Below are 72,089 nucleotides of genomic sequence, written 5' to 3'. Positions count from 1 at the left end.
GTATTCCATTTCCCAAGAATTGCATTCGAGTCTCCATTGATCAAGCAGTGGACAAATCCGCTCCTTTGCCATATCCAATTCCAAGTGAATGTGAAGTAATTGGTGATGCCATAGGAACTGTTGTGGCTTGGCCTGAACAGCAGATTGTGAAGCAAGATGAGGTATATGAGATATTATATTTCTAATTATATTGTCACTTTATTATTATATTTCTAATTATATTGCCACTTTATTATTATTCAACCTAGCTATCTAACTTGTTTATATTTGAAATTATTAGAAGCCTAGAAGGAAGAAGTTTGAACGAAAAAAATCAAAACCTACTTTGTCAACAAGTGTCCCAAGAGCATTACATATGTTATATTGTTATAGCATGCTCTAGATGGAGGAAAATGTATATCAATGTGCTTAGATAATGAAGTGTTTGATGAAGATTGTGAACTTTTTCTTGACCTTGAGGACATCAATTCTTTGTATCATTTGGAGTCAATTTCAGGAATTTGATCGTTGCCTACATATGGTAAGTAAGTTTATTTAAGCAATTTCAGCAACTTTTTCATCACATGTTTGCTTCCCAATTTTAGCAACTTATTATGGTTTATTGTTACAATTTCACCAACTTATTATGAGTGATCATTATTTTTTAATCCACATGATTGTTTTGTATCTAAATTTTATTATTTAGTATCTAAATATTATTTTCTCAGTTGCAACTGCATTGCTTTACTTATGCTGGGAAATTACTGCATTGCTTTATGTTTGCTGGGAAATTCTAATATCTAGCAAGACAGAAAATCCCTGATTTGAACTGCAAGAAGTTTACTAATATTGTTGTGTGAACAAGTTTACTCTTGAAAAATTCAACTTCTAGTAATTTTCTCATACCATGTTATTCTCATTAAGTTAATAGTTCATCATTTCTATTGAGAGGTTTACTAATATCAATTGATGTGGTACACTTTACATAAATATAGCTCATTCATTTTCAACCGGCCCTTAATGTTTGCCTTCTGCCATTTGTTCTTCTAGACAGGAAGTACTTTGCTCATATCTTTTTTCTTGTATATTTTTAAGTATCTTAAATGTGCTTGTCCTCAAGAAATAAAAGAATTTGCATGTATACATTTCTGGTATGTTTAATATGCAAGACTGTTCATAGTAAGTTCTCATGTATGGATGTTACTATCATCAGCCATAACTTAGTGTTATGAGTGATCATTATTTTTCCAACTTATTATGAGTGTTTTGTATCTAAATTTTATTATTTAGTATCTAAATATTTTTTTCTTTGCAATGATAGGTGTCTGTATAAAAAGATGGTGAAAGATACCAAGACAAAGAAATTCAGATTTATGAATCCTCACAAACTCCCATATCTGGCAAAAACGGCACAAGACAAATCAGTTAAGCTTGAAACCCTGAATCAAAGGGCAACTCTTTTAGCAGATAAGCTGACAAGTGCATCAATAGATCAACTAGTGTTAGTGCCATGTAATGTCGGGTAAGCAAGAAGTAAAACATCACTTTCAATTGCTTCCTTTCGATAATTTATTCAATTTTATGATCTAATCCTATGTATTTGCCTAGTTTCCATTGGAATCTTAGTGTTATTGAACCTTACAAGGATGCTATTTACCTGCTGGATTCCCTAAGTTGCCGCATTCGCGATGATGATTCAAAATACGTAATGGAAATGTGAGTTCAGATTTCTTTTAGTAAATATTTATTATAATAAAAATCTTATTTAACAAATATTCTTAACGTATGAAGGGCCTTAAAATTGTTTAATTCAACCAAGGGAAGGAAAGGTAGGAAAAATGTTAAGTGGGAAGTAGTTAAGGTATGTGTACTTTTGTTTAACATATATTGTAATGTGTATAATTTTCATTAACAATTTGACTCTAATTACTATATATAGGCTCCTCAACAACCGGATGCGAAACAATGTGGTTTTTTTGTGATGCGATTTATGAGAGAAATTATTGAAGAAGTTGAGACTATTGAGAGAGATTCGCTGCAATCAATAGTAACATTATTTATCTTATCTCAAATTATTTGACATAAACTATTTAAAATTGCAAAGTGATCAGTGTTGATTATTTTTTCCATTAACATAAATTGTGTATGCTCACAGTTCACAAAAATAGGGTACTCTCGTGAACAAATTGATGAGGTTCGGTCCGAGTTGGCGGAGTGCATAAAGATCATATTTATGAATAGGTATGGAATGATAGTTGCCATAATTCTATTTAGATTTAAGTTCATGGAATAGTGGTTTTTTTTGGTGGAATCATAGTTAATGCCAATTTTTTTGATGCAGTGCATAGTTACCAGATCGACCTTGAGCAGTTGACCCCAAAGAAAAGTTGTCACTGAAGTTTAAAAACTTGTGAAAATTTTTAGTGAATGATGATGTTTTGTGAATGATGATGTTTTGGAAAAATTGTCACTTAGGTGAAAGGATGTTTTCTGGATTAATATGCAAGTACAAAGCACTGTATTATATGTTATTCTGTAAAGTTCTGTCAGTGTAAATTATCTAGTTTCTTTATCTAGCTTTTGTTCCACTATTGGGTTTGTTTTTCTAATAATTACTCGTGCAGCAAAATACTGAGCAAGAAGCTGTAGATCTTATAATCAGGTAAAGTAGAAAAAGTTAACTACTTCATTATGCTTTCATCTTAGTATTTGTATATTTGATTTGTCTTCTTTGAACCAGCTTCAAGTCAAAAAGCCAGATCCTCTAGATAGCTGTTAAAAATAAGGTATTATTTGGTTTGTCAGTGATCTTAATATTTGGTAATATTTGGTCTTTGATGCTCACGACAGAGTTCCAACGCTGCATGATTACCTTGTTCAAGCAGATTGCTCATTGCCTCAATAGCTCGCATTTTCAGGTTTGTTTCATCATTGATATTCCTTCTTTTTAGTGTTCTATATTAAAAGGAAATACTAATCGATGAGATTGTTATCCTCTTGCTTGAACATGAACCAAAGTATATAAATTTGACCTTTTGATCCGAAAGTATAAAAAAGTTAATTGGATACTAGTTTTTATTTTTTTTTGCAATTGCATTTGTTGTATTTTCATATGTTTCTCAGTGAACTTCTAAACAATTCTTTTTTCATTAATTTATTAAGGCTTATTATAAGTTTCAGTTTGATGGTGCAAATTGTTTTCTTTTGTAATCCATCTGTTTCTTCTTTGGTTTAGGAAAGTTAAAGTGAATCCCTTGATAGCTGTTTCATAGGTTTGTTCCATTATTTTCTAGTACGTACTGGAATCACTATCAATAGCCCTCAAGGACTGTTTACAACCTTGCAATCAAATTAATTGGACTTATAATCTAATGTATGGTCATCTGGAGCATGAATATTGGAGGATTCATGAATGACTCTTCGGATGATGAATGTATGTCATTTAATATTGGTTCATCTCTAGTGTCTTGGCTGCACTTTGGGGCACAGGAGTCGCTTCAACCACTCTCACTGAGAATATTCACACTATTGCTACAACTAAAATGGGTAGTCGGAGAGCTATTGAGCTCGGTGCTGTCATTCTCATTCTGTTATCTTTTGTTGGTAAGCACCAATGCTATTTCTCCTCGCTATACATCAAAAGAAAGAATTCTTGTTACTTTTTTTTTCTTCCTGTTATCTAGCAATTGTTGCCATCCCAATTTTTGATCAGGGAAAATAGGAGGATTTATAGCTTCTATCCCAGATGTCATGGTGGCTGGTCTTCTTTGCTGTATGTGGGCCATGATTGCTGCTCTGGGCTTGTCAAACCTGCGATACAGCGAGACTGGAAGCTCCAGGAATAATATCATAATTGGCCTCTCATTGTTTCTCTCATTATCAGTACCTGCCTACTTCCAGCAATATGGACTTATTCCATCTTCAAATTCATCCGTTCCAAGTTACTTCCAACCATATGTTGTTGCATCTCATGGACCTATTCATACAAGTTCTCGAGGGGTATGTCTTCTTCTTCTCCTACAATGTTTGTGCTGATTATTACCCATGTGACCTTATATTAGTGTTTAGACTTGAAATATCAAGTTAGCACTTAGAAGTTACGTGGGGTATGATGCCCACATAATTATACTCTTGAATATATTCCCTTTGACAAATCAGTGATAGATAATCTAGTTCATAGGATCTTTCTGGAGTTTGAAGTTAGAATAGATCTGATTACTGATATGTGTGACAATTTCAGGTGAACTATGTTCTGAATACTTTGTTTTCATTTCACATGGTGATTGCATTTATTGTTGCATTTATTCTTGACAACACTGTTCCTGGGAGCCGTCAAGAACGTGGAGTATATGTTTGGTCTGAACCAGAGGCAGCAAAAAGGGAACCAGCCATTACCAAAGACTACGGCTTGCCTTTCAGAATCGGACGTATGTTCACATGGGTGAAATGGGTTGGCTTATAGCACATTGCGGACGGAAAAGATCCATTACCAAATTGACAGTTTTAACTTCATTCTTCCTTCTGCCACTACTAGTCTACTATTGGATCTTGTTCTAGGTTTAGCGATTTCACGAGTGAATTTTAAAACAGCGGTTAGTCAATGATGAGGTTTTGTAAAACTTGTGTGTTTGAAAAATTATTGTCATGAAGTTAAGGATAACTTGTATGATACAAATTTAATTTGTGGATCAATATGTATACATTTTGTTTGTATAATATAAAGTTTTATTTATTTGTTAAATAGTCTTATTATAAAAATGATTGTGGTTGTGGATATTCAATTATATGTAAATTTTGAGTATTTTTTATAATTTTTGCTATTTAATTAAGAAAAACACTATTTTTTATAAATTTAAAAAGACAACGTTTTTAAGTAATAAAAGACAACGCTTAAAAAACAATGTCTTTGAGACCAACCACAACGCTTTTAAAGCGTTGTCTTTGATATGTGCATTTTTACAACAGCATCTATAACAACGCTTTTTAAGAACGAAAAGACAACGCTTAAAAAGCGTTGTCTTTTTGACCAACCACAACGCTTTTAAAGCGTTGTCTTTGATATGACTTTCTACAACACCATCTACAATATCACTTTTTAAGTACATACGACAACGCCAAAAAAGCGTTGTTGTTTAGCTTTTTTCTTGTAGTGGGAATTGGGTCCCAATCGATTGAACCCTGCTGAATCAATCCACTGATCGATTCAGACTGCCCGATCGATCCAGCGAGCTTCTGCTCACAAGAAATGCCTTCTCAATCGATCGTCCGATCGATTGAGGCACTTCAATCCATCAGTTGATCGATTGAAGCTCTGAAAAAACTGAAATTCAATTTCAGTCAATTTCAGAAACTCCCCAAAAATTCTACAAAATTTGAAAAATTATGAAAATTCATGTAGACATTCCTTAGGCATATACTATCAAGGAAAAATAGTTTTCTAAGAAAATACTTCATATTTTTCAAGATTGACACAAACTAGAAAACTTATAAAAACTTTAGTATTTTCTTCTAGTTTATGTCTAACTTTTCAATGATGAGTACTATCAAAAGATAGTCTTCATCAAGGTTTTTCAAAAGTATTTTAAAACCATTTTCAAAACCAATTTTCAACCATGTTCTTTGGACTCAATGCACATGACTTGTATATTAGCTTTCCCAATGATTGGAAGACACATAACTATATGTTTTGATGAACTTAAAATTCACAAGAATGCACTAAATCAACATCTTGAGTTTTGTTCATCATCCTAACATCTCACTTGTATTTAATGTGTACGAAACCACATACAAGTCACCTTATAGTTCTTTTGTGAGATGTAAAGTTTAGTTTTGCCCTAATCTAGGGATCATGCATATCTATCTAGGCATTTTGAGGTTATGAACATCCACCAAGGATGTTATTTGTTAATAAATGACATTTGTCCTTAAATTGTAAGGAATTAAAATAATGCATGATATGTTATGGCATACATCAAAAAGAAATAATTTTCAAAAGAAAATTTCCTATAACTATATGATGTATATATGACATGGCATGGTATTTTTGTATTTTTCATAATAAAGTATGAATGTCAAAGAAAATAAATATGATGTCATGACATATAAAAAGTAAACAATCATGACAAGTTTTAGCATAAATAAAATATCTAGATTACCTATCTAAGTATCCTAAAACCTTGGCTAACTTAAAATTTAAGTCCTAGATTGCCCACTATTTCCCAAGGAAATGCCAAAATTTAATTTTTGACATTTCTTTTGATTTTTTCTAATTTTGTGTCAATTTAAATTAAGCATATTCCTCAAATTTTGACACAAATTACTCTTTTAAAGAGTAACAAATTAAAATAAGGCTTACACTTGCCTTTATCTTCCCAATAAAATGCCAACATCCCAACTTGATATTTCTTTAGACTTGATTTCTTGTGTCAATTAAAATTATATCCAAAAACTCAAATTTTTGGCACATCTTACTCTTTCCAAGAGTAAGCCATTAATCCTTATCATTTTCAAAGGTTAACAATAACCTTGAAAATGCTCTTAGAGTGCCAACTTTATTATGATTGAATTAACTACCCTTTCAATTAGAGTTAACACTCTCTAACCTATCTAAGGGGTAGAGAAAATGCTCCTAGGAACCCAAAACCTATTGGTGCTCCTTAGATGCTCTAGATACTGGCTAGGGATAACCTCTCTAGATACCTTCCTAGTGACTTTGTTTGGCTTCTTAGAAGTCTTGGTCACCTTTTCTAGGTCAACTCTGGGGATTTCTTCCCTTGTGACCTTTTTTGTGACTTTCTTGGACTTCTTAGAAGTCTTAGTCACATTTGTTATAAAAATACTCTTAGGGATGACTTCCCTAGTACTTTTAACTTGACCATTTGACCTAGAGTTGGTTCCATAACTATATGGAACCCTATGGTAAGAAATTACATCCTTTTTAGCTTTAGGTTTGTATCCCAAACCTCTATGGCCATTGGATGACTTTTGTACTCCTAGACTTAGGCTATGCTCATTTTGCCCTTTTAGGATATTTTCCATCCTTTTTAGGATCTTTTCTAATTTATCAAGTCTTGACCTCAAAACTTGATTTTCCACCATTACGTCCTTAGTTTTTGGTTTTTCATTAAATCCATGAGCATTTTTGTTTCTAGACACATACCTAAAATTCTTTGTTTTCTTGCCTAGATTTTTATCTACCTTCCTAACCCTAGGTGTGGTAATTTTAGCATGAAAAGCTACATGTTTCTCCTTAATGCTATGATGCTTCCTATTTCTATGGTAAATAGTATTAAAATGATAAAAATTAGAACTAGCATGTTTTTTACCATTATTTAAAGGAGTAGGCTCAATAAATGATACATTTCTTTTTACCTTGGAGGCTCCCCTTTGAGTTGTGCTTCCTCCATGAGCCTTGACCGCTTTCTTCCCCTTGGGACATTGGCTCTTATAATGTCCCTTTTGATTGCAAGAGAAGCACACAATGTGCTCCTTGCTCTTCTTTGTTCCGGGGATGGTCTCTTTGGACTTCTCCTTGCCCTTTAGTGTCACTTGACCCTTCTTCTTGGTCAATTTAAGGCACTTGCTCTTGTAGTGCCCATGTTCCCTACACTCAAAACATATAATGTGATTTTTATCTTTAATTGAAATATTTATACCTTTATGTGTAGGGATGACACTTGAGCCTCCATTTGATTTTGCTTGACTTGTGGAGGTGGATGCTTGTTCATCCTCTTCTTCTCTTGACCCGGATATGGAGGCTTCTTCTTGCTCCGGTGTCAATAATCTACACTCCCCCTCAATCCTAGAGGTGGAGGCTTCTTCATCTTCATCTTGTACATGGAACAAGGAGTATGTCCTCTCCCTGCCCTCTTCATTGCATTCTTTTGAAGATGAAGTTTCTTGGACTTCTTCTTCGGAAGATGAGCATCTCTCACCTTCGGAATTCTCCTCCTCTTGGTCTTGCTCCAATGAGTCACCCTCTTTTGGATTTTTCTTGGCTTGGTACAGTGGAGGGGATCTCATGAATCTTGGCCAATTTGCTCCATAGCCCTTTGGCATCTTCAAAATCTCCAATTTGCTCCAAGATGTTGCTCGGCAATAGATTGACCAAAAGCTTGGTCACTTTATCATTGGCCTCACATCTTTGGATTTGGTCTTGGCTCCACTTACTCCTCTTGAGAATTTTTCCCTTTAAATTCTTTGGAGTTTCAAAGCCTTCCATTAGAGCAAACCATTGCTCTATCTCCACCATTAAGAAATTCTCGATCCTTGATCTCCAAAGATCGAAGCTCATCATTGTGAATGGTGGAGGCACCCTTATATCGAATCCAAGTCCGTCTTGGAATTCCATTGAAGTTGAGCTTGATAAAATCTTTGACTTGAAGAATTTTACTCCAACTTCTTCACCCTCTAGCTCTTTTCCCTTTCCGGCGATGATTCCGGTGAAGAGCAACCTTGCTCTGATACCACTTGTTGGGACCAAAATGTAGCTAGAGGGGGGGTGTATAGCTCGGTGCGATCTCGTGCTTGTCGTTGCTTGCTTCTTGTGATGAAATGTAGCGGAAAATACAAAGAAACAACCACACAACGCTAACTCGTTGATTTACTTGGTATCCACCTCAAGAAGAGGTGACTAGTCCAAGGATCCACACACTCACGCACCCTCCACTAATAAAATACTCTTTTAAGGTAACTATCGAAGGTGGAGAAACCCTACAATACTCTCAAAACAACAAGAAAGCAAGGGAAGACAAATACAAGAAATATCTTACAAGATATGCAGTGAAAATCCTAACCCTAGCTTCTTCCTCTTGTTGTAGTCATGCCTCTTGACTTGGATGTCTCTCCAAGATCCTTCAAGAACTGACGGTGAGAGTGGAAAATGCTGTGGAGAAGCTGCTATGAAGATCGGAGCTGAACAGTGCAAGTTCTGGAAGTTCTACCGAGAGAAGCGCTCGCCAACAGCTATATTCTGCGTCAACGGTCGGATCCCGATCGATTGGATTGCTCCCAATCGATCGGGGAGGCTTTGTATCGATCGAACGATCGATCCAGAGTGCCTCTGTGCTCTCAGGAAATGTCTGGATCGATCGGTTGATCGATCCAGGGCTTATCGCGCAGAATCGCGACTCCCAATCGATCGGATGATCGATCGGAGGCTCCGAATCGATCGGCTGATCGATTGGGAGGCTTTTTGTTCGCGCGACACTTCTCCCCAATCGATCCACTGATCGATTGGGAGGAAGCTTGTCGCGGGGACTCACCCAATCAATCGACCGATCGATTGGGCATGAGCCAATCGATCGGCTGATCGATCGAGCTCCTTGATTTTGCCCAAAATCAAGTCTAAAGTCCCCTAAATCAACATCCGGTCAACCATGATATGTTGGTACATCATGCCTAGCATCCGGTCATCATTGACCTGCTAAAGCTCGCTCACAAAGTGTCCGGTCAATCCCTTTGACCCACTTGGACTTTTCTCTTCGTGCCAAGTGTCTGGCCATCCTTGACCCACTTGGACTTATCTCCACCAGGTGTCCGATCAACCTTGATCCACCTGGATTTCTCGTGTCAAGTATCCGGTCAATCCCTTTGACCTACTTGGGCTTCCCAACACCAGATGTCTGATCAAACTTGACCCATCTGGATTTCCTGTGCCTGGCTTCACTCACCAGGACTTTCCTTCTGCCTAGCTTCACTCACTTGGGCTTCTCATTTGCCTGGCTTCACTCACCAGGACTTTCCATGCTGCCTAGCTTCACTCACTAGGTCTTTCACCTGGCTTCACTCATCAGGATTTTCCTACTGCCCGGCTTCACTCACCGGGACTTTCACCTAGCTTCACTCACTAGGGTTTCTCCTTCTGCCTGGCTTCACTCACCAGGACTTCCAGTCTGCCTAACCTCCCAGTTAGGACTTTCACCTGACTTCACTCACTAGGATTTTCCAGTCAAGTATCCAGTCAACCTTGACCTACTTTACTCTCCTTCACAATCTTACCACATGAATAATTGCACCTGCAATCTCCATGTCTTGTCTCCATGTATTGTCAAATATCGAAACCCAAACATCAAGACTCGAACTTGAACCAATTCAAGCTCAGTCAACCAGGTCAACCTTGACCTAGGGAATATTGCACCAACAGATATGTGTATGTCAATGTGCAGGATTGTAGGATACACATACAACTCAGCTTGATGGCTTCGAGTCTGGTGAAGGATAAAGCATCCGAGGGACCGTGGACAAGGTGGCAAGGACAAGAGTCGAGGGAAACGCACTTCGAGGCATACACGAAGGATGACATTGGGACGAGCTGCGGGCTTGGATGCATCCAAGGGACGAGAACCAAAGGAAATAAGCTTGAAGGTAAGAGGTCAAAGCTGCGAAGAAGAAGAGTCAAGTGAGTTGTGTGGGTCCAAGTGCGAGAGAAATGCACTCGGGAAATGGAACCCTAGGTTTAGAGTTGTACCAGCCGATTGGTGTTGGGATCGATCGACTGGGAGAGAGCACAAAGAGCTTCTGTGCCCGAAATGGCTGGGATCAGTCAACTGGTACATGGCACCAGTCGACTGGTAGAGAGTCGTTGGGCTGGCACCAGTCGGCTGGTACAAGGACCAGTCGACTAGTAACGGTAAAACAGCAGGGCTATTTTCTTCCAAGCTCTATAAGAAGGAGCTTGGGATGGATGGCCAAGGTGACGAAATTAGAATTGGTTAAAGCCTAATTTGTAGTCACAAGAGTTCTCAAGTGCTTGTGTAATCCAAGAGGTCTTGGTTGGAGTTTTGGTACGGTTTCTCCATCCAAAAGGAGCTTGAAATAGCTGGAGTTTACCGTGGGCTAATCCACCGACGGATATGGATCATCCATCTTACGGATAGCCGTGGAGTAGGAGCCCTAATCTCTAAACCACGTTACATCGACATATATTAGTTTGCATTTCCTTTGTCTTTAGCTTTCGTATTTGTATTTGTATTATTGTATTTCCGTTTGCGCACTAACAAATACGTAGGAAGCGAATTATTGGAGGTGTTGTCTATCTAACCCCCTTCTAGTCGGCCACCGATCCTCCAACAGGCGTCTCGATCTCTATTTTGCGCTGAGAGGAAGGTGGAGATGAAGATGAAATGGGCGGAGCTTGAAATGAAAGTGGAGATGAGGATGGCTGAGGAAGATCCGCTGGACTAGGTGGATGAAGAGAGGTGGAGCTCTGGTGGTTGACGTCGATGTAGATCAGTGATCTTCTTCTCTCCCATGCCTAGTTACTATGTTTCGTCAAATTCGCGACCCCCGATACTATAGCTTCCCATTCCTTTTGAAATTGATGCAGATCTAAATGGACGATCGTGATTCTTCCATATCGATCTTGTTGGATCGTGATGTTTCGATAGAGGGGGGGGGTGAATATCGATTACGAAAATTCTTTCGAAAAGAGTTAAGCGGAGCGGAAAAAGTAAGCAATGCTAACACAGACCAATTTTACTTGGTTCGGAGCCTGTGTCGACTCCTACTCCAAGGCCCGCACTCGTTGAGTGCTTTCGGTGGGCAATCATTAGCAGTTCGAAAATTATTACAAACTAAGTGCTGAAATACTGATGAAAATAAAAGCAATACCGACAAAGGAATAAATCGAAAAGGAAAAAGTGCGTTGTTGGAGCTTCGTTAGCATCGCAGAAGCGCAGAGCAAGCAATAGAAGATCTTCTTGTCAGTTGTTCTTAGGCTCCACCTCTAACCCTCCTTTTATAGCACGGTCGGGGTGCCTCGGATCCCTTCTGGGCGCCCTGGTGTGACGTAGCAGATCCAACCAGCGTGCTCCACATGGCGACGACGCGATCAAGATAAAAATTGCCTTCCGGGCGCCCGGACCACCTTTCTCCAGAAATTCCTTCTCCTGCAAGACAAGGTTAGTCCGAGGCAAATATATAATATGTATCCTGCAAAACAAAGTGTTAGCACAGTTTATAAATTCAATATCAAGGGTATGACTTAGATTCTGTCTTTCCGAGACCGGAATCTAGTCACGATCTCGACTTAGATATCCGAAATGGATCTAAGTCGGATCGACGCCTAATGTTCCCTTCCCGGGAATGCGTCCTCACAGTTACTCCCTTCCAGTGACTTACCTTTACTCACCTGTCAGACGTCCGGTCAGCCCTTCGACCCGTCTGGACTTCTCGCCAACTATCCGATCAGCCCGTCGACCTAGCTGGACTTCGTGCCAAGCGTCCGGTCAGCCCGTCGACCCGCTTGGACTTCGTGTCAAATGTCCGGTCAGCCCGTCGACCCATTTGGACTTCATGCCAAGCGTCCGGTCAGCCCGTCGACCCGCTTGGACTTCGTGCCAGACATCCGATCAGTCCGTCGACCTGTTTTGACTTAGCATGTACACTCGATCAGAGTGTTAGATAACGACAAACCTAACTTAATCTGATTTGTCATTCATCAAAACCTGAGTTAGATCGTTAGTGCTAACCGCACCAACAATCTCCCCCTTTTTGATGGAATGACAACCTGGTTAAGTTAGTGAAAATATATGAAAAAATCAAGCATGATTTTTGAGGTTTTTAAGGTTTTAAGTTAGTTTCTCAATTTTGCATTTAGTTGCTCTAACTTAACCACCTATCCCTCCCCTTTTGGCATTTATCAAATAAGGACATAAGCAAGTAACTAATAGAATTCAGACAGAGTAAAACTTATAAGTTGTAAGAAATGATGTCAAGTTGACTCGGGGGAGTTTAAACTTTTGAAGACTTGTTTAAAGTATTAGGTTTTAGTTTTTTTTTAGAAAATAGCTAAGTTTTGAAAAGTAGCCAATTGTAGCTTTTGGTTCTTTGAATTTGCAAATTCAAAGAGAATTTTCAAAAAAGCTAATTTTCACGTATAAGTTTAGGAAAGCTAAGTTTGGATAGTCTAATTTTCAAACAGAAGTGTTTAAGTTCCAAGTTTTAAGATTAAAGTTTTTAAATCTTCAAAATGAGTTTTCAAAACCAAGGTTTAAAATTTCAAACTAAGTTTCAATTTTGAAACACTTTTCAAATATGAAAAATCAAAAATTTCAAAGCTAAGTTTAAAAAATATTTACTTTTCAAAACTAATTAAAACTGAGTTTTCAATTTTCAAAATCTTAGTTTATAAGATCCAATTTAAACCCTTAGTTTTGTAAAAGCTAGTTTTTAAAAATAGAGTTTATTAGATTTCCAAGGATCAGGTACTAAGTATGAAATTAAGTTGATTTAATCCTCCCCCTAAACTTGACATTTAAAATAAAGTTTTTGAAAATATTTGCTAAGAATATTTAATATAAGATTTTCAAAGTATTTTTTTTTAAAAAAAATTGAGGTAGAATTTTCTAAAGGGATTTTAAAGAGAAAAAAATAACACTTAAGGAGATTAAAAAAAAATAAACCTCCCCCTGAATTTGATACTCCTTTAATTTATTATTCTCCCTTAATTTATTAATCGTCCTTATTTTATTATCCCCTTAATATAATGCTAAGGTTTGGGTGTGTTAAATTTTAAACCCCTAACACATTTTTCTACCTATGTATTTTAGGGGATTTAGTAACACATAATTATCTCTGTATACTTGGTATAATTGTTTATTTGAGTTTGATTAATCAATAATTAATTTTAAATTCAAGTACTTAACTTTAGTTTAAAGTTAAATAAGATAAGATTTTATTAATTCAATAACAGTTAACCATTATCAATAATTTATTGATTAATATTTAGTGAAATAATTTAAATTTCGTATTAATTGATTGAGTTGGTCAATGAAAGTGTTAGTTATAATAATAATAATAATAATAATAATTATTATTATTATTATTTTATTTACTTCCTTTTAAGTAGGATTAGTTTAGTTTGAAGTTACCATGAAGTTAAAGTTATTAAACACAGTTAAGTAAGGTTTAATTCAAGTCAATTTTTAGTTCTCAACTAAAGTGAGACTTAAACAATTAAGTTATACATAATTAGGTTTAAAGTTTAAGTTTATGAAATTTAAGTTTTTAAGATAGGTGTCCAAGTTTCAAATGATTTTAAAAGATTTTATTATTATTATTTATTTATTATTATTATTATTATTAAAAGGGATTTCTAACGGGATTTCTAAAATAGTGTTTAAAAGGAATTTAAAATCATTTTTATAATAAGTTTCATGGCAATTAACGTACATTTGATTCAATTTTGATTTTATATTTAAATTAATATTAGTGGTTAATTTAAGTTTAAGTTTAATTTTAAATTTAAATTAAAAATTTTAATTTTAATTGTAATTTCAATATTAAGTTTTAATTTTCAGTTAAGTTAAATTAAGTTTAACAATAATTTTAAGGTTAAAATAATGTTTAAGATTTAAAGTCTAAATAATAATTTTTAAAGTAAAAATAATCTATAAAAATAATTGATTATTATTCTTTTTTAAGTTAACAAAATTTTATTAAAGTGAAAAATAATATTTAAAAGAATTTTTCAAAATGATTTAATGTTTTTTTTTATTTTTACATAATTTTTTAAAAGAATTTTTAAAATAATTTTTAAAGGGGTTTTTAAGATAATTTTTAAAATAGTTTTTGAAAGAATTTTTAAAATGATTTTTAAAAGAGTAATTTTTAAAATAATTTTAAATAATTTTTAAAAGAGTTTTAAAATGATTTTTAAAAGAATTTTAAATGATAATTTTTAAAAGAATTTTTAAAATGAGTTCTAAAAGTTTTTTAAAAGAATTTTTAAAAGAATTTTTAAAATGAGTTTTAAAAATTTTAAAAAGAATTTTAAAATAATTTTTTAAAATAATTTTTAAAAATTTTTAGAAGAATTTTTAAATAATTTTTTAAAATGATTTTTAAAAGAATTTTTTTAATGATTTTAAAGGTTTTAAAATTTTTTTTGAGAAATTTTTTAAATTAAAAAAAGTTATATTAAAAAGAATTTTAAAAAAGTTTTTTTTTTAAAGTTAAAATAAATTTTAAAATAATTTTTAATTTAAAATAAAAATATTAAGTTAAAATAATTTTTAAGTTAAAAACAATTTAAGTTTAATTTTTAAAATAATTTTTAAGTTAAAAAAAATTTAAGTTTAATTTTTAAAATAATTTTTACGTTAAAAAATTTAAGTTTAATTTTTAAAATAATTTTTAAGTTAAAAAAATTAGTTTAATTTAACATGTTAATTTAAATGATTTAATTAATTAATTAAATTTAACTTAATCTAGTTTTAAGTTAATTTAATTTAATTTTGATTTAATTTAATTTTGATTTAATTTAATTTTAAGTTAAGTCCTTAGTTATCTCACCCAATCTATGTTTTCAATCAGGGAATCCTATAATTTTGTGAGATGAATTAGCTTCAATTTTAGGGTTTGTTTTTAACTTGTGTTAGATTCATGTTTAGCTTTTAGTTCAACAAATTGGCGTTCTCTGGATAAACTTCTGGACTATGGTGAGTCACTTGGACATCATTAGAGTAACCATGCCTTCGAGGTTTTCCAAATAGTCCTATCCACTGGATTTAGTACAAAACCTTGGTCTAACTAGTTAGGATCCATAAGGGGTAGCTTCGGTCAGTTCCACTTAGCCAAATGCACCAGGTCGAAGCCATATCTTCCTAGACATGCATAGACTAAGCTTCCCTAACGTACTATCATCCAAAACTTCACCAGTACCATTTTTCAAGTTAAACTTAACCCTTTTTATTCTAGTCCTAATTACCCTGCCGGGTAGGTTGGTTTTGGGTACCCTACCGGGTAAGTTGGTTTCGGTTATCCTCTCGGGTAAATTATTTTTGGAGGTGCCAGCTATTCTGGAGCCTCCTCCTAAATTGTTGATTTTTCCTTTTTAAGATTTCTTGTATAATTAGGGTTGGTTTTAGTTAAGTTTTAATATTTAATTTGTAATTTAAATTTAAGTTTTTAGTTTTGAATTAATTAAATTGGTCAAATTATCTTTCTTTAAAAGAGTATATTTAATATTTAAATTTTCTTTCAATTTCAATTTTATTGGGTTAATTGAATTATCTTTCTTTAATAGCTTATTTTTAAAGTTTAAGTTTTTATTTATTTTTGAATTTGAGTTAATTAAATTGTTTGAATTATAATTCTTTAAAGATTTATTTTTTAGCTTTTTATTGATTGTTAATTTTGAATTTTATAGATTATTTTTGTTTAATATGTTATCTTTAACATTTAATTTTAAGTTTGTTAAATTCTGTTTTGATTTTATCTTTATATTTTCTTTGCATTTTAAATTGAAATGATTAATTGAATTTATTAGATTGGTTTTATCTTTGAAAGTTAATTTTTTGTTAATTATATTATCTTGGTTTTGGATAGCATTTTCTAGACTGATTTTATCTTGATCATTAAATACTTTATTAAGGTAATTATTGATTTTATCCATTTTCTCATTTTTAACTTCTAAATTTGAATTTATTTTAATGTTTGACGTATTTATGTCTAGATGATCACTTAATTTTAAATTTTCTGAATTTATTAAATTATTTGAATTGATTTGATCATTGTTCTGTTTGACCCAGTCAAGGTTGATGCCAAATTGATTAGAGTCTTGATTGACTTGATCAGAATCTAGATTATTTTGTGATTTTGAATTTAAATCATTTAGATCTTGATTATCATGCACCATACTTAGAATAATTTCATACTTATCTGAATCATCATGCTGATTATTTAAACTACTGTTAACAGGGGTATTTTGGTAAACATTACTAACCTTGAGTGCAACCCCTAATTTAGTAGGCTTTTCAATTGGATCTGACCCGAGTTCGATTCGATTTTTACTTAATCCTCGAGCTCCATCGGCTCCTCGTGAAATTTGATCAACTGGGTCCAAAACTCATGTGCATCTTTGTACTTTTCTAGTCTGCATAAAACATTGTTAGGTAAAACATTACAAATAATTTTACTTACATTTGTGTTTAGTTCTGAGTTTTGAGAAGGTTTTCTTAATATTAGCCAATAATCAAAGTTTAGACTTCCTAAGAAACATTCCATTCTTCGCCTCCAGTAGTTGAAATCTTGATCGTACGGTGGTGGTTCGTTGGGGTTCCATCCTTCTTGAAGAGGCATTGGTCTTGCACACATGGAAACAGAGAAAAAATCCCAAGACTTGGTCTTGGATTAGTAGTGTTGGAGAAAAAAATATAATTTTTCACTATATATTTTTTTAAAAAGAAATAATAAAATATTATTAAAATATTAATAAAAATATTATCTCAAATTTTTGAAAGTGTAATATTTTGTTGATACTAAATAGTGGTGAAAAGATGACAATGTATTTTTCAAAACCAGTTTTGGAGGGAAAAAACGAAAGGCCTAAGGTTTTATTTTAAGAACGAACGATATCTAAGTTTTCTTTAAAAAGACCCCCCTTTGTCTGATTGGTGGTTGCACCAAATCAGAGCGGTATTTGCTCTGATACCACTTGTTGGATTGTGATGTTTCGATAGAGGGGGGGGTGAATATCGATTACGAAAATTCTTTCGAAAAGAGTTAAGCGCAGCGGAAAAAGTAAGCAATGCTAACACAGACCAATTTTACTTGGTTCGGAGCATGTGTCGACTCCTACTCCAAGGCTCGCACTCGTTGAGTGCTTTCGGTGGGCAATCACTAGTAGTTCGAAAATTATTACAAACTAAGTGCTGAAATGCTGATGAAAATAAAAGCAATACCGACAAAGGAATAAATCGAAAAGGAAAAAGTGTGTTGTCGGAGCTTCGTTAGCGTCGCAGGAGCGCAGAGCAGCAGAGCAAGTAGTAGAAGATCTTCTTGTCAGTTGTTCTTAGGCTCCACCTCTAACCCTCCTTTTATAGGACGGTCGGGGCGCCCCGGATCCCTTCCGGGCGCCCTGGTGTGACGTAGCAGGTCCAACCAGCGTGCTCCACGTGGCGACGACGCGATCAGGATAGAAATTGCCTTCCGGGCGCTCGGACCACCTTTCTCCAGAAATTCCTTCTCCTGCAAGACAAGGTTAGTCCAAGGCAAATATATAATATGTATCGTGCAAAACAAAGTGTTAACACAGTTTATATCCGAAATGGATCTAAGCCGGATCGACGCCTAATGTTCTCTTCCCGGGAACGCATCCTCACAGTCACTCCCTTCCAGTGACTTACCTTTACTCACCTGCCAGACGTCTGATCAGCCCTTTGACCCGTCTGGACTTCTCGCCAGTTATCCGGTCAGCCCGTCGACCTAGCTGGACTTCGTGCCAAGCGTCCGGTCAGCCCGTCGACCCGCTTGGACTTCGTGCCAAATGTCCGGTCAGCCCGTCGACCCATTTGGACTTCGTGCCAAGTGTCCGGTCAGCCCGTCGACCTGTCTGGACTTAGCCTGTACACTCGATCAGAGTGTTAGATAACGACAAACCTAACTTAACCTGATTTGTCATTCATCAAAATCTGAGTTAGATCATTAGTGTTAACCGCACCAACAGATCTAATGGTGAGATTTGATCCAAAGGGCTCAGATCTAAATCAACAGTGATGATCTACTTCCTCTTTGACTTAGATGGACTAGATCGTGGTGAATGGCTCAGATCTCCTCAAATCTTGATTGAATGGTCTAGATAGGGATGACAATGAGTCGGGTTTAAACCTGGCCCCGTATTAAACCCCTCTTGTTAGAGGTGGGTTTAAACCCGGTCAAACGGATTACGGGGTGGGTATAAACCTGTTTACCGAGTTTAGAAGCGAGTTTAAGATGGGTTACAGGTTTCAATGAACTCACTCCGAACCCGCCCCATATATATATATATATATATATATATAATATCAAATATATAAAAATAATAACTTATTGTGTATGTTTTTAAGCTTAGCGGGTTGGCGGGTCCAACCCGCTATGGACCCATCGGGTTTTGAGTGGGGTCAGGCAGGGCAGGTTGAAAAATTAGGCGAGGCGGGTGTAAAATACGATACTAAATAATAATTATAAAATAAGGTTGTTGGAGAAATACCATTATAGAATTTTTCCGGAATTTTTAGAAATTTTCTGAGAATTTTTCGGAGCTCGTACGACGGGTTTTGCGGGAATGAATTTATGGGTTCGGATAAAGCCTGTTTGGGATACCTCATTTAAGTGAGGAAATGTTGGATTTATTTATATTTCTTTCCTTTTTCTTTTCCCAAACGCCGATCCCTAATCCAATTACCTTCCTTCCCGATAACTCCTCTGCCCGAGCTTTCCCTCTCCGGCGATTTCTCCCCTTCGCCTCTCGGTGTCACCGGCGCAAGCAACCATCGGAGTTTGAAGGGAAAACAAGTGGTCGGATCTTCCTCCTCACCTCTCGGCTTCCTCTCTCCCGATTGCGCTCTCTCGTGGGCAGACGACCCGACGGCGACGGCGACGGAGAGGCTTCTTCCACCGTGATCTTGTCATCACACGTCGTCGGAGGGAAGGCATCGTCGGATCTTGACGGTTCTGACCATCTCCGCCGGAGCGATCCTCTCTTCGGTTAGGCTTGTGCGCACGACAGCGACTTGGCAGGGGGGCTAGGGCACGCGCGGAATGGACTTGCGTTGGTTCCAACAGGTTTATTCCATTCATTTCTCCTTCTCGATCTGTTGATGGTGAGTGGTCGGTTGCTCCACGATTGCTTGATCGAAGTGGGCGACATCACTTGGAAGTGATTGATTCAAGGTAAGCTTCATCCGGAATTGTGTGATTTCAAAGATCAGTTTCCCTTTGTGATGCTTGCTAGCTGATCTTGACTAGGAGGAGGAGTGGGATCAATATTGTGGATCTTCCCCTGTGCCGATCACTGTCCTCCTCCAATTCTTGCGGCTGCTAAGGTTGCGGTGAAGAAGTAGAGGCTTGATGGAGGTGAGTATGGTTCTGTTTATTAGGGTTTCAGTAAACCAATTTCTCTATAGTTGGATTCTGGATTTGATCTTGGAAGGAATTTGGTGGTAGTGTTCTTTGTAGCTTCCGGACAGTGAAAGAAAGGCTGCTAACTATTGGATTAGCTGCCTTATCTCTAGGTGAGTGTATTTTGATGATGTACTTTTGATTTTCTCATTAGTATATCGCTAAATTAGGTTTTTCTATGGCTTGTAGGGTTTTGTTATTCTTGTTTAGATTTATTTGTGGTGAGTAGATGTATTGATTTAATTCATATTGATAAGAGATAATGAGATGATTATGGATGATTGGATTTGATTAGTGTGACGGTCAATGGTGATTAATTTTGGGTTGGATTAATTGAAGTAGATGGATTATGTAAGATTGATGTTGGATGTTTAGTAGAGATGATACAATTGATTGATTAATAGATTTTAGATTATGTTTGGTTTTAGAAGGAGTGGATTAAGGATGGATTTATTACCGTATTGGATTTGGATCATTAGGTGGAGATAAACATGATCGTTATTGGTATGTGTTGATTGATTGGGGTTTGTATTAGCTTGGAATTTGTGGATATGGTGATGGGTTGATATAGATTGTTATGTGATCAAACTTTGGATTTCTTCATCAAAGGGGGTGGAATTTGTTTTGGATCAAGGTGAGGTAACTATGGAGTTTTGGTTGCATTTATGTGATATATTGATTTGGTTGAATCTTGGATTGATTGGGGGATTTAGAAGGATTTATGATGAGTTTGGATTATGTTTAGATTTAGGAGAAGTTGGATTGAGGATTAATTGGAAGATTAATCAGATATTGGATCTAGTTGGAGTGAACCTAAATGGATTAAGGGATTAGGTTGATTATTTCGATTGGGGTTTTTCTAATTAGATTGGGGAGTTTATTTAGCTATTTGCTACCTATGTAATTAGCTAAATATATTATGTGATCACAGGATTTTATTTCGAGGCGAGCGTCTCGACGTGGGATTGGATTGTTTGACGCGGTCGACAGATAAAGGCGGGTATTTCTTCCTTGACTCTATGTAGATTTTATTGAGCTTAGTGCATGGTTTTATGTGATGGATTAGGCTATTGTATCTTATATCATGATCGGTTGTTGTTTTTCCTGCATGATACTTATGCTTGACCCTTGTGATGATCTATGTAATTCATATACAGTCTTCACTCTTGATATCTACTCTGTTGCGATTACACATGTAGAGTATGTCTTGTAGGGCTTGTTGGGTTGTTGGTATTACCATGCTGATTGGGTATATGATGTGGACTGTACATAGGTGGATATGTGTTATAGGAGTCATCTTGTTGACCGTGCATTTGCATGTTGTATGTACACATGTATTTGTCATGTACTTTTGGAGGAGTTGTGTTGATTGTATGTTCGGAGTATATACACATGTCCGTTGTGTTTTTATTGGAGGATACATGTTGATTGTACTTATATTTTTGTGTACATGTGTCTGGTGGGATTATTGGAGTTTTGGTTGATTATACATGTGTAGTGGGTACATATGTTTGGTGGGATACGTGGAGGTATCATGACGATTATACTCATGTTGGAGGTATTTATGAGGTTTGGGGTTGTTGCATGGATGATGATTGTATATATATATCATGTTCATCATTCATTGCATCTGATGACCATTGTCTCCCTTGTGGTGAGAGAGTCGTTAGTTGGTTTGGTTTAGCACCGCACACTCGGCCACTCATGGGTAGTGGTAGTTGGAGCAGTTGCTGCTAGTCCTGTCGTGCCACCCGGTCACGAGGTTTAGTGAGATCCGGCGTTGTGAGCAGTCAGGGACCCTGATGCTATATAGTTAGATAGCTACTAGCGGACTGTTCGCCTCAACCACTATATAGTGGGCTGGAGGGTAGTACAGTCGTCACAGACCCAAGTCTCTCGGCCATACAAGGGTCGTGGTATCTTGAGAGGTGGCGGGGGTGACCATGGAGCATGCATGCACTTTTGCATATGATGCGCGGTGCATCTGGGGGTTATATTTGCATACATGCCTAGTAGATACTAGTTGCATGTGATTGTCGTTGTTGCACTTGATTGAGATATGGTTGTTGCATTTGGTTGCCATACTGCATACATGTCATTTATTTTACATGTATATGCAGTCGTACTTATATTGCACAGGTGTCACGGGTATATCTGTTGCAGATCTGGTGAGTTTACTGATCATTGTACCATGTGTCGATTCCAGATTGGGTATGTATCTGTCATTATGTTAGTTGTGGTTTGTACAGTTTATATGTCAGGTTATTATGTCAGATATGTTTAGGTTCATTGATTATGATAGTATGATCATGTTCTTTATTCCCTACTGAGACTGTATACTTTTGATCTCCATGTTTTATTTGTAGACCGTGCACTGCCTTTTCTATTACCCGCTGAGTTACCTATACTCACCACCGCATGTATACATTTATGTTTTCATGTAGCCTGTAGATGGTTGGTGTCGCTCGGAGTATCCTGTCTGCCGGGTCCTATGTCACATCCGAAGATCGCGCTTGCTTTCTTTGTATATTCTTTTCTTATTTTTGGCATTGTATTTGTGTATAGCCATGTGGCTATCTTATAGTTTTGGTGTTGTATTTGTGTTTAAGCCGTGCCGGCATGCATTGTATCTATTTGTCTTGTGTGGGCTTTCCGTTTTCGTTTTTCCGCTGTGTTGGTTTTTGGTACAGCCGTGTGGGCTGTTTTATATATAACTGCTTGGTTGTGATTGTTTCATTCCAGCCGTGTGGGCTGTTATTATAACTGCGTGGTTGTGTATATAAATATTCCAGCCGCATGTGGCTGATGTATTTTGCTTGTAGTGATGTTTCAGATTGTCAGCCGTACAGAGGAGGTGCTGTCGGATTTTTGTCTGACAGAGACTCCTTTGGGGCGTGACAATTTTTGGTATCAGAGCGGGTACGATGCCTGTTTTGTTTTTGTTTTAGATTTTCGAGATTTATCTGATACCAATTTTTGGTATCAGAGCAGGTACGATGCCTGTTATTCGTGTTTTGGATTTCGTGATTCGATTTTCTTGATGTGACTTTTTCGGTTTTGGGACCAGGCAGCAGCAGGACATCTCCAGGCTATAGGAGGTATGTTTGCATATTGTTATCATACATTTCTGTTGGTGTATATACTGTTGTTCATGATAGTTAGTTATGATGTGTGTTAGTGTTCTCTTGTTAGTACTTGCCTATTTGTTTGTAGCATGCATTGCATGTGTTGGGTCAATCACTGATCACGGTTGACCTAATGGAGATCAAGGATTACAGTCTCAGGGGATTCATCATATCATACTACCAGTAGTTTAGTGTCTATTACTACTAGTTGGTTGAGAGGTAGAGTCGTATACCAGTCTCGGTTATCATTAGTTGTGTAGTGAATGATATCGGTATACCCATGTTGAATCAGTTAGTAGAGTACCAGTTTACTCCTGTTGAGGATTGATTTACTTGGTTGACTTGTGTAGTTATGGTTTGACTTATTACCCTTGTTGACTTGGACAGTTGGGGTTTGACTTATCTTAGTTGGTTTTGTGATCCTATTAGTTCGGTCAGTAGAGGATCGATTTACCCTTGTTGACTTGGGTAGTGGTGTATCGATTTACCTTAGTTAGTTTCATCAGTAGATGATTGATTTACTCTTATTGGATCAGTTAGGAGATGATCGATTTATTTTGTTGGTCCGACTAGTAGGGGACTGACTTACTCTACTTTTAGAGATTCCTATCTTTGGGATGTTTCATACTTGGTTAGATGTTTTGACTTGTACCGGTGTAGAAAGGACTGAATTGGCCGTATACCATTATCGGCTTAGTCAGTCTATAGAGGATCGATGTATCCGATTTCCATGGGGACTTGGACCATGGACTGTCTGTACCTGGTAGGATGACTTAGAAGGTACATTCAGATAGAATACCGTACGGTGTGGAAAAGTGTAAAGCTACCTGCTTAACACTTATGAGATACATCCATTACTAGGGTGTATGAGTTGGAGAGTACATTTGGATATATGATTTGTACTGGCGTAGGAGAGTTGAAATTAGCTGTTTAACCTTTACGTGACCTGGTACCACGTAAAGGAAGAAGCAGAGAATGTTTTTGGAGATCAGGTCATCACTTAGTGATTTATTTGAGGTGTTTTGGAGAGAGAGTAGTTCTTTACCTCTTTTGGTAGCATGGTGGTTTATAAGGCGATGACTAGTAGACTCGCCTAACGTTGTTCCATGGGAGATCCTGACTCATGGAACTATTGGATATGATTAGATATCCATGATGTACTTAGGGATATATACCCCTGCAATAGTGCGGATGAAGTGGTATTAGTTGAGTAATACCTAGAAATTTCGACCGTAACTAGGTATAATTTCAGATGATGATCTTCGAGGGGTAGAGCGTGGATTGATGGATATTTTGATCAACTATTTGATTATAGTGTTCCTCTATCCTTGTGTTCATTGCTCGATACTGGAGGTTGCTGACCCTCAGGGTGGAGCAATCACAGTATGATGGGGTACAAGACAATGGTTAGACGACTCAGCTAACATTGTCCCTATCAGGTGGCTCAAGACCTTGACCACATGATCATTTTACCAGATTTTGTAGTCTATATCTGAGATTAGAGGGCTTGACCTTTTATCGGTATTTGTCGAGGGACATATATAGGATGATGATGAGGGTGGTGGAGATATCTCTTTGATAGGTAAACTCTTAGTCAGTAGGTGGTGTGACCCTTTGACTTTGGATTGACATTCCTCTACTGTAGATAATTGATTATTAGAAAAGGTGAGATGATGAGATTTGACAGACTTTTTGGATACGTTTAGTTTGTTGGCAGTAGGTGTTGAGGGTTGGATGCTTTCATTTTTCTCTATCATTGTTTAGGAGACTATCTAGTATGATTGGTAGATATTGGGAGATCAGATGTGGTGATAGATTGTCTTTTGATGATCTATTAGTGGATATTTGACTTGATGATCTATTGGTGGATGTTTAGTTTGATGATCTATTATTTGACGTTTGATGTTGATTACTGACATGGAGTGTGGTATGTCTGTGATATTTATGGATTTGACGATTTGTGGTTGGTGATTCGATCATAGGTTTGCTGTTGGGGATCCTACGGTTGAGTGAGCCTGTTGTACGGATATTATGAGTCTATGATTTTATCGTTTAGGCTTACAGTACCCTAGATATTATGTTTTCATGGACTCGATGTATTTGGTATTATTAGGGTGTTTAGATCATTGTTCATTGTCTCCATTGACGATGTTGTGATCTATTTTCGATCCGAGGTGGATCACCTACACTAGCTTCACATAGTTCTAGAGATGTTTCGACGGGGACATCTATATGTGAAGTTTAGTAGCGAGTATTGTGATTGTCTTCGATGAGATTACTGGGACACGTGGTGACCAGTAGGAGTATACCGTAGATCCACGGGAGATAGAGGTTGTTACCAGTTGAAAGTAGTCTTAGTCTATACCGGAGACTCGCTGTTCCTTTAGTCTGGTTGGATATTACCGGAGATTGATTGAGGGTTTCTCCAGCGTTGTTATGTCATGGACTAGACTGTCTAGGAAGGGTATGGAATTTTCCTAGATAGATGCGTACGAGATCAGTTTCAGGAGTTGAAACGAAAAGTTGTTAACTGCACCATCTTAGTTATGCTTTTTAGTGTAGACGGATTTGTACTTTACACAGATGTATCGTACCTGGGGTTTAGCGCAGTTTCGATATAGCATGAGCAGAGTAGTCTCGTGCTAGTAGTGAGAATTCTCGTGTAATGAGAATGAAATACATTGGTTTTCGTGGGAGATTATGTGTGTTACCGAGCCACTTCTTATCCGGGAGGAGTTATTGCAGGAAACACATTGATCTAGATTTGCGATACATTCAGGCAACACCCGATGTATAGAGACTTGGAGTATTCTTATGGATGGGATGATATGAAGAAAGACATCGCGGATTTGTAGCTTGATGTCTAATATGTTAGCAAGTGGAGGCTGAACATCAGAGATTAGTAGGATTATCTCCGTTGATTTGGATACTGGAGTGGAGTGGGAGTATGTTATGATGGATTTTGTTGTGGGATTACCCAAGACTCAGAGAGGAAATGATGGTTTGGGTAATCATTGATTTGTTGAGGACGATGCTCCCTAGCTATCGATTTGTAGGACGGATTCTTTTGGATTGAGTAGTAGGATTATACTCTAGAGGGATTACCGGACTGGATGATGTATCTCTGAGTATGGTTTTGGATGGAGATCAGTGATTTCATGACATGGTTTTGATTTTGGTTACAGCAGACTTTGGATTAGGAGTTTCACTTTAGTATAGATTTTCATCTCAGACTGATGGATAGTTTGAGCGCCTTATACAGATATTGGAGGATCTAATAATAATAGATGTGGGTTTACAGAGGTAGTTGATTTATCCACAGTTGGTTAGGTAATAGTGTGGGAGTAGCAGAAGCAGGGTGCGTTCATACTCCACAGAGTTATCGTTATTCATTTGGTGGTGGATCATCACGGTTGAAGATTTGTTTATTATACTTGGATGGATTGGTATATGAGTATGATGCTTAGTTGTTACTTTTAGATAAGGATCCCTGAGTTGAGCAGTAAATTTGGGGACTAAATTTTTATTAGTGGGGGAGAATGTAAAATACGATACTAAATAATAATTATAAAATAAGGTTGTTGGAGAAATAGCATTATAGAATTTTTCCGGAATTTTTAGAAATTTTCTGGGAATTTTTCGGAGCTCGTACGACGGGTTTTGCGGGAACGAATTTATGGGTTCGGATAAAGCCTGTTTGGGATACCTCATTTAAGTGAGGAAATGTTGGATTTATTTATATTTCTTTCCTTTTTCTTTTCCCAAACGCCGATCCCTAATCCAATTACCTTCCTTCCCGATAACTCCTCTGCCCGAGCTTTCCCTCTCCGGCGATTTCTCCCCTTCGCCTCTCGGTGTCACCGGCGCAAGCAACCATCGGAGTTTGAAGGGAAAACAAGTGGTCGGATCTTCCTCCTCACCTCTCGGCTTCCTCTCTCCCGATTGCGCTCTCTCGTGGGTAGACGACCCGACGGCGACGGTGACGGCGACGGAGAGGCTTCTTCCACCGTGATCTTGTCATCACACGTCGTCGGAGGGAAGGCATCATCGGATCTTGACGGTTCTAACCATCTCCGCCGGAGCGATCCTCTCTTCGGTTAGGCTTGTGCGCACGACAGCGACTTGGCAGGGGGGCTAGGGCACGCGCGGAATGGACTTGCGTTGGTTCCAACAGGTTTATTCCATTCATTTCTCCTTCTCGATCTGTTGATGGTGAGTGGTCGGTTGCTCCACGATTGCTTGATCGAAGTGGGCGACATCACTTGGAAGTGATCGATTCAAGGTAAGCTTCATCCGGAATTGTGTGATTTCAAAGATCAGTTTCCCTTTGTGATGCTTGCTAGCTGATCTTGACTAGGAGGAGGAGTGGGATCAATATTGTGGATCTTCCCCTGTGCCGATCACTGTCCTCCTCCAATTCTTGCGGCTGCTAAGGTTGCGGTGAAGAAGTAGAGGCTTGATGGAGGTGAGTATGGTTCTGTTTATTAGGGTTTCAGTAAACCAATTTCTCTATAGTTGGATTCTGGATTTGATCTTGGAAGGAATTTGGTGGTAGTGTTCTTTGTAGCTTCCGGACAGTGAAAGAAAGGCTGCTAACTATTGGATTAGCTACCTTATCTCTAGGTGAGTGTATTTTGATGATGTACTTTTGATTTTCTCATTAGTATATCGCTAAATTAGGTTTTTCTATGGCTTGTAGGGTTTTGTTATTCTTGTTTAGATTTATTTGTGGTGAGTAGATGTATTGATTTAATTCTTATTGATAAGAGATAATGAGATGATTATGGATGATTGGATTTGATTAGTGTGACGGTCAATGGTGATTAATTTTGGGTTGGATTAATTGAAGTAGATGGATTATGTAAGATTGATGCTGGATGTTTAGTAGAGATGATACAATTGATTGATTAATAGATTTTAGATTATGTTTGGTTTTAGAAGGAGTGGATTAAGGATGGATTTATTACCGTATTGGATTTGGATCATTAGGTGGAGATAAACATGATCGTTATTGGTATGTGTTGATTGATTGGGGTTTGTATTAGCTTGGAATTTGTGGATATGGTGATGGGTTGATATAGATTGTTATGTGATCAAACTTTGGATTTCTTCATCAAAGGGGGTGGAATTTGTTTTGGATCAAGGTGAGGTAACTATGGAGTTTTGGTTGCATTTATGTGATATATTGATTTGGTTGAATCTTGGATTGATTGGGGGATTTAGAAGGATTTATGATGAGTTTGGATTATGTTTAGATTTAGGAGAAGTTGGATTGAGGATTAATTGGAAGATTAATCAGATATTGGATCTAGTTGGAGTGAACCTAAATGGATTAAGGGATTAGGTTGATTATTTCGATTGGGGTTTTTCTAATTAGATTGGGAAGTTTATTTAGCTATTTGCTACCTATGTAATTAGCTAAATATATTATGTGATCACAGGATTTTATTTCGAGGCGAGCGTCTCGACGTGGGATTGGATTGTTTGACGCGGTCGACAGATAAAGGCGGGTATTTCTTCCTTGACTCTATGTAGATTTTATTGAGCTTAGTGCATGGTTTTATGTGATGGATTAGGCTATTGTATCTTATATCATGATCGGTTGTTGTTTTTCCTGCATGATACTTATGCTTGACCCTTGTGATGATCTATGTAATTCATATACAGTCTTCATTCTTGATATCTACTCTGTTGCGATTACACGTGTAGAGTATGTCTTGTAGGGCTTGTCGGGTTGTTGGTATTACCATGCTGATTGGGTATATGATGTGGACTGTACATAGGTGGATATGTGTTATAGGAGTCATCTTGTTGACCGTGCATTTGCATGTTGTATGTACACATGTATTTGTCATGTACTTTTGGAGGAGTTGTGTTGATTGTATGTTCGGAGTATATACACATGTCCGTTGTGTTTTTATTGGAGGATACATGTTGATTGTACTTATATTTTTGTGTACATGTGTCTGGTGGGATTATTGGAGTTTTGGTTGATTATACATGTGTAGTGGGTACATATGTTTGGTGGGATACGTGGAGGTATTATGACGATTATACTCATGTTGGAGGTATTTATGAGGTTTGGGGTTGTTGCATGGATGATGATTGTATATATATATCATGTTCATCATTCATTGCATCTGATGACCATTGTCTCCCTTGTGGTGAGAGAGTCGTCAGTTGCTTTGGTTTAGCACCGCACACTCGGCCACTCATGGGTAGTGGTAGTTGGAGCAGTTGCTGCTAGTCCTGTCGTGCCACCCGGTCACGAGGTTTATTGAGATCCGGCGTTGTGAGCAGTCAGGGACCCTGATGCTATGTAGTTAGATAGCTACTAGCGGACTGTCCGCCTCGACCACTATATAGTGGGCTGGAGGGTAGTACAGTCGTCACAGACCCAAGCCTCTCGGTCATACAGGGGTCGTGGTATCTTGAGAGGCGGCGGGGGTGACCATGGAGCATGCATGCACTTTTGCATATGATGCGCGGTGCATCTGGGGGTTATATTTGCATACATGCCTAGTAGATACTAGTTGCATGTGATTGTCGTTGTTGCACTTGATTGAGATATGGTTGTTGCATTTGGTTGCCAGACTGCATACATGTCATTTATTTTACATGTATATGCAGTCGTACTTATATTGCACAGGTGTCACGGGTATATCTGTTGCAGATCTGGTGAGTTTACTGATCATTGTACCATGTGTCAATTCCAGATTGGGTCATTATGTTAGTTGTGGTTTGTACAGTTTATATGTCAGGTTATTATGTCAGATATGTTTAGGTGCATTGATTATGATAGTATGATCATGTTCTTTATTTCCTACTGAGACTGTATACTTTTGATCTCCATGTTTTATTTGTAGACCGTGCACTGTCTTTTCTATTACCCGCTGAGTTACCTATACTCACCACCGCATGTATACATTTATGTTTTCAGGTAGCCTGTAGATGGTTGGTGTCGCTCGGAGTATCCTGTCTGCCGGGTCCTATGTCACATCCGAAGATCGCGCTTGCTTTCTTTGTATATTCTTTTCTTATTTTTGGCATTGTATTTGTGTATAGCCATGTGGCTATCTTATAGTTTTGGTGTTGTATTTGTGTTTAAGCCGTGCCGGCATGCATTGTATCTATTTGTCTTGTGTGGGCTTTCCGTTTTCGTTTTTCCGCTGTGTTGGTTTTTGGTACAGCCGTGTGGGCTGTTTTATATATAACTGCGTGGTTGTGATTGTTTCATTCCAGCCGTGTGGGCTGTTATTATAACTGCGTGGTTGTGTATATAAATATTCCAGCCGCATGTGGCTGATGTATTTTGCTTGTAGTAATGTTTCAGATTGTCAGCCGTACAGAGGAGGTGCTGTCGGATTTTTGTCTGACAGAGACTCCTTTGGGGCGTGACAGCGGGTCCAGGTTCAGGTCTATTTTTTCTGGCGGGGTAGGTTCTAGGATTAGCCAAACCCGTCCCCAACTCGCCCCGAACCTGCCCCGTTGCCATCCCTAGGTTCAGATTGCTCCAGAGTTTTATCTCCTAGTTTAAACCCAGATTCAAGCATCAATTTGGTCCAATTTGATCTGAATCCATAATCCTTTGATGCATATAAAAATAACATTTAAATATTAGCATCAAATATCACAAATATGAGAAAATTTACAATTAAGTCTAAAAATACATACAACCATGAAATGTGATATAAATATGAAATTAACACATGAGAGGATCAAAAAGTATGCCTATATGAATCAAATATCTTGACAAAATGATGGTTATCAGTATTCCTTCCTATGATTGAGCATAACTCTCAACGACCTGAAGATCAAATGTCATTAAGGAGATATATTAATGAAAGGAGATCTATGATGTCTCATAATTATGTATATCTCTAAGGTTGGAAGATAATCTCATATCCTTTCAAGAAGTCAAACAATACTCTCATCTAAAAAGATAGATCGAAGCCTTGAGGGAAGAGATGAAGTCTATAGCGAACAACGACATTTGGGAACTTGTCGAATTGCCTGAAGGTATAAAACATGATGGTTATAAATGGATATTTAAAATCAAATGGGATTTGCATGACAATGTCACAAAGTATAAGACACGCCTAATCTCCAATGGATTCATTCAGGAGGATATTGATTACAATGAGACTTTTTTGCCGATTTCGATGAAAGATTCTCTTAGGGTAATCATGATACTTGTAGCTCATTATAACCTAGAACTACATCAAATGGACATTAAGCTGAGTTTTTCAATAGAAACATTGAGGAAACTATATACATAGTGCAACTGGAGAACTTTGAGTTGGGTGGTTCAAAACACCTAATATATAAACTAAGGAAGTCCATTTATGATTTAAAACAGATATCTTGTTAATGGTACCAGAAATTTGATCAAGTGGTTTATTCATACGATTTTAAAGAGAATCTAATTGATCAATGTTTATATATGATATTTAGTGGAAGCAAGTTTATTATACTTGTTCTGTATACGGACGATATATTGCTTGCAAGCAATGATAAGGGTATGCTGCAAGAAATCAAGTCATTTCTATCCAGTGAATTTGAAATGAAGGATCTTGGTGATGCATCCTTTGTCTTAGGCATACAATTGTTCATGATCGTTCAAGGTACACACTTAGACTATCACAAAAGGCATATATAGAAAAAGTGCTCATTCGTGACATGTACAATTGTGCTCCTAGCAACACACCTATGTGAAAGGGTGATAAACTTATCTTACATATTAAGAAAATACAACAATTTCCTTATACATCAGTAGTAGGGAGTTTGATATATGCTCAAGTGTGTATGCATTCAGATCTTATCTACATTGTGGGGATATTAGGCAGATATTTGAATAACCTTATACTAGAGGATTGGAAAGCTGTAAAGAGGGTTATATAGTATTTGCAAAAAATGAAAGATTATATGCTCATATATCACAGATCATTGGATATTCAGATTCCGATTTTGCTAAATGTTTAAATAGCATGAGGTCCACCTCAGGTTATGTCTTCATGTTGGGGGAGAGGTTATATCATGAAAAAATATCAAATATACACTAATAGCCACTTCTATTATAGAGGCAGAATTATAGCATGCTATGAAACTCCCAATTATGGAATATGGATGCAGAATCTTATCACAGGTCTATAGATTATTGGGGGCATTGATAAACCATTAAGGATCAACTATAATAATAAAGTTGTAGAATTATATTTCAAGAATAACCGCAGTTCATCGAAATCTAAACACATCGAAATAAAATTTTTGGAGGTTAAAGAAAAAGTTTAGAGTGGTTAAATTATGATAGAGCAAACAAGGACAGATGCCATGTTAGGGATCCATTCACTAAGGGCTTGCCACCCAAGTGATAGGAATCTATATTTTGTGTGATACTCTATATTAATGAACATATTTTTAGTTTATTGTACGTACTAAAGTTTTTACATGTGTATAAGATTTTGACTCTCTACATATGGACATCATAATTAACTATTGCGGTTTTGCATGCGGTTTTATAAATATGATGTGAGACTCAATTTTGAGACATAAGGTTAAATCATTATTTACTACTGCGATTTAACATAAAATATCGATAAATATGATTTAGATTCGGTTTGGGTCATAAGGAGAACTTATTAAGAATGAGCACATACATATCACATTTTGTGTCATTCTTGTACTACATATCCACATTTGATCTATGTTGTTAATGATATTAATATTGTGATTACTGTTGGCTCTTGTTATAATTATAGTAATTCTGACTTCTCTAGTCTTGTATTAATTGAATTAATAGACCAAATTGTTTAAAGGGGCATTTAATCCATAAAGTTTTGGCATGTTGATCTCAACTAAAGAGTTGTGTGATATATATCGGTATCAAGTATAGCCCAGTGACAGATTATAGGATTTAATCTTTATTTGATGGGCTAACACTTGATTAACAACAATACACAATAATTATGCCATTAAGGATCTAAATCCCAATTAAGTGATCTAATGCATTAAGCATGAAGGGGGTTATATTATTGGATGTCGATTCAATGTGTAGACCTGTTAACCATTCATTAACAATAATGGGTTGTTAATGGATTATGAGTTATTATATGGATGTTCCCTATACGATGGGCCAAGATATATAAGGGAAAGAACTCACTGATTTGATATCTTGAATCTTGGTTTCAAAAGAGCTTCTTCATCTTCCTCCTCTCTTCCCCATTGAGAATAATATACAGATTACTCTTGTAGAAGATCATTCTGCGTTTATAGGAACTCTATCGACAAGTAAGAGATACAACAACATTAGCTATGGACTTAGGTCAGCATTCGATTTGCTGTTGTATCAATTTCGATATTCAATATTGCTTTAAAGATAGATGATAGTCAGATCTTGTAATTGATGCATCATATGGATTGCTTTCGTATCTCTATTGCTTTCAAATTATTCTTTTTTGTCAACATGTATGAAGAAAGAGTTAGTTTAACAATGTTTATCACCTCTTTGTAAGGAATAGAATCTGTTGAGTTTGAAGTGATTGCCTTGTCGAACACTATGTAGACATCACTCTGCAATGGATTATAATCAACTAAAAAAGGAAACATTATTCAAGATAAAGAGAATTGTCCCGAGTTAAAAGTTGCAGAGATGAACCTCAAATTGCTCCAAAGTCATGTACATTCCATCTTTGTGTTTTTGCCTTACTGTTGCAAAATCACCAGGCTTGCTCACCCTCTCAGAGAAATCAGTAGTCTGCAGGGAGAATCATAACTTGATTGATCCACAAATGGTAAATGAAATTAAATTCAGAGATGAAGGACTTGGAACTCATCAGGCATGGAGAACAACTCCCTTGTATCTTTTCTGTGGCAAAACCAAATTGTCATGATTGAACACAAATCCATAAAAGATGACAGTGACAACAAATTTATCAAAATATAGTGCTGTGGTTTTGTTTGACCCACTGTTCCAGCATGCCAAGAATATACTTAATAATTTGGTCAGTCTGCTTTTGAATCACAGATGAACTGCACAGAGAATTACCTGTTATGATAGCTTCATCAGACAATCATAAACTGATCATTCATTGTCAAAAGAAAAATAATCATGTTGGACCATAAGCAAATTTACCATTGTTGCTCAGGTCAGCTACTTGTGCAAGTTTTTCCTGAAAAATGAAAGCTACATCATTTACATGCTTGCATTTTTTTCCTGCCTCTTTTTTTGAAAGAGGAAAAATTATCAGGAAAACAACCTCATAATCTTCTTCTCTGTCGTTCTTCTTTCTTTTTCCTCTCTTTCTTTTTCCTCTCTTTCTTGAACTTTGTTTATCGAAAGGATCCATTGATGCCATCGCATGCACCATCTTTTCATTCTTTAACTCTTCAAGGGCCATCGATCTTGCACTTCTTCTCTGCCCTGATTCAATAGCTAAAGGATGCTTCCTTCTACTTCAAGTAAAATTAAGTTCCATTCAGAAACATCAAAATTATTTTCTTATGAAATAATCATAAATCATGATGTTGTCGATGAAGATTGTATTGGAGACAAAACCGAGCAATCTCTCTACCCTATTGCAAGAATCAATACAGAAATGATAATATGCTTTTTCAGAAACAACAATAGATGATGATATAAGAAGACAAGAAACAGTGCTTGTGGATACTGAAAGCAATAGGATTAAGCTACAAGTTTACATGTATAAATTACCTTACAGACACCATCTTCAAAATTCCTATAGGTTTCAGAATTCAACTACTCATCTATTTATGCTACAATCTCCCTAATATGAGCAATTAAAGGAACATTGACAAGAAAAAGGATAGCAAAATTGGTGAAGATGGAATGTAGTTAAACTTGTCAATTGGTATAGAAATGTATGTGCATAGCTAATTAGCTTCTTATGGATGTAAAATACATCATTAATATTTCTGATTCATGGCTTTAAGTCTTAACCATAACATGAATGAAAAATAAATTGTTTTCCATATAAATGAAAGGAGGGCATTCAATTCATACTTTATGGTCAACAATATAGGCGAAATAGCTTGATTATGAGGACATTTAATTCATACATGGTAATGAGATCCAGAACATTTAGAACAACAGAAATTTTGATTAAGGGCTCATCTTTAGTTTTATAAGGATCTAAGGCACAAAGGAGGTATTAATGCATATCCTTCTATGTATTAAATAATTACACAATTTCTAAACAGACTGATGCATGTAATTTTTGAAGGATATGAAGTGGGCAAATGATGCTTTATCTAACCTTTATCATTTTTTAACTAATGATTTTGTTAGATTGAATTGGATGCCACACAGAACACAACTGAGTGATTAATAATATAAAAAGCTGTAAAAGTGTCATACCAGCTATTAAATATATCAGCATTGCAATCATTATATTTCCAAAATTAGGAAGAATCACTATTTGTAAATAGTCATCTATGATTGACAAGTTATCAGAATCACAAGTCTATAAGAAAAAAAGAAACAATGATCTGAAAAATACTGATGCAATCCATTGAAAGGATGCCAAAGAAACACAAGAGATGTTCATTTTAAAAATATTCAGAACAGAAAATTAACTCTTTTTCTTATACTTTTGGGTTGAAATGATACTAAGTGGACATGAAAAATAGATGGAAAGCAACAGACCGCTATGAGTCTAACTGTATAAGGATTACCACAGCAACAAAGCACAAATTATTCATGAAACATGATATCAAAACAAACTATTCATTTAGTAAAAAACAAAATGAAAAACACTAAGCTGTGCCCATGAAACAGTGAATTCAATTTGACACAGTGCATTTGTTGCTGGCTTCTCCAAGCTTCTGTGCAATTGTCTCATTCCATTTTTTAAGCCATGGATGGAACAAACCAAGAGAAGAATTCTAATAATTTAAATCCACAAACATCAACACCCAAACAGTCTCCCACCTTTCTTCTTGAACCCATGGATCAACCAATCTAATAGCAACTCAACAGTGATGGGATAGTCGATCGGTATGAGTTGCTCGATCATCAATCACTCAACAGGAGAAGCACACAAAAGGCAAATGCCAGCCATATCTACATCAGTAAGTTATCGATTCATAAACTTACAAAGAAGTGAACCAGCAGCAACAGGAAGCAAGATTCTACATCACGAGTGCTCTGGTCAAGAGGAAGGGTAAAGCAGAACTGTTTGTGACATTGACAACTCCTCCAAGCTCCAAGCAATGACTGAGGAAGGTAAATAACACATGTGCCCATGTGTTGGCTCATGAATGATCTGTAATGAGGCCAAAGTGTTCGATGGCAGCACCCTTCCACCATTGTACTGCCCCCCTCATTTATGTCCCTCTGCTCTCCAAGTACTACTTGCTCGTCTCATTTAGATTTGCAGTGACCGCAGCGTAATCCCACACAAGATTCCTCCCTGCATCCTGACAAAGCCAGTCTTAATCCATCAGTGCTTAATCTGCTAATACTGACTAATTGAGCAGACAAAAACCTCCAATCAGAGCAGTCCATGAATTCCAGTGAGAGTCATATATGGTACTAGAAAGATGGTCCTGCGGTGGTCCATCACCGCGAGTGCCCCAAGAGATGATAAAAAATGGAGCAGCCGAATTACTTTAGAATTATTATCAGAATTAATGTTTTTAAACTCCAAACTTTCCATTAATTAAAGTTCAGATTGGAAGGAACGATGAGAGATTTAGAGTGCAATCTACAAATGGTCCGTTCACTTTATTGTGAAGAGAAGCAATATGCCCCTTATCCTATGATCTAACATGGATTCCTTCTTCTTTTTCTGTTCCCATGCAGCTACTACCTCTATGACACCCCATCTCGTACGTTGAGTGAAAAAGGAAGCTACAGGTAGCAATTGACATGGAGATGAGTAGTACACTGCAGTTCTTTCTCACCCTGTGCATGGCCGGAGCTTGCAGCCTGGCCTTCTACTTCTACTACAAGGCCTGGATCCGACCGCAGGCCATCCGCCGGAGGCTGAGGCATCAGGGCGTGGAAGGCCCGCCTCCTTCGTTCCCGTTCGGGAACTCGCTCGAGATGAAGAGGCTTGTCGCGGAGGCCAAAGGCAGAAGAGGTCGAGGAGGAGGAGAAACTGCTGAAATCAAACATGACTACACTCCTTTGGTATTTCCCTACTTCGAGCATTGGAGGAAAGTTTACGGTATGAAACAATCAATTCACTACATGCTTTAATCTTTCAAACCTTTCTTCCTTTACAGATTATTACTAATATATGCATGCATTGAATTACTCCCAAGTTAAAAGCATTTTTCGAGAAGAACAGAGCTGAAATGAACATTATATCCTTAAAAATAATGTAGCCAAGAGTTGGAATGCAAGATCAAAAGGCTGAATTCATTGTCACTGTCTTTAGTTCGTAGTTGATGATGTGAAGAGAGAGAGAGAGAGAGAGAGGGTGTGGGGATAAGAATTAATGCTACCTGTTCTTCCAGTTTAGAATCAAATTTGGATAGGTCTTACAATTGGCGAGAAAGGCATTTTGTTAGCGTCCCTTATCGAACGTTTCTTCAGTGTGGACGAAAGAGAATGGGAGTTCAAAAGTAGGACCAAAGTTGATGGCTTGGCTTAGCTTCCATCTTTTATCTCTTCCCAGTTGAACAGCAAAAGGGAGAGGCAGTAGACTAGTAGGAGGAGTTTTTTTATTATTATTTTTATTGTAGAAAGTCGATGAGGAAGGAGAGGAGATTCTTGGGAATATATTGAAAAGGATACGTGTAGGTGACCGGGCATTAATTAACCCAAGAACAAAAAGGGTAATTGCTGTCAAATTGAATAACCATGCAGGTCCAGTGTTTTCATATTCAATGGGCAATGTTGTTGCATTACACGTGAGCCACCCTGATGTGGTGAAGGAGATCAGCCTCTGTTCTTCCTCCGATTTGGGGAAGGCCACTTACTTGAAGAAGACCCATGAGCCTCTGTTCGGTCAAGGCATTCTGAAATCCAACGGCGAGTCTTGGTCTCGCCAAAGAAAGATCATTGCTCCGGAGTTCTTCTCTGACAAAGTCAAGGTATAGCTGTACGTAATTCTTAATCGACTCTTTTGCGCATGAAATCTTGACTGACTGAGCGGCTCCGATGCTGCATGCAGGGGATGGTGGAGTTGATGGTGGACTCGGCAACTCCATTGCTGAGGTCTTGGCAAGAGAGAGTTGATCTCGCGGGGGGAACTGCGGAGATAAATATTGATGATGATTTGAGACGCTACTCTGCGGATGTGATCTCGAGTACATGTTTTGGGAGCAATTACGCGAGGGGGAAAGAGATTTTTCAGAAACTAAGAGCTCTGCAGAACGCCGTCGCAACACCCAATCTTTTTGCCGAAATCACTGGATTAAGGTCTCGTTGTTCTTTAATTGATGTTATTTGGTTTCAAAATCGAAGGATCAATGCGAGATATTGTTGATCTGACAGATGCATACCGACGAAGCGAGCGCGGGAGGTGCAGAATCTGAACAGAGAGGTGAACGCTCTGATCTTGAGGGCAGTGAAGGAGGAGGAGGAGGGCGGAGGAGGAGAGCCGCGGAGGCCTACGCAGAGGAACCTTCTGCAGGCCATCCTTCGAAGTGCGAGCGAGAGCCTCGATTTCTCCGATAGGTTCGTGGTGGACAACTGCAAGAATATATATTTCGCCGGCCATGAAACGACGGCGGTGGCCGCCAGTTGGTGCCTCATGCTTCTGGCGTTGCACCCTGAGTGGCAAGCCCGGGCGCGCACCGAGGCGGTGGAGGTCTGCGGCCGCGGCGGCCGGTCGCTGGACGCGAATGCGCTGCAGAAGATGAAGATAGTACGTATACCGTATACGAAAGAATTTTAGTTTTGCACCCTCATCTTTATTTTATTTTCACATGCCCCTTATAGTTGATAAATCGTACGATATTTATATAATATGATGATAAAATAAACATAATAAAATTATAAAAAAATAATACAAGAATTATATATTTATTAATTATCTCGACATTAATTAATTTAATCGAATCGCAGTTGACGATGGTGATCCAGGAGACGCTGAGGCTGTACCCTCCCGGCGCGTTCGTGGCCCGGGAGGCGCTTAGGGACGTTGACCTCGCCGGCGTCCGCGTCCCCTCCGGCGTCAACATCTACGTCCCAGTCTCCGTCCTCCACCACGGCGCCGCCACCTGGGGCCCCGATCCCCACCGCTTCGACCCCGGCCGATTCGCCCGCGGCGGCTCCTCCTCCACCCCCACCAGCCGCCGCCTGCCGCACACCTACCTGCCCTTCGGCGCCGGTCCGCGCACCTGCCTCGGCCAAAACTTCGCCATGGCCGAGCTCAAGGTCGTTCTCTCGCTTCTCCTTCTCCAGTTTGCCTTCGATCTCTCGCCGGCGTATTGCCACTCACCTTGCATGAGGCTGATCGTGGAGCCCGAGTACGGAGTGAAGCTGCTGGTCAAAAAAGCGCACGTTGACTCCGGTACTAAATAATTTGGAGCTCGCCCATCTATCTCGGTCATTAATTATTGATTAATATGATTAGGAATTAGCTTCCATATTTAAACTTTGCTTGCAATTAATAATCACTTCCGTGTTAACGGTGGAAAAGGTGATAACGTAAAGTTGACTAGTGAATGGGGAGAGCAAGAACTTGACTAGTATTAGTCAACTGTCCATCCTCGAGGAACAATCCCATAATGTTAATATACTATTATGAAGTGGCTTTATGCTAAAGTAGAAAAAAAAACTAAACAAAAACCATAATCCAACACAATGAATGATGAACTTAAGTTTAATTTATTTCCAAATTAAAGCTTCAAATGTAGCATAAAGAATATTACATGAAACGATCGACTCAAAAAAGAATTACATTAATTAATTTGAAAGGAAAAGTGAATTATAATAGCATGCATCATAATCCGTCGCAAGTATCGTACAACTCATATCGCCCAAATCCAATCGCCGTTTGCAGTTGCTTGCTCAGAGCAATTATTTAACGTCTCCATTAGATCACATACGGCGGTGGCAAGGGCAATCCGACTACAGCGCCGCAGAGCAACGCGTTATCCGGCATGTTGTATTCATCCCTCAGCGACCTCACCGGAGACAACACGCTCACGTAGACCTGCTGCCCGAGGTAGTGCCTTTCCCACATCTCCGACCGCAGGTTCCAAACCCCGGCGTTGTCGAACGTCAGCGCGATCGCCGTCCATGACCTCGGGTACACCTGAATCGTGTGCCTGCTCACAGTGTCCAGAAGGTTGTACGTGCTCCGTCTCGCCGGATTCCACTTCCCGTGTCCCATTCTGCCGAGCCCCAAAGGAAAGGAACAGAGTAAGAGGAGAATAGGAATTTGCAGAGATTGATTTATCGATTTGTGTAATCAATTAGTTACCCGAGGGGGAAGAAGGAGTAGCCATCCAAATGGTAGCACTGGATGCTCCTCTCCGGATTCTGGAGGATGATCTCGATGTAGTCTCTAAAGGTGGCCTTAATGACGTTAGGCGCGATCTTGATGGCGTTCATCGCTTCCGGCGCCGGGTCGTCGGAGATGATGTTGTACTGGAACACCTTATCGGCGATTTCGAAATACTCGGCGAGCTTGAGAGGGGTGGTGGGATTGTCATGCGACACTCCGTTAATCGCGTAGCGGCGCTTGCCGTCGACGAGCCCGACGGAGCTGAGGAGCTTGATGGTGCGCGTGATGTTGATGCCGCCGTAGTGGTAAGAACCCTGGGGGTTGGGGCGGGCAGCGCTGGCCGTGAGGTTCCACCGGAAGGAGCGCCACTGATTGAGGGACCAGGCCCAGCCGATGGGGGCCGCCGGGATATCCGACGACGGCGGGGTGGTGGAGCCGGCGTAACGGATGATGCCGGTGGCGTTGCGGGAGTACTTGGTGAAGCGGGCGGAGGTGGCCATGTAATAGTCGCCGGGGGTCTTGTCGGCGGTGACGAGAACAGAGAGGCACTGGCCGACGTGGACGTCGAGAGAATCGTACTCGTTCTGCACCGTGTGCGATCCGTCCATCTCCACCAGCTTCATGACGTGGCTCTGAATCCGGAAGTTGAGCGCCAGCTTGAGTCCCACGTTGCAGATGCGGTACCGGTACGTCTTGCCGGCCTCCATGGTGAACATTGGCTGGTCGTCCTTGCCGGAAGCGTCCTTGCCGGTCTTCCCGTTGATGAGGACGCCGTTGGGGTTGCCGATGTTCTGGCCGGCATCGAGGGTGGAAGCCATCACCTTGTGGCTCTTGGTGTACCAGTCGCCGATGAGTACGGTGTAGTCGTCAGCAGGGGGGTCAAAGGGGACGGGGATGAGGAGGCGGCTGTTGATACGGAGGCCGCCGAAGCCGCCGACGGCCCGTTGCATACCGGTGGAGGGGAAGTAGAAGAAACTCCCGATTTGATCCTTCACTTGAAAATGATACGTGAAGTTCTTGCCCGGAGGGATGGGGCAGTTGGTTCCCGGCATGCCATCTTGCCATGAATTCTTCCTCTGCTGGATGCCATTCCTGATCCAATCACACAAATCGATACAAACAAAATTCAATTTTGATCAATTAGAAAAACGGCTAAGTGATTCAGAAAACGAACCATGTGAAGAGGAAGGGCTCGTCGATGTTATTGAAGACGTTGATGACGACGTTGTTGTTGCTGGAGGAGTTGATGTTGGGGCCGGGGAACTGATCGTTGATGAGGATGACTTGTTGGGGGACGCCGAGAGGAGACAGCGTGCCGTAGGTGATCTTCCAGGTGAAGAAGAGATAAGGATCCTCGGCGTGCACTGCCGGCGAGATGAAGGCGAGAAGACAAATGCACGCAAGGAGAGCGGTCGCCGACGGCGACGGCTTCGTCATGGCTAAGATTTGTTCCATTGTTCTCTGTTTGTTGCCGGTGTTGTGTTGGAATGGAACGAGGAGGAAGGAGAATGTGATGTGTGTTTATAGGTGAAGCGAAGGGAGGAGGTTGTTTTGGACGGCCACGCGGTGGAGCGCCGCTTCCAAGGAAGCTCCCGGTCGCTCGTTGCTCCGGCCTTCGCGTTCTACCTTTATTTTTTTAAAAAAAAACTTGTTAAATATAGAAATAGGCATCGAAGGTGCTTTTTGACCCTTTTTGGTTAAAGATCTTATGGGGGATATTTATTAAATTAGATTTTTCAAGAGAAATCATTTTAGCCATTACATTAAAAAAGAAAAAAAAAATCCACCATTAGGGTTTTTCATTGGCCCCTAGGATAGATCGAGAAATATACGTAGCGGCCAATCCAAAAATTCAATATTTTTTTATTGCATCCTCATTTGGAAAAAAAATTTCTACAAATACGAACTATGAATATCTAGATGATAATCTGAATGTCCTACCGTGACACCGTAGCCCCGGGACTTAGCCATTACATTTTAGATACTATAATTGTTGTTTTTTTTCAATTAAAAAATGGTTGTGTTTTTTAGTTATTTAATGAACGCTTGAAAATGAACCCAAAGCAGAGACTATTGGTTCGTTGATCCTGTCAAAACTTCGGATATGGTATATTCTGAGTGGCCAACAGGTAATATGAAACTGATGCTCGGTTGTTCACAATAAAGATAGTGTTATTCGGATGAACCTTTTAAAGTAAGACCAATAGTATAAAATTGGACGGACTTAAATTTGACTGGGCTATGGGGCACAACTCCTTATATATTTGTAGGGACGAAGTCAAAAGGGAGTGATAGTGGCAGTCGTGCCCCCTTAATTTTTAACTATAAGAAGTGAATGAAGTATAGGGATAGAGAGTGAAAGAGAGGTGAATGGAAGATAACGACATGGTCGTCTCCCCTCAACATAAATATATATATTTCACCCCCTCGATATGAAATTCCTAGCTCTGTCCCTGTATCTTTGGGTATAACTCCCTATATAAATCCAGAGAGACCAAGAGCCGGTCGAACATAAAAGACTCAGTGTCCCACTCATCATTTTTGTTCTTCATACAAGTAGAACTCCTTCCATTAACCGAGGCAGACTAAGAGTTGGCCGAATTTACGAGGTTTAGTCCTTCATTCTTCAAGCATAAGTCTCTTAACATACGGTCGGTTGGCCTCATATCTGATTTGTCTTAAGGGACTTAGCGCTCCACTCCTCAGTGCCAAGATACACAGAATACGACTGGTCGACCCTAGAGATGGTCAGACTTAAGGGATTTAGCTTCCAACTCTCGGTATATAGCTGTTTAGTCCAAGAGTCAGTTGAACTTCCGAGACGTGGTTCCCCATTTCTCAGGTCGACTATGAAGTCGGTCGAGTCTTCGGATCTTAGTTACCCACTTCTCATGTACAAGCCTCCTGGTTAGTCAGACCTCCTCTAAGAGATAATATTATCAGGAAATCACAACATCTTCTCAGAGAATATTAGCTACTCGACAGGGAATAATATTCCACCACTAAAACATATACAGGAAACAGAACCTTTCTTCGAGAATGGTCGTACAACCTCCATTATCTGGTATTACTTGACATAGTCTGACATCAAATATTCTTAGTCGCCTCATAGTTACAAAAGATAGTTCATGTGCATTAAACGGGGCCTTCCTCGAATGGTGGTCATACATATTCCATAACTTGATATATTCTGACACTAGACATATATTCTCTGACACCTCATTATTACGTTCTGAGGGTGTTGGTTGGTCTTAGGAAGATCGTACCGGTTTCACTGTACAAAAATTTTATACAAGTGTCGAACCTTTCCTAAACAACCTATTGTGTTCTTTAGAAATTAAATTAGGAATTGTAAACGGAACTTAACACTATTGATCCAAATCCACCTATGTTATAAAGTTGATTAAATATTTATTTCTAAAATCGGCTCCCAGGTCAAACATGGCGAGGCACTAGGCTTTCTTGGGTATGAGATCATCCACCACTGCCTCGACAAAGCCTTTAATAGAAATTCAATATTTAATTTCATAAAATAACATTAGGTTTAACCGAAAAGAACAATCGAATCACAAATCTGAAAAACAAAACAAAAGAAACACAACTTCGAAACAAATCCGAAACTCTAGAATCATATGCCTCTTGTGTTTGGAATTCATACAAAGAAGAACTAGCATGATGCGGAAAATAATTACTAGTTATACCTCTTCTTTGTATGCTAATAACCTCGAGATCTTCTGCCATATTCATCGCCTCCTCTTGGACGTCGTGTGGGCGACGATCCTCCAAGATGAACACCACACAAAAACTCCTCCTCCTTCTCTAAGTTTCGGCCACCACCACCACCAAGGAACAAAGAGAGCAAGGGGAAAGGAAAAGTGAGAGGGCCGACCACAAGAGGGAGCACAAGCAAAAGAATAAGAATTGATTCAATCTCTACTTCTCCTCTTCTTCTCCTTCTCTTTGTATCCGACCACACAAAGCAACCACAAGAGGTGGTCGGCCCTAGTATGAAGAGAGGCAAGGGCTGGCCCTTAGGAGAAGACTAGAGAGAAGAGAGAAAAGAATAGCATCCTTCATGAGGCCTCTCCCCTTCCTTCTTTTATAATACTTGCCCAAGACAAATAAGGAAAGATTTTTACAAAAAATTAAAATCTTCCTCTTGTTTTTCCTTTCCTCATTTTTAATTCCTTTTTTCTACTCTTGATTGATTTAATTGATTGGTCGGCCCCTTGCTTGGGCACCAAGCAAGGGTGGCCGGCCCTAAAAAGAGGAAGAAAAAATCTTGTAAAAATTTTATAAGCAAGGAAGGAAAACTCTTATAAAATTTTACAAGCTCTCTTTTAATTTCCTAATGTGGATGTTAAAAAAAGGAAAGTTTTAAAAAATTAAAACCAAGTTTTAAAATTTAAAACTTCTCTTCTAAAATTTCCTTTTTTAACATGGTTACAAAAAAGGAAAGTTTCAAATTTAAAACTCTCTTCCTTTTTTCTAAAAACCATGAGGATGGTTAAAAAATGAAAGTTTTAAAACTTTTAAACTTTCTTTTAAACCATGTGGCCTAATTCAAATAAGGAAAGTTTTATAATTTTAAAATTCCTCTTTTTAAAACTTGTAGATATCTACAAAGAGAAGATTTTAAAAATTCAAAACACCCCTCCTAATTTTAATTATGTGGCCGGCCCCTTCATGAAGCATATGGCCGGCCACCTTAAGGAGAATATGGCCGGCCCCTTTGGCTTGGTCACCAAGTCATGGGCCGACCTCTTCTTGGACACCAAGATGGACTTCTCATGAGTGGTTATGAGGCATTAATGAGGCTACGACAGGGACCTAGAGGAGAAATTGGTTTTGACCTCTCGACGAGCTTGAGTATCCCGTGTTCGCCCCGAACACACAACTCAAGTTCATCAATAATAACTCATTCCACTAGAGAGTTATTATTGCACTATCCCACCAATCCCAAATTACATTATGGGCTCATTCTTATCATGAGTGTGTTAGTCTCCCTGTGTTTAAGATATCGAAAGTCTATTAATTAAATGAGTTACTGACAACTCACTTTAATTAATTTCTTAATCCAAGAGTAGTACCACTCAACCTTATTGTCATGTCGGATTAAGTCCACCTGCAGGGTTTAACATGACAATCCTTATGAGCTCCTCTTGGGGGCATTCTCAACCTAGATCACTAGGACACAGTTTCCTTCTATAATCAACAACACACACTATAAATAATATCATTTCCCAACTTATCGGGCTTATTGATTTATCGAACTAAATCGCACCCTTTGATAAATCAAAGAAATAAATATTAAGTATATGGGCTTGTTGTTATATTAGAATTAAGAGCACACACTTCCATAATAATAGAGGTATTGTTCTTTTATTTAGTCAGTATAAAAAGAAACTACCTCAAATGGTCCTGCTCAATACACTCATAGTGCACTAGTGTAATTTATCAGTCAAGATAAACTAATACTTAATTACACTACGACTATTCCAATGGTTTGTTTCTTTCCATCTCAGTCGTGAGCTACTATTTATAATTTATAAGGAATTGATAACATGATCTTCTGTGTGTGACACCACACACCATGTTATCTACAATATAAATCAATTGAATAACTACACTTATCATATAAATGTAGATATTGACCAATGTGATTCTTTTATTTCAAATATAAATGTTTACAAAAAGCTAGGCTTTTAGTATACACTCTAATTGAGGGTCAGTATAAAAAGGAATTCTCTCTGTTAGCCATGTATGTTCTCACACGTTAAAAAATATGCACGTATCCATTCCACTTTTCATCTTCTTCTCCACTTTTTGCTCGTCTATTGTACTAACTTGAGCGTCGAAGTGTATACGCCAGGGACCCCTCCCTAGTTCTTGCTCTAATGCTCCCCTTTGCTCTCTTTGTAGTGTGTGTAGGAAGGAGTGCCAAAAAGGAGTGTCAAGTATCATCTCTTCTCCATCTTAGGGTCTTCTCCTAGTCAACGACAGAGTCATCTGCCCAATGCATCATCTCCACCGCTTTTAGACAGGATCAAATTTGACACCATCTATGGGAACTTCGCCTGAGTCTAAAATGCAGAGATGGATGAGACTGGGCGATTCACTACAGTCACCTTGTCACAGAAAGATTTGGAGTTGCTAATAGTAGCTCGAGAACAAAAGTTAGTGTAACAATAGCAACAATAAGCAATAACCAGTGGTCCTTTACCGCACAACTTGGCCGCATCGATAAGGAACCCTCACACAGAACAAGAGTTCCGAGTAGAAGGTCTAACTGGGTTCCAGTCAGTCCCTCCTCCGCCAATGGCTGGATTCATACAAGCACCTACATAGCCAATCAGTCTGCCACCTGTGTCACCATCCCCGGTTGCCTATCACCAGACATTATTCTACACGTCTTTCAAGAAGATGGACTGAGTATAAAGGCCTCAAGCATCATCTTTTGGAAATGCTTCAATTCGAGATCCATGAAAAGGAAAGACTTAGGTCCTTAGTGGCTCTCCTGAACAGATTAGCATGTCGTTCTTCCAAGAAATACTGGAGAATAAATTGTCAAGTCACTTCCGACCCTTGACGGTAGGGGAATATAGAGGGGCAACAGATTAAGAGGACCACCTCCTCAAGTTTGAAAATATAGTTATCCTTCACCAGTATACAGATGATGTAAAGTGTCGAGTGTTTCTTACAACTCTCTCCTGCTTGGCATAGAGATGGCTTAACCGACTCCCAGCCGAGTCCATTTGTTGCTTCAAGGATTTTCACAAGGTATTCCTTCATCACTTCACCAGCAGTCGCCCGTTGAGCTTATTCTCGCTCAAACAAGGGTTTAAGGAGGCATTGAGAGCCTACATCAAAAAGTTCAACCAGGTAGTCATAGGTTTTTTTTTGGCCACCCCAGAGATTCTAGTAAGTGTATTCTCTCAAGGGCTTACAGATAACAATTTTTTTTCGATCCCTGGTCAAGAAGCCCCCCAAAGACTTCGACCGCCTACTTGGAAGGGTGATCAAGTATATTAATGTGGAGGAAGCACAATCCGTCCGGAAGAAGAAAGTAGGATTGCCTACTATTTCTGCACCTGAACGCCAAGCCCCACCTCCACCTCTTCCACACAAAGGACCCCGAGCAGGCCCTCCACCACATCCCCACGAGTAAAAGCCTCACATTGTACAGCATGTGGAAGCCGAGCGGATGCGATTCCCTGAAACCCCGATGGGCTATGAATTTTGCACCTATCATCAGTCAGAAACACATAATACTCAAGACTGCTATCATTATAATTAGGAGAAGCGTTGAATGACCAACCAAGATTTTGACAACGTTCTCCATCTCCCAACCATTGGCGTTACCAGCGATCGAACGGGATGCCCTGAAGAGATCATCAAGACACCGAGTGACGCCAACAAACGACCCAGTAGCAAGAGAACCGGACCCAAGCCCTAGCTTGAGTTGAACAGGAACGCCCCCCGACGCGGCAAGAAGAAAACTACAAAAATGTCACTCGAGGGATATTGGTATGATCGTAGGAGGCCCGATCGACGGAGATTCCTACCGAGCCCACAAGTCACACACTCATCGATTAAAAATCCATGTAGTCGGATGCAGCCAGGAACAAGCATAGGTGATGCAGGCTAAACCCGTGTTAAAGCCTAATATGATCCTTCAAACATTAAATGGACATAACTTTTGACTCAGGATTCAAAATCATGCTCTATCTATTGTCACATGTGTAGAATTCGAAAGCCTATATTTTTATGGATGAACCGTAATTGTCAAATTTTTAACCCCAAATTCCATTGTTTAAACTCTTTTAAGGGCATTTTTGCTATTTTTGGTCTTTTTTTTTTGAATATTTAAGGTAATTTTTATATTTCTGGTATTTTTTAGAGAGGATTTATCGTAATTTGTGTCTTGATTTAGTTAAGAGTATTAAGCTAATTACTTTTCTTTTTGGATAAAAATATATTTCCTTTCTTTATAAGATTAGAATTAAGATATGTTAATTGTAATTTTTTTCTTTATTTGAGTCTTAGGTTGTAGTCTATATAAGAGTTATGTTTAGATGTTGAGGGATCAACCCTCAAGCTTTAATAAAAAAAAAATTCTTGGAGGTTTCTCTTCTTGTCTTTTCTTCAATTTTCCTCTTCTCATCAATCCATAGGATAATCGCTATCCTATCTGGCGTTAGTTGATATCAGAGCCTGAGAAGGTCATCAACATATCTAATGGTGGGTTGTCGTGATCATAGTCGTGATCGCAACAACAAACAAGCTTCGATGGAGGAAGTTGGGCACCGTGGTCATAGCATCAAGGGCATAATAACAATTGAGGATTTACGGAGGTAAGTTGTAGATTTAACCCAACGTATGGTGGTGCAAGATCTTGAAGATTGTGAAATTTCACATTGTAGATCTAAGTCTTCCTTTGAGAACCCATATCCCTGGCAGGACTCATCTCAAGAACGCCATGGACAAGAGGAACTTGCTGGAGACTTCGGATTTTAGGATCTGTATGACACTTCATTGATAGAATCAACAAAGTAGAGCAGATCTTCGACTATAAGCGAGTTCCAAATTAGATGAAAGTGAATTTAATTGCCATCAGACTCAAAGGGCAAGCATCAGCATGGTGGGAACAGATGTAAAGCTCTCGGGTCAAATAAGGTAAACCCCAAATAACTATCTGGAAAGATATAAAGGAAAACATGAAGGAACACTTCCTTCCCTTTGCCTACATTCAATCTCTATTCTAGCGACTTCACTTATTAAGACAGGGTACAAGATTAGTCGACGAATATACAGAAGAGTTTTTTTAGTTGGTGGCCCGAAATAACCTATCCGAGACGGAGGAACAACAAGTGGCACGTTACTCAAGGGATATGTGCTTAGCCTTACAAGATATCGTTAGTCTTCATTCACTCTCGGCAGTGTCATAGGGCTTTTAGCATGTATTAGTGGCTAAAAAGTAACAAAATAGGAAACCAACAGGGAGAGGCGACCAGAATAATCGACCATCTCACCCTCAAAATTCTCATCCTTCACAGCAGTAGCCACCGTAGCATCTATCACAACGACCATCGCAGTGGTCATCACAGGTTTACTCTAAGACCCTTGTCAGATGTTATCAATATGGTGAACAAGGACATATGGTGCACCAATGCAAAAAACTCTCTTCTACTGATCGAAAGTGTAAAATCTTGTTGATCGAGGAAGAAGTGATAGAAGATACAATAATAATTGATGATCCAATGTATGAAGCAGCTGACGAAGTGATTTATGGTGATGGTCATGAGACTTTAGTCATTCATAAGAGTCTGCTGACTCCTAAGGATGATTTGAGGGACGAATGGTTGAGAATCAATATTTTTCATACTACCTGCACCATCACGGATAAAATATATAAGATGATTATTGACAACGATAGTTGTGAGAATGTAATATCCATAGAGGCTATCCAAAAATTATAATTGAAGACTGACCATCATCCTAAATCCTACAAGTTATCTTAGTTGAATAAAGAGAGTGAGGTACTAGTAGACCGACGATGCCTCGCTTCCTTTTCAATTGGTAAATATTTTGATAATGCTTGGTGTGATGTGGTGATCATGAATACATGTCATATATTGTTAGGGCAACCTTGACAATATGATCGCAATACTATTCTTGATGGGCAGAAGAATACCTAGACCCTTAACATTAAAGGAAAAAAAATTATGTCAGCACCATGACAGGAAGAAACTACTCCAATTCCAATAGTTAAAAAAAAAAATACTAATTTGCTTTATATATCCATATTTTTAGATGAAGTGGAGCAAAGAGTTGTATATGCTTTGCTATCATACCAAAGCATTGCTCTAACCATGGACGCTGAGTTACCAGCCGAAGTACAGCAGCTGCTAGCAAATTTTGATGAGCTGGTGTCGGAGGCTCTTCCTTCTAGGCTACCCACCTATGCGAGATATCCAATATTAGATTGACCTTGTTTCAAGGTCGAGTTTGCCTAATAGATGAGCTTATCTCCTTATACCTAAGGAAGTAGAAGAATTACAGTATCAGGTGGTGGAGTTGCTGGAAAAGGAACACATCCAAGAGAGCATGATCCCCTATGCAGTTCCTGGCCTACTAGTATTGAAGAAGGATGACTCGTGGCGTATGTGTGTCGATAACAGAGCCATCAACAAGCTTACAGTGAAATATAGATTTCCAATTCCCTGCTTGGGCAACATGTTGGACCAACTATTTGGTTCTAAGGTCTTCTAAAAATTGACCTTAAAAGTGGATACCACCATATCAGAATAAGACTTGGTGATAAATGGAAGATGATATTCAAAACGCAATATGGGCTATATGAGTGGATGGTCATGCCTACTATCCAATACACCTATTACCTTCATGAGATTTACACATCAGATCTTGTTGCCCTTTATGAGAAAGTTTGTGATGATATACTTTGATGACATCCTAGCTAGTTTATAGTCCGACATAGGCATCACACTTTGATCATCTCCATGCTGTCTTCAAAAAGTTAAAAACGGAGTGTTTATTTGTAAACAAGAAGAAGTGATCTTTTTTTACTACATCGGTAACTTTCCTCGATTTTATTGTATCTACTACTAGTGTATATGTAGATCAAACAAAGATAGATGCAGTCCGAGAGTGGCCTCAACCGAGGACCTTGCACGATGTTAGAAGCTTCCATGGCTTAGCTTCTTTCTACCGTTGATTCATTAGAAATTTTAGTACTCTGATTGCTCCTATCACTAAGTGTCTCAAGGGAAGGGATTTTAAATGGTCTAAAAAAGTAGAAGCTAGCTTTCAACTGATTAAATAAAGGATGATTGAAGTACCAATTCTGGCCCTTCTTGATTTTGATAGATTATTCGAGGTCAACTATGATGCATTCAATATACGTATCGGGGGTGTTCTAAGTCAATCTGGGTGACTAGTTGCTTTCTTCAATGAGAAGCTCTTTGGTCCAAGATGTTGGTGCGGGAAGCATCCAACGATCGAACCCAAGTTTTGATAATGACAAAGGATTCAAAGTTAAGTCTTGTTGTTATCTAACATGTAGAATGAGTGTTTCAGGAAAGTCCTAACTGCGGTTAGGCAGGTGAAAACCCTAGGGGGTGGTAACCCTAGGTTCTACGGGACGGTAACCCTAGGTGGAGAAAAGTCCTAGCTGCGGTTAGGCAAAGGGAAAACCCTAGGGGGTGGTAACCCTAGGTCATAGGGGGTGGTAACCCTATGCGGAAAGTCTTGACAGGTCGATGGCTTCAGGCAAAAGTCCTAGGGGGTGGTAACCCTAAGTGGAAAGTCCTGGTGTCACGAACCAGGTGAAAGACTGGACTAGCCGGGAAGCGGATGTCCAGCAGAAAGTCCGGAAGCGTCGAGTGCTGAGTAAAAGTCCAGTCAATCTGGAGGATCGCACTGGCAACAGGTAAATCTCCTGAGTGGAGTAGGTGAGGATGCGTTCCCCGTAGAGGGAACAGTAGGCGTCGGGTCGACCTAGGGTTTCCGCTCGGAAATCCGAAGTCAGACCCGGACAGTCTGGAGACTGTCATAATATTCGTTATCATATTTATGCTGCTGGTTATGCTAACTTTGTGTTGCAGGATAGTTGTTTGGACTAACATGTCTTGCAGGTACAAAATAATGAAGTTTTCCCTCGGATGAACAGTGTCCGAGGCGCCTCCATGGAGCTTAGAGGCGCCTCGGGTGCAAAAGCTGACCTGGCTGCGAAGCATCAATGGAGGCACCTTGGAAGGCGCCTTGAGTAGGGTTTAAGGCGCCTTAAGCAGATGAAGTTCGCCTTAAGCATGGAGGCGCCTTGAACAACCTTCAAGGCGCCTTGAACACCCTTTATAAGGGGGTTTCGACCAGCACTTCAAACGATCAAGTTCCAGGCTTTCTTTCTTCAACGTGCTGCTAACAAAATCATTCCGAAGTGCTGCTGCAACATTCCGACGACCCAGAGCTCTGTTTTCTTCTTCTTTAAGTTGTCAGTACAAAGTTATTTTAATACTTTCATTGTAATTTGTAATTCTTATCGAGCTTATAGTTGTTGCCCACCGGAAGTGATCAAGGATCGCGGACCTTCGAGTAGAAGTCGCCTTAGGCTCCGAACGAAGTAAATCCCTTTGTGTCTTTGTGTTTATTTTATTCCGCTGTGTTTTAATTACTCCGATAGTTTTTCGATAATCGAACGAAATAGCCACGACGCTATTCACCCCCCCTCTAGCGCGTCTCGATCCAACAAAAGAAAACTTATTTTACCTATGACTTGGAGTTCTATGCCATTGTGTAGTCCTTGAAGCATTGGCGACACTACCTAGTACAAAAGGAATTCATCCTGTTCACTGATCATGATGCATTAAAGTATATAAATGGTCAACACAAATTGAGAAGGTGACATGCCAAGTGGGTGGCTTACTTGCAAGAGTTCACCTTTACACTAAGGCACTAAGTTGGAAGTCTGAACCGTGTTGTAGATGCCCTAAGTCGGTGTTCTTCATGACTCACCACCATGAGTACTAGTGTTATAGGTTTTGAGGTTTTTCCATATATGTATGTAGCTGACCCATCATTTGGAAGGATATTCCAGGAGATACATGATGGTTACCGATATGATTTTATTTTACATAATGGTTATCTATTTCGTAGGTCATAGTTGTGCATTCCAGACTGCTCTCTAAGGCAGCAGATTATGAACAAGCTTTATAATAATGAGGGGCATTTTGAATGTGATAAGACATTGACCCTCATCTCTGCCAATTTCTATTGGCCCAAGTTGACCAGGGATGCGACTCACTTTGTTGATCGATGTTTTATATGCCAACCGTGTAAGGGGTTCTAACCAATGCATGCTTGTACACTTTTCTACCCATTCCTAAAGCTCCTTGGCTCAATGTCAACATGGATTTCATATTGGGATTACCCCGCACCTAACGAACCTCAGACTCAGTTTTTGTTGTCATTAATAGATTCTCAAAGATGGCGCATTTTGTAGCTTGTAGGAAGACTATAGATGCTACTCGGATTACCCATCTTTACTTCAAGGAGATCATGTGTTTACATGGCGTTCCTTGGTCCATGATTTTAGATTGAGATACCAAATTCATCAGTCACTTTTGAAAGAGCTTATGGGGGAAATTAGGATCATAGTTCAATTTTAGCAGTGCTTACCACCCTCAAACAGATGGGCAAACTAAGATAGAAAATCAGAGTATGGGCAATCTTCTGAGATGCCTTATAGGAACTAAACTAAAGCAGTGGGACTTGACATTATCTCAAGCAGAGTTTTCCTACAATAGATCAAAAAATAGGACCATGGGATTGAGTCCTTTTGAGATTGTCTATGGCCGAAATCCATTAGGAGTTCTAGACTTAGCTCATGTTCCATGTGTAGGGTGAATTAGTCCTAAAGAAGATGAGATGACAAAGCATCTTCGATGTATTCATGAGCAGGTGAAATTGATAATTATGAAAAATAATACTAAGTATAAGGCTCGGGTCAAATCATTATCGTCGATAGATATTTTTTGAGATTGTGGATTTTTTTGAGCTGTATTAACTCGTAATCGATTCCCTATTGGAGAGTATAATAAGTTAAAGGATCAAAACATCAGGAAATGCGAGATATTGTAGAAAATTAATGGCAATGCCTACAGGTTGCGCCTCCCTTGTCATCTGAAAACTTCTGATGTCTTCAATGTGAATTATCTAACTCCTTATTCGACAGTTGCTAATGAAATTAATCTAAACTTGAGGGTGAGTTACCTTTCAAACCGGAGAGATTGATGTAAGTCCAACTCGTGTTGAAGTCCAATATGAGTCTTCAAAGTTCAAATGAACATAACTTTTGACTCTGGACTCAGAATCAGGCTCTCTTTGTCGTCACGCTTGTTGAATTCGAAAACTTACATTTGCTATAGGTGAAACCTTAACCGTTAAATTTTTAGCCCCAAATTTCACCTTTTAAATCCTTTTTAATGCTTTTTTTTTTCTAATTTTGATAATTTTTATTTTTGGAGTATTTGGAGTAATTTTTATATTTTTAGTATTTTTAAAGAGGATTTATCTTGATCCACGTCTTGATTTGTGTTAAGATTGTTAAGTTAATTATTTTTTTTCAAATAAAAATCTATTTCCTTTTTTTATAAGATTGGAATTAAGATCTATGAATTATAATTTCTTTTCTTATTTGAATCTTAGCTTGTGGTCTATATAAGAGTCATGTTTAGATGTTGAGGGATCGACCCTCAAGCTTTAATAAAAAGTTTACTTTTTGGAGATTCCTCTTCTTGTCTTTTACTCAATTTTTCTTTTCTCATCAGCTCACAGGATAATCACTATCCTGTCTGACGTCAATAGAGGCCCAAAATCAATTTTGGCCCCAAGGATTTGGAAGGGTTGGAAATATCCCATAACAATGCTTTAATTGTTAAGGTTGTTATAGCCAATTATAACATATACCATACCTTTGTTGACACAAGCAACTCAGTCAACATTATCTTCAAAAGGCATTCGAGCAGTTGCAGATAGAAAAAAGTGAGCTCCAACCCATGATGACATATTTGTACAGATTCACAGGTAACAAAATTTAGCCGCTCAGTTAGATTAAGATGGTCATATCCTTAGGAGAGGAGCCCCTAATGAGGACGCGTCGATCGACCTTTGTCATAATGGATGCACCCTCAGCATACAACGTAATTTTAGATCAGCCAGCCCTAAATGAGTTCTGGGTTGTTGTGTCAACTTTTTGCCAGAATATTAAATTCCCTGTGGATGATCAACTCGGGGAAGTCAAAGAAAATCAATTGATAGCACGTAAGTGTTATGTATATCATCAAGAACGAGGTCAACACAGCTCAGAAGAGTAAGCGAATGAAGGTTAACGCCATTCGTGAAGCACCCTTGAGATTGATCTATGAAGAAAAGGAGAAAGTACAAATTCAGCTAGGTCGGCCGAAAGCCACCACCCAGATAGCAGCTGACCTGCCCAAAACTTAAAGCAGAGCTCGTCGCATGTCTAATGTATAATAATGACGTCTTCACCTGGACTCCCAAGGAAATTACGAGTATATCACCAGTAGTTATGGAGCATGTACTCCACATTTGCCTGGATGCCCAACCGGTTAAGAAAAGGTAACGAGACTTTAGGGCCAAGTAGAATAAAATCATCTAGTCGGAGGTAAACAAATTACTAGAGGCTGGATATATTCGTACAATATAGTTCCCAAGTTGGTTGGCCAGCGTGGTCCTGGTGTCTAAGTCAGGGAATAAATGATGAGTCTGTATCGACTTTAGGAATTTAAATAAGGTATGCCTAAAGGACTATTATCCCTTGCCCCGCGTCGACCAGGTAATAGACTAAACCTCCAGTTGTGAGTTGATATGCATGCTGGATGCATACTAAGGTTACCATCAGGCCCCACTAGCCAAAGATGACCAAGAAAATGTTAACTTCATTATTGCTAAAGAAACCTATTATTACAATGTTATGTCATTCAAACTAAAGAATGCATCAACTATTTACCAACGACTCATGAACAAAGTATTTTGGAAGCAGATCAAATGCAATATGGATGTATATATAGATGACGCCCTGATTAAGTCACTCTGAGTGGCCAATTTATGCGTCGACATAGATGAAACTTGTTGAACGTTATAGGAGTACGGTCTCAAGCTCAACCCTAGCAAAATTTGGGACCAAGAGCGTACATTTCCTAGGTTTCATAGTTACAAAGCGGGGAATTAAAGCTAACCCGAGTAAGGTACAAGCTCTACGAGACATGGTTCCCCCACATAATCTAAGGAAGGTACAATGATTAATCGAGCGGATCACAACACTGTCTCTCTTCATATCAATATCAGTCGATCGGAGATTACCCTTTTTCAAGATACTCCATCGAGCCACCAAATTTTAATGGGATGCTGAGTGTGACAAGGCGTTAGAGGAGTTAAAAGGCTATTTGTCCGCCCTACCTATACTTGCTAAATCAATAGTGGGCGAGCCTTTATGGGTGTCCTTGTCCACTATGGAGAATGCCATCGGGTTGGTATTAGTAAGGCAAGAGGGGAAAGAATAACAACCTATATATTTCTTGAGTCATTTATTGAAAGATATTGAATATCGCTACACCACCCTAGAGAAATTGGCGTACAAGCTAGTTTTAGTCACTCTGAGGTTACACCCCTATTTTCTCTCTCACCTGATCGTCATATTAACTAGCAACACCCTGGGCCGAGTGCTCAACAACCCAGAAGCCTCAGTGAGATTGATTAAGTGGACTACTGAACTCAGTGAATATGACATACAGTACCAACCCCAAGAGGTCGTCAAAGCTGAGACTTTAGTGGATTTTGTAACTGAAATACAAAGCCCAGAGCCAGAGGAAACCTAGAAAATATATGTGAATGAGTTATCCACCCAGCAAGGAAGCGGAGTGGACATTCTTATGATCTCACCTAGGGAGGACAAATTGCAATTATCCGTTTGGCTAGATTACTAGGCTACCAATAATGAAGTAGCATATAAGGCATTGATAGCATGTCTACAAGCTGCAAGGTATATGGGGGCCGCTCAGGTCTTAATTTACTCAGACTCTCAGTTAGCGGCTCAACAACTTTCGGATAATTTTGAAATCAATAGTAAACAGCTCAAGTTATATGCAAAAACATTCGAGAAGTTGAAGGTAAGGTTTGAAGAAGTTATTTACATATGATTTCTCGATTAGAAAATCATAAGGCGGACAAATTAGCTAAATTGGTTGGCTCCCTAATCCTGTGGACTCTTGATAAGCTTGTGGAACAAACACTATTAATATCTTATATCGAAAGGCAAGCAGAATTGGAATTAGAAACTGATAGGAGAGTACTGTTAATTTTGTTTCTCCAACATTACTTAAGTGCATCAGACTAGATGATATGCAGTACATTCTACAAGAAGTTCATTAGGGTTCGTGCAGAAGCCACTCAGGTGGTCGGTCGCTTGCTCGAAAAAATTTTCTAGTCGAGTACTTTTGGCCTACTCTATAAGTTGACTCGGCCTGATTGGTATCAACTTGCATATCATGTCAAAAGCATCAAAATATTCCTCACTACCCTATTGAGCTACTGAATACCTCAATTATTTTCTGTCCATTCGACCAATGATGTATGGATATTGTAGGATCTTTCCTTATAGCGCCTGCTCAGAAAAAAAAATTCCTTTTAATGGTGGTAGATTATTTTTCCAAGTGGGTGGAAGATGGGATGCTAGCTAGATAATCGAGTACATGGTCATCAAGTTCTTTTAGAAGAATATTGTCTGTCGGTTCGAAATTTCATACAAGCTCATTTCAGATAATGGAAGACAATTCCATAGCCAAAAAAAATACAAGAATGGTGTGTAAGTTATGGCATCTTACAAACTTTTACATCAATGGTCTATCCTTAAAGTAATGGATAGACGGAAGTTACTAATAGAGAAATTATCAAAGGACTTAAAACTAGGCTTGATCATGTGGGAGGAAGTTATGTCAAGGAGTTGCCTAGCGTATTGTGGGCTTACCGCACCACTTCACGAGAAGCAATAGATATAACTCCTTTTAACCTTGTTTATAGTGGTGAGGTAGTTGTCCTGGTCGAAGTAGTTGTGGAATCCGGTCGGAGGCAACTATACGATGAAGACAATGTCAGTTGGCGCCTCATGGAACTCGATCTGATAAAGGAGGTCAGAGACAAGGTAGCAGCTCAACTGATGTCATACCTTCAATGAATGAAGTAAAATTACAATTGAAGAGTAATCCCAAGATTTTTTCAAGTGGGGGATTTGGTCTGAAAGTGGATTAAGCCTGTCGGAGATATCAGTAAGTTGAAGCCATAATGGGGTGGATCATATAAGGTGGTGCAAAAGCTCGCATCAAGCTCCTATTAACACTATAAAAAAAACCCATATAAGAGTGGTTGTTTTGACTTTGAGAAACAGTTTTCAACACTCCTATACTTTTACCACTGGTTACAAAACTGCTCCTCTTATTGTCATTTCTTGGGTCATGGATGAAAGAAGGAAAAATGATGGAGGGTCAGGGAAAGAACTTACTGGCACAGGCTATGAAAAAGGGAGCCTAGTTAGCATAAATCGTCGGAGAAGAAGAAAAAGGTAGAAGATGTAGTACATGTGGTTTATCTTTGAGACACTTAGGGTTTTTAAACATGGGCCATAAGAGATTCTTTAAGCTCAACCGTTCGATTACAATGACCTAATTGGTGGTAGCCATCGGATCATAAAGGAGGGAATTAGCCAGTTTGTATGAAAAGTCGTACGCCAACTGTCACAGCGGAGAATGTGGAGTTCATGGGACATGTGGTGAGTGCCCAGGAAACAACATTTATGATGGACAAGATAGCCAAACCATTTCAATAAAGAATGTCTTCTTGTGTATCACTGGCACATTACCTAGCCTATCCAGCGTTTGACATGCATTTTTTCAAGAAAGATATAATTGGTGGTAATAACAATGGGCGATCCGACACGTGGCTAGTCAATCAAACCAGCCGGTCAGACAAGCGGAAATAAAACTCAGGTCTAGTCAATCCACCACGAACTTTCTTTGACTAGGTTTGAATGGGAGACTAGTGATACAGTATATTGTGAGTGGACTCAAAGGTAATGTGAAATTGACGATCAAGATGATGTGACAGTCAAAGTCAAGGTGAGATAGTTGTCAAACTAAGGGTGCACGTATCCGGATGAACCACCTCTCAAGAGCAAGACTCCCAGTATAAACCCAAGCTGACTTGAACACCATCAGGGCCACGGGGCACAACTCCTTATATCTTGTGGGCATAACTCCCAACATAAACTTAGGCGGACCAAGAGTCGGCTGTGTAGGAGCAATCAACCTAGGTTTGATCGAGTACGATCATGATTTTGATGTGTGTGTCAAAGAGTTTGAGTTATGCTTTCATATTGGTTTGATATGTATTTGAGTCATGCAAGACTTGGTAAAACACATGAGGAGCTTAGTGCGGCCAGGCTTGGGAAGCTCATCCTAGGTTCGAGTCCTTGAGATGGTGAAGGATGATGTGGAAGACATCCAAGGGACTGTCGAACGAGGAGCAATGGAGTAGAGCCGAGGGAAGCAGACTTCAAGGCAACGCGAAGGATGGCACAGAGAGGAGTCGCAAGCTCAAGTGCATCTGAGGGACAAAGGTCGAGGAAGAGGGCTTCAAAGGGAGACTCCGGAGAGGATGAGTGTGAGTGTGTAATCGGGACCAGTCGACTGATGGATGTTTCAGTCGACTGGTCCAGTCGATTGAGCAGTTGACTAGGAGCAAACAGAAGCATTCTGTTCACTCAGCCAGCAGTGACCAGTTGACTGGTAAGTGGTTGTTCGCAGCCATTGGTAGAATCCCGGATTTTGCTGAGTAGTCGTTGGCTACATCCAACGGTAGCATCAATCAACTGATGGAAGTATTAGTCAACTGGTGCATAGGAAATGAGTTGATGTGTGATCAACTTTTTCCTCTCTCTATATAGGAATCTTGTGGCATTAAAGGAGGTTATTGATTCTTACTAGAATTCTCCTAAGTCATTCCCTTAAGCTTCCAAGTTTATTCTCCTCCTCCTAAACCTAAGTTTCATCTTGTAAAAGAGGAAGAGAGCTTTGTGAGAGGTTTGCTCCACCGAGAAGGAGAAAGCTTTAGCGGGAGATTGTCGAGGACTAATCCATCCAAGGATTGAGGGTTCGTCCACCTCAAGGACAAGTCGTGGAGTAGGAGTAAGCAATCTCTGAACCACGTTACACCGAACATGTTAGAGTTTGTGTTCTTATTTGTTTTTATTATTTTAGTTCAATTCTGCTTGCGCAACTAACCTTGTAGAAAGAAGAACAACTTGAGGTGTGAGCTATTCAACCCCCTTCTAGTTGACCAATAATCTCCAACAAATGGTATCAGAGCAAGGATGTCCTTCAATGGACTAATCACCAAGAAGAGCATCGTCATCAAAAATGGTCGACTCACACATCCAACCACTGAAATTTGAAGAATATTTCTCTTGGTGGAAGAAAAGAATGGAGGTATTCTTCGATACCGATTTCGATATAATGTTAATAATGGAAAATGATTTTGAGATACTTAGGGATGAAAACAACACGATAATCAACAAAGCATGAAGGAGCAATAAGCAAAGAGAAGAGCATTTAGTAAATTCAAAGGTAATACATCATTTACTAAATGTGCTTCCTCTCCTCGACGAGAAGTAACAACTATTGGAAACTACACTAGTGTTAAAGATTTATGGGAAAAGCTAGTGGAACTTCATGAAAGCACATCGGAAGCAAAATTGGCAAGAAGAGATTTCCTTCAAACTCAACTCAACAATGTGAAACTTGAAAAAGACAATAAGGTATCTACACTTCTCTCTAAAATTAAGGAAATTTTGAATGGACTAACAAGTGTAGGTGAGAGTCTCTCCAACCGTGACATAATGATGAAAGTCATCGATGTTTTCCCAAGAATCACAACTTAGAGCTCAATTGTAGACTCATTCTACATTTCAAGAGATCTAGAGAAGTGCTCTCTAGACGAATTCTTCTCAACAATGGAGCTCCACGAAACTAGAGTTGAAGGGCTAAATGGAGAAACCCATAGATCAAGAGGAGTAGCCCTTGTGACAAACAAGGAAAAGGGAAAGAAGAAGAAGTCTTCATCTCCACCATCCTCCGACTCCGAAGAATCAAGTGCATCAAAGGATAACGATCCAGAGGCATATATGGTAAGAAAAATGAGAAAAGCATTTAAGAACTTTTCTACTAACAAATCTCATGCTAGGAGAAGTTCAAGGGGCAAGAGTAGAAGAAGAAAAATCAAATACTACAAATGCCAAGGAGAAGGACACATGAGGGATGAATGCCCTCTCTTGAAGAAAAAGGAAGAAAAGAAGAATGAAGAAAAGAAAAAGACAAAAGAAAAAGGGAAGAAGGCTCACAATCTAAAAGTAACTTGGAATGATCCATCATCCTCGGAGGAGGAAGAGCACCATATATCCCATTTTGTTCTAATGGGAATTGATGACATTGCCTCCACTTCATCTAAAAGAGAAGAGGAAAGGAGCACAAGTGGAGAAGAAGGGAGTTCAATTGAAAAGGGAGGTCAAATTTCAGATTCGGACTTCTCGATAAGTGAGGTACATAATCTTCCTCATGTTTTAATTAAAATTATTTCAAGTACAAATGAAGATTTGTTTAAGGAAAAAAGAAAAAACAAATCTTTGAAAAATGATATTAGTGTTCTAGAGGCAAAATTAGAATTCATGTCTCTTAAGGATAATAATGCCTCTAGTATGAATGCTTCTTCTAGTTTAAATGATTCATATTTATAAGAAAAAAAATAAGAATTTAAGGGAAAAGGTAGAATACCTTACCAAGGCCCTTAAAAAAAAATTTAAAATTGGCTCTAAAACCCTAAACATGATTATTGGGAGTCAAAGGGCAAGCTTCAACAAAAAGGGGTTATTTTGTTAAAACCAACTTGAATTTCAAATTGAAACCTTACCAAGCTTTCAAATTGATACCAACTTGAGTGTTTTTCAAGATTTTTGAGTTTTTGTCAAAACATTAAAAATAATTTGAATTTTCATGAAAATATATTTTTCCTGGTTATAGGACATTATAAGAAATGTATTTTTAAAATTTCACGATTTGATAAAAAAAAATTTAGAATTTTTTATGTATTTCTAAAGTTGGCTTCTGGAGCTGAAAATCAAACTGTCTATGTGTTAGTCGACTGCAACAGTTTGCAGTCGACTGGTAACTATTTTCCAGCATTATCAGAAGTTGGTTTTGGTTAATTTAGCCCAAATTTGATGCCATGGTATGCATAATTGTTTGGTACAATCCTTTTAATGGTGTCAAAGGGAGATATATGACAAGTTTAAGTTAGAAACTTAACTCGCTATATTTGTGCAAAACTTGAAATATTAAGTAGAAGAGCATATGTTAAGGGGGAGCTTGGATTTTATGCTTCATGTTTATACTATGCTTATAATTTTTAAGTTGTTATTTATGTCTAACTTAAACATATTGCCACACATCAAAAAGAGGGAGATTATATGAGCAATCGACCTAAGTTTGATCGAGTCCGATCATGGTTTTGATGTGTGTGTCAAAGAGTTTGAGTTATACTTTCATATTGGTTTGATATGTATTTGAGTCATGCATGACTTGGTAAAACACATGAGGAGCTTGGTGCGACCAGGCTTGGGAAGCTCATCCTAGGGCTCGAGTCCTTGAGATGGTGAAGGATAATGTGGAAGACATCTGAGGGACTGCCGGACGAGGAGCAATGGAGTAGAGTCGAGGGAAGCAGACTTCAAGGCAACACGAAGGACGACATGGAGAGGAGCCGCGAGCTCAAGTGCATCTGAGGGACGAAGGCCGAGGAAGAGGGCTTCAAAGGGCGACTCCGGAGAGTATGAGTGTGAGTATGTAATTGGGACCAGTTGACTGATGGAAGTTTCAATTGACTGGTCTAGTCAACTGTGTAGTCGATTGGGAGCAAACAGAAGCATTCTCTTCACTCGGCCAGTAGTGACCAGTCGATTAGTATTTCTACCAATCGATTGGTAAATTGTCGTTGGTGACCGTTGGCAGAATCTCAGATTCTGGGGAGTAGCCGTTGGCTATATCCAACAGTAGCACCAATCAATTGATAGAAGTGTCAGTCAACTAGTGCACAAGCAAGGAGTTGATGTGTGATTAACTTTTTCCTCTCTATATACAGGAAGCTTGGGGCATTGAAGGAGGTTACTGATTCTTGTAGAATTCTCCTAAGTCATTCCCTCAAGCTTCCAAGTTTATTCTCTTCCTCCTAAACCTAAGTCTCATCTTGTAAAAGAGGAAGAGAGCTTTTTGAGAGGTTTGCTCTACCGAGAAAGAGAAAGCTTTAGCCGGAGATTACCGGAGACTAATCCATCGAAGAATTGAGGGTTCGTCCACCTCAAGGATAAGAAGTGGAGTAGGAGCAAGCAATCTCCAAACCACGTTACATTAAATGTGTTAGAGTTTGTGTTCTTATTTGCTTTTATTGTTTTAGTTCAATTCCGCTTGCGCAACTAACCTTGTAGAAAGAAGAACAACTTGGGGTGCGAGCTATTCAACCACCCATTCTAGCCGGCCAACGATCTCCGACAGGTCGAACATAAAGGACTCAGCGCCCCACTTAGCACTCTTCATTCTTCATATGAGCGTAACTCTTGGCATGAACCCAGGCGGACTAAGAGCCAACCAGATTTATGGGGGTTATCCTCATTCTTCAAGCGCAAGTCTCTCAGCATACAGTCGATGAAGCTTAGATCTAATCGGACTTAAGGGACTTAGCGCTCCACTCCTCAGTGCCAAGAGACTTAAGGGACTTAGCGCTCTACTCCTTAGTGCCAAGATACACAGAACATGGCCGATCAACCCCAAAGTTGGTCAGACTTAAGGGACTTAGTTCCCCACCCTTATAATATAACTCTCAGTATATAGCCAGTTAGCTCAAGATCTGGTCGAAATTTTTGGTACGTGGTTCCCCATTTCTCATCGCCAAGACATTCTTCATATGGTCGATTGGCTATGAAGCTGATCAGGCCTCAGTTCTCCATTTCTCATGTACAAGCCTCCTAGGTCGATCGGACTACCTCTAGGAGATAACATTGTCAGGAAATCACAATAACTTGTTAGAGAATAGCAACTATTCGACAAGGAATATTCCGCCACCAAAGCATATACAAGAAATATAACCTTTCTCTAAGAATAGTCATACAACTTCCATTGCCTGGTGTTACTTGACATAGTCTGACATCAAACATTCTTAATCACCTCATTAATATGATAGCTACAAAAGACGGTTCATGTGCATTAAACGGAACCTTTCTCAAAGCATGGTCGTACATATTTCATTACTCGACATATTCTAACACTAGACATTCTCTGATACCTCATGATTACAAGGGTACTAAGGGTCAGTATAAAAAGGGGTCCTCTCCGTTGGCCAAATAAGTTCTCATACGTTGAAAAACACGCATGCATCCACTCTACTATTCATCTTTTTCTCCACTTTTTACTCAGCTACTGTACTGACTTGAGCTTCGGAGTACTTGCGTCAGGTGGCCCCTCCTTGGTTCTTGCTCTTTGTAATGACCCAATTTTCCCTATTTTAAGTTCTAAAAGTCCATAAAAATATTTGAAAATACTTTTAAAATATTCTAGAGATTTTTAGGAATTTTTAGAGTATTTTTATGTAATTTTTGGAGGTCGTTCAGTAGGGTTACAAAAAGAAAGAAGTTTTGATAAAAATCGTTGAAGGTGAGACTCGAACCCGAGACCTTGACCCGAGCCGAATCTCAGCCGAACCCAGCCCAAATAACCGGTCTGTAGTTGTTTTGTTAATTATATATGGAATAAAATGTATATAAGGTAGAAGTTAGTAATAGAGAATACTCGGAAAAAGAGGGGTTGTAGCGAGTTTTGAACCCGCGATTCCAAGTATGAGCCAAGCAGCAGCCAACCAACTGAGCTGTAATTGTTTCGTTAATCATATATGGGGCGGAATTAATTTAAGTAATAGATGGAACCGAAATAATCCAGGTTATTAAAGGAGATTATTTTCTTTTCCCGAAACCTAAAACCTAATCTCTCCTTTTCTCCCCACGCACGCGACGCCGTTTTCTTCTCTCAGGCGAAACCGCAGCCAAGGCTAGGGTTCCTCCCTCCGGCGTCGGTGACGTGCTTTTCCGGCCGGTCTCCACCCGTGGGTGACCATTCCGACAAGGAGAACTCGGGAAATACAAGGAACCGGCGGAATCGAAGCTCCACCAAAACCCTAGAGCGTTTTCCTTCGGTTGTAAGTACAAGAACCCGATGTAAGTGCTTCTCACCTGCGGTAGGAGTAGCTCTCGGGGTTTTGTTTTGCATTTTGTTGAACAATAACAACTTCCATTCTAACATATGGTTTCGGATTTTGATCTTTGCTCTAGCAATTTAGTTTAAGCTTTGGTTCCAATCCTTTGTTATTTTTTTTAGTGCACGGACAGAATTTTGATGGTCTCCCTTGATTGTTACAGCATTCCTACTTAGATGTATTTACTCTACATTTGATGCATGTCTAAGTAGTATATTTCCTTCAAGTTACAGCATGCCTAAAAGATTGTTAAGATTCAATAATAAATTAGTTTTACAAGCTTGTTGTTTGGAAATTACTACTGCCGTGAGCCTGACTAAATCTATTCCCTATGACCATGTAGTTTTTATTGGCTGTTGAGTTCTGTTTTGAGCATATACTGATACATACCAGTGGTATAGTTTTTTAATTACTGCGGAGTTTGGTTTTGCATATGTACTGGTTTATATCAGTGGCAAAGGGTTTTAGAATCTCTTATATAATGTATATATGAGAGAAGTACAATTAAAGCAAGAATAAAGTCACGATTTGATCCTGAAATCCAGGATTTAGAATCAAAGCACACTGAGTGTTTAAATAAATGCCAAGGCATTTTATTATAAGAAGTATTTAAAAAAAAAATATTTTACTTTTAAAGGGCATGCACCGGACACAAGGTCCAAGGGATGAGCTCCAAGATGCCCCTAGGCACAAGGCCTAGAAGTATCTTAGTAGTTTCGGGATTAGCTACCTCGATTCTTATTAAGAATGCGCGCTAAGTGGTACAATGCCAGGCCCAAAAGAAGTTTATTATTATTTTGAATTATTAAAGTATAAGTTTTGAAACAAATGAAACGAGCTTCAAATCTGTCTAGAATTAGAAAGTTAGTTTTCTTGTTATTTGAAGCATGCAGTAGTAGTTTCAATTGTTTCCTTGCTACTAGATTATTCAGCCTGTTTAGCTTTACATGTTTAGTAGTTTTACATGTTTAGAAGTTTTACATGTTTAGTAGCTTTACATGTTTAGTATGCTTCTTTTATAGTTTCATTCCTATGAGCATGATTAGCTATACATGTTTAGTATTTCAGTTAGCATGATTCCTTTGCTATATATGAGCATGAGTAGTTTTATATGTTAGCATTCAGTTTTAGCATGTTTTTATTTATATACATGCATATCGAGTTTTTGTGAGTAGATAGCGCTCACTAAGCTTTATGCTTATAGACTGCATTTCCTCCTACTGCAGATAAAGGGAAAGAAAAGATACAGTGAAGGAAGGCGACAAGGAGATGCAAGAGGAGTGTGTGATGTGTGGACTATGGAGGTCCTTGGGACTTAGCTAAAGAACTCATTTAGTTTAAGAATTTGTTTAGTTTAATTTCTTATTAAGTTGATAAGAGAATTATGTAGTAAGAGGTTATGTTTTCGGTTTTTCATTATCTGCATGATTTGAATTATTAAACTACGTGGTTGTGGTTAGTTTTCATTTCTTATTAAACTACGTGGTTGATTGAAATATATTTCCAGCCGCCTGTGGCTGAGTATATTATGCTTGTATTATGGAAAATGGTCACCGATACAGGGGAGACTCTGCCGAAATTTTTCGGTAGGGTTTTCCATGTGATTTTTAATAAACCGGTTAAGTAGAGTAGTAGATAAGTAACGGTCACTCTTAGAGAGTAGTAGTAGTAGTAAGAAGGGTGGTCGTTATAGTTGGTATCAAGGGATGGACTCCAAGGGATGGGCTCCAAGATTGTTAAGATTCATTAATAAATTAGTTTTACAAGCTTGTTGTTTGGAAATTACTATTGCCGTGAGCCTGACTAAATCTATTCCCTATGACCATGTAGTTTTTATTGGCTGTTGAGTTCTGTTTTGAGCATATACTGATACATACCAGTGGTATAGTTTTTTAATTACTGCGGAGTTTGGTTTTGCATATGTACTGGTTTATATCAGTGGCAAAGGGTTTTAGAATCTCTTATATAATGTATATATGAGAGAAGTACAAGTAAAGCAAGAATAAAGTCACGATTTCATCCTGAAATCCAGGATTTAGAATCAAAGCACACTGAGTGCTTAAATAAATGTCAAGGCATTTTATTATAAGAAGTATTTTAAAAGAAAAGTATTTTACTTTTAAAGGGCATGTACCGGACACAAGGTCCAAGGGATGGGCTCCAAGATGCCCCTAGGCACAAGGCCTAGAAGTATCTTAGTAGTTTCGGGATTAGCTACCTCGATTCTTACTAAGAATGCGCGCAAAGTGGTACAATGCCGGGCCCAAGAAAAGTTGAATATTATTTTAAAGTATAAGAGTATAAGTTGGGGAACAAATGGAACAAGTTCTTTTATCTAAGTTGCAAATTTTAGCAAGTTAAATCTGTTGTTCCTTTTAGAGATGCATGATTTAGTTTTAGTTGCTATTTTCATGTGGAGCATGTATTTTCCTGCTTTCCTTTATGCACATGCATTTCTTATCGAGTTTTTGTGAGTAGACAGCACTTACTAAGCTTTTAGCTTATAGATACTACTTTCCTCCTACTGCAGATAAAGGGAAAGCTCAGGTATGAAAGAAAGGCGACAAGGTGGTGATGGTGAAGGTGTGTGATGGCTGAACTATGGAAGACTTGGGACATTGTTGAGACTCATTTAGATTTTTTATCTGCTAGGAAAATAAAGGAGTGTACATGCTATTTTGTTACTGCCAGATTGGAGTTATTTTGCATTGTTAAGGGTTAATTTAGATTGGTATTCTAAAAGTGTTGGAGCAGTTGGTTAGAGGTTGCTAGAGATTAGTTTTCCTTACACTACTAGTTTTGTTTTCTTCTTATCATTTAGCTGGATTAACTGTTACTGTTAAAACTGTTTCGGTTTGGAAGTACTGTGGCTGTTTTCCTTTGATATAACTGAAAGTTAAATTAGACTCTTTATTCAAAATATTAGAAAAAATGGAGATTTGTTATCAGTTTGGTTGCATTGCTGAGTTCTGAAAATGCTCTTAGTACTGCCGAAATGTTTACCTGTCTTTGTGATTTATGTTGCTTGCTGGAACTTTTGGAATTCGGCTGGGGTTATATTGTTTTTTTTTCCTTCTTCTCTGGGCTGCTGGGAAAAGGGGACTTGGGTTGCTGTAGTGGAGGATATAAACATGCAAGAGCGGATACTTTATGTTGCCTGTTTAGTGTTAGATTGCATGCTCAATTTCAATTCTAATATGCTGTAGGTGTATCCTGCTTAGTGTTAGATTGCATGCTCAATTTCAATTCTAATATGCTGTAGGTAGCTGAATTTATTTTGTTGCTACGAAATTGCAGTGAGATGTTTTAATTGGTGGCAGAATAATTATTACTTCCTTGCATGTATGCTAGCTGTTGTCAAGTAGAGGCATTAATCTTCTATATTTTTTTTTCTTGATAGCAATTGCCATGCATGCTTGTTATAAAGTGTAGTAAGAGCTAAAATAAATGATGGAGTTCTATGCTCAGATTTATTTTTCTTCGTAGATTTTAAATATTTCTGATATTAGAGTAAGTAACATCAGTTGAGTAGAGTTTAAGTAAGTAATAGTCACCCTCAGAGTAGAGTTATAAGAAGGGTGGTTGTTACACTCTTGTTGGCGCAGCGAGGCCAACAAGAGAGGGTGAATTGTCTATAGAAAGAATAAACCCCTTCATGCCCTTTTGATTTAATTAGTAGCACAATAATAATAAACAAAATAATAAAACTAAACAATTAAAGAAAAGTAAGAGGGCAATCGATTTACTTGGTTACAACTTAGGTGGTTGTTAATCCAAGGCATTAAAAAAAGCTTCACTAGGAAAACACTTTTATTGAAGGCGGAGTAGCCTTTTACAAACGTTGACAACTCATAGAATGACTAGGAAGTGAATACAAGACTTGTAATTCAGTTGTTGCATTATTCCTAGCTCCAAGGGTCTTTTTATAGCCCCTGGAAAATCTTATCCGAGGCTAGAAGGTGTCTCAATAGGGTAGAAGGCGCCTCTAGCGTGGAAAGTTTTATCTGTGTGAAGATACACTTTATCTTCGCTAACGGTTACTTGGAAGGTACCTTCAATAGCTTGGAAGGCACCTTCGTACTGTTCATCGAAGGCGCCTTCCATACGGCAGATCAGCTCCTTTGCTGATCTTTTCACGTAGGTGATTCTCCGGCTAACCGAAGTTGAGCTTATCCGAACCCAACTCTGACCTTCTCCTCGAGCAACCTTCCTCCCCAGCTTCTCATCCCTCAGACCATCACGTGCGTCCTTCTCGTCCGTCGGTGTACTCTTCCGTAGCATCTCGTCCTTCAGATGCACCGAGCCCGTCGACTTCCTTCCATGTCATCCTTCATGCTTGCTGCGTATTCCGCTCAACTTCTTGTGTTCCTAAGCTTTTGTACACTTAGACACAAGAATAAAACACAATAGGACCTAACTGAACTTAGTTGACCATATTAAAATTATCTTGGGGTACTAACAATCTCCCCCTTTTTGATATGCATCAACCCAAGTTTAAGTTAGGATTAAAATGCAATGAAATAATATAGTAAGGCAATGAATTAAACAAGTTAATTGTAAAAATAAATATAAGGATAAAAATTATGGGAATTATCCTAACTCCCCCTTAACTTTTACTTTACTTACTTATATCTCCCCCTTTGATCATATCAAAAAAACTAGAAAAAAAATTAGAAAAATAAAGTTAACTGTTAGAAAATTTTAAAAAAACTTTTCAACGAGTACATTACAAGGATTACCAGTAAGTTAATATATTTCAAAAAAAAAAGATATTTGTAATAATAGAGAATATAATGTTTCATCATAGAAAAACAAATTCACAAAAAATAACTTAACGAAATTTTAAAAAAAAAAATATTTCTTCTGAAGGATATGTTTTATCATAAAAAAAAAGATTTTTAAAATTTAAATCTGTGAAATAATTTTAAATTTCAAAGTATGATTTTCGTCCAAAAAAATAACTCAACAAAAAGAAAAAAAATTAAAAAATATTTTTCTAATTGAGACAATTTATATCCTAATAAAAAAAATTAGAGTTTAATCTAAAAAATATTTTAGAATCCAATATAGGTTCTTGCCAACTGGATTTACTAAAAATTTTGGAGGTACATAGTTTCTAGGGATTTTATTAATTTATCCTTAGTGATTTTTTATGTACCAATTAATTCTATCATTATTTTTTAATGTTGATTTTTGAAAGATATTCGAATTCAAATATGCATTGTCATTTTCTAATTTTTCAATTTATGCTTTCAATTTTTTATTTTTTATTTTTAGATTATCAAACATATCTAAGGGGCATGACTTTACTAAGTTTAGTTTTAACCTAGCATTATCTTTTTCTAATTGTATTAAGTTCTTTAAAAGTGTTTTAATAAATTGGAAAGACTGTTTGGGAGATAGTGCACATACCTCACTTACCTCATGTTCTGATGCTCTCCCTTCATCGCAGCTTTCCTCTGATGATCCTCCCCCTTCATCGACGCTCATCTCTGAGCTGCTCTCATCCTCTCCTTGGTGGTCTGTCATTAGAGCTAGTTCGGCGTAAGCTTCAATCTCGGACTTGGAGGACGACGATTCATCCCATGTGTCTTTCAAGATCTTGTGCTTCGATCTTGTTGGTCTTTAGCCCTTGTCCCTCTCCTTCTACTTCAGTTCGGGGTAGTCATCCTTGATGTGCCCTTCTCCTTGGCAGTTGTAGTATCGGACCTTTCTTTTGCTCCGAAAGTACTTTTTCTCCCGTGACTTATTAAATTTATTAGATTTAATAAACTTGCTAAATTTTATTACCAATAAGGTTGCTTCATCTTCATCAATTGATTCTTTAGAGTCTGGATCTGGTTTTCCTTTCTGGTTGGCGTTTAGAGCTATGTTGTGGGCTGTTATTTCTTCTTTATTTCGTAAGCCTACACATCTTGATTCATGAAGTTCAAAAGTAGAAAATAGATTTTCTAATGAACTAACTTTGAGGTTTTAAGATATAAAAAACAAGTCGACTATAGATGTCCACTCGGGTGTCCTAGGAAATGGATTTAAAGTGTACCTTAATGAATCTCAACTTGTTACCTTTTCTCCAAGATTCATGAGTCTGGTGATTAATTCTTTGATCCTCGAGTGTGGATGTGTGACTGTTTCACTTTCTTCCATCCGAAGGTTCGTAAGTTGATTTTGGAGCAGGTCCTGTCTCGTGAGTTTTGCTTCAGAGGTTTCTTCGTGTAGTTCCAGGAACTTCTCCCAAAGTTCCTTTGTTGATTCATAATCTCCTATCCGATTGACTTCTTGGGGTAGAAGTATGTTGAGTAGGTGGTGTTAGAGTGTATACTAAAAATCTAGCTTTTGTATAAACATTTATTTTATAAATAAAGAATCACATTGGTCAAATGTCTACATTTATATGCTAAGTGTAGTTGTTCAATTAAGTTATATTGTAGATAACATGGTGTGTGGTGTTACACACAGAAGATAATGTTATCAGTTCTTTATAAATTATAAACAGTTACTCACGACTAAGATGGATAAGAACAAACCATTAGAATAGTCGTACTGTAATTTGATATTAGTTTATCTTGACTATAAAATTACATTAGTACACTCAGAGTGTATTGAGCTAGACCATTTAAGGTAAGTTCTTTTTATACTAACTGCATAAAAGAACAAGACCTTTGTTATTATGGAAGTGTGTGCTCTTAATCCTGATATAATAACAAGCACATATACCTACTATTTATTTCTTTGACTTATTAAA

The 72,089-nt window shown here is 38.5% G+C and overlaps 3 protein-coding genes across 3 annotated transcripts; 2 read left to right on the top strand and 1 right to left on the bottom strand.

The window, feature by feature from the left end:
• The first annotated feature begins 3,418 nt into the window (after nucleotides 1-3,418).
• On the top strand, nucleotides 3,419-4,582 carry LOC121999982 (nucleobase-ascorbate transporter 12-like). Its single transcript, XM_042554573.1, has 3 exons — nucleotides 3,419-3,582; nucleotides 3,692-3,978; nucleotides 4,220-4,582. Exons 1-3 carry the CDS (start codon nucleotides 3,522-3,524, stop codon nucleotides 4,439-4,441), a joined length of 570 nt encoding a protein of 189 aa, XP_042410507.1. The 5' UTR covers nucleotides 3,419-3,521; the 3' UTR covers nucleotides 4,442-4,582.
• A 32,161-nt stretch (nucleotides 4,583-36,743) lies between these two features.
• Nucleotides 36,744-39,584, top strand: LOC122001146 (cytochrome P450 714B3-like). The gene is made up of 5 exons (XM_042555748.1): nucleotides 36,744-37,171; nucleotides 37,816-38,042; nucleotides 38,123-38,370; nucleotides 38,446-38,818; nucleotides 39,019-39,584. Exons 1-5 carry the CDS (start codon nucleotides 36,871-36,873, stop codon nucleotides 39,475-39,477), a joined length of 1,608 nt encoding a protein of 535 aa, XP_042411682.1. The 5' UTR covers nucleotides 36,744-36,870; the 3' UTR covers nucleotides 39,478-39,584.
• A 407-nt stretch (nucleotides 39,585-39,991) lies between these two features.
• Nucleotides 39,992-41,893, bottom strand: LOC121999981 (L-ascorbate oxidase homolog). The gene is made up of 3 exons (XM_042554572.1): nucleotides 41,580-41,893; nucleotides 40,382-41,497; nucleotides 39,992-40,292 (listed from the first exon to the last, which is right to left on the bottom strand). The coding sequence occupies exons 1-3, from the start codon at nucleotides 41,858-41,860 to the stop codon at nucleotides 39,992-39,994; spliced, it is 1,698 nt and encodes a 565-aa protein (XP_042410506.1). The 5' UTR covers nucleotides 41,861-41,893.
• Nucleotides 41,894-72,089: the final 30,196 nt, after the last annotated feature.

Source organism: Zingiber officinale, chromosome 7A (assembly GCF_018446385.1).
Source record: "Zingiber officinale cultivar Zhangliang chromosome 7A, Zo_v1.1, whole genome shotgun sequence".
In the NCBI taxonomy this organism is placed as follows: domain Eukaryota; kingdom Viridiplantae; phylum Streptophyta; class Magnoliopsida; order Zingiberales; family Zingiberaceae; genus Zingiber; species Zingiber officinale.
This window is presented reverse-complemented; position numbering and strand designations above follow the sequence as displayed.

Excerpts from the sequence above, each read along its gene's own strand:
- LOC121999982 (XM_042554573.1), top strand. The coding sequence starts at position 3,522 with ATGGGTAGTCGGAGAGCTATTGAGCTCGGTGCTGTCATTCTCATTCTG. Across the intron at positions 3,583-3,691 it reads CATTCTGTTATCTTTTGTTG|GGAAAATAGGAGGATTTATA; the intron begins GTAAGCACCAAT and ends ATTTTTGATCAG. Across the intron at positions 3,979-4,219 it reads TTCATACAAGTTCTCGAGGG|GTGAACTATGTTCTGAATAC; the intron begins GTATGTCTTCTT and ends TGACAATTTCAG.
- LOC122001146 (XM_042555748.1), top strand. The coding sequence starts at position 36,871 with ATGGAGATGAGTAGTACACTGCAGTTCTTTCTCACCCTGTGCATGGCC. Across the intron at positions 37,172-37,815 it reads GCATTGGAGGAAAGTTTACG|GTCCAGTGTTTTCATATTCA; the intron begins GTATGAAACAAT and ends ATAACCATGCAG. Across the intron at positions 38,371-38,445 it reads GCCGAAATCACTGGATTAAG|ATGCATACCGACGAAGCGAG; the intron begins GTCTCGTTGTTC and ends TTGATCTGACAG.
- LOC121999981 (XM_042554572.1), bottom strand. The coding sequence starts at position 41,860 with ATGGAACAAATCTTAGCCATGACGAAGCCGTCGCCGTCGGCGACCGCT. Across the intron at positions 41,498-41,579 it reads GAGCCCTTCCTCTTCACATG|GAATGGCATCCAGCAGAGGA; the intron begins GTTCGTTTTCTG and ends TGATTGGATCAG. Across the intron at positions 40,293-40,381 it reads TACTCCTTCTTCCCCCTCGG|AATGGGACACGGGAAGTGGA; the intron begins GTAACTAATTGA and ends GGGGCTCGGCAG.